The following is a 72,089-nucleotide window of genomic DNA, read 5'->3' as shown; positions in this document are numbered from 1 at the left end:
GGTCACCACCGAGCCGGCAAGTCTCTCAAGCTCAACTTTCCAGACAACGACAACATGCTACATGTTTTCCACGAAAACACTCGAGACATCAACACATGTCACAAACTGGGAGATGCTCATTGGGTATTTGTTTGGCGGTTTACAGCGTGCGACGTACACTATGCTCGTTATAAGAAAGTGTCATAAGGATAAGGCGGTTAGTAAATACAGGGAGTAATGGTGAAACGCTTTCTTTTATGAAACATCAATTCCAAGCGTTACCGGTTACCACCTCCTCCCATTTACTCGCCCATTTTCCATTTCTTAATGAGACTAGAGTACGTTTCACTTCGACTTGTATAAATAGGCATTACCTATTTCCACCGAACAACAAGTTCTAGTCAGGAGCATACAACATTCAGAAAACGTTGGCTAGCTTTCCCATCTGTTAGCTTCCAACTTTCTGATACAAGTCACAAAACAACTACTCTTCCATAATCAACTATTCTTGTCTCAACACTCTCTTCGCTTCCCTCCCCAAAACCAACCCTTCTCCTCCTCTTTGTGACCGAAGCAACTCTGGAACGACCATTTCTTGGTTTAGGCCGGATTTGTACAGATTGATCTCTCGAATCTAAAGTACTCCCTTGCAGTACATTGTTTATGGTTTAGACTCGTTTCTCACCCACACGCCCGAAATTATCGAAATCAGCAGAAACTGTTTTCACCCTCAAACAGTAATTTAATTTAACTGGATTAGTTTAACCTAAAGATAACAAAGGAATAACCCAATTTTCAGTTTCAACTCAGAATCCATGTATTCCTTAATGTAACCACTTATGTTAGGGAGTTTTATTTAATAAGTACTTCTGGTGATTTCTAAAGACTTTAATGGATTTCCTAAGTAGTATGTTATTTGTTGTTTACTTTTAAAATCTCTTTCAAAGTTTATGTTACTGGTTATAAATTGTAAAATGGTCTTCTTGAAAATTCCAAGACTTTCCATACTCGTCCCTTTTTTTTAAAGCCAAAATCAACACAAAACTAAAAACGAATTTGGATTGCTTTTTAATAACAATTCACGGAAAAATTGCTTTTAATAAAAAAGAATTTCGAAGCTGTCTAATTTTCCCTTGGAATAATTAATCAATTGTGATCTTCTCTATCCTTAAGGTTTTGTCAATTTAATCTATAATTGCAAACAACAATCTATTCCACTGTTATAATTGCGTTGCACACTATCCTATATGACTTTGTCTCCTTGAAGTTTTCTCCAATATCTCAAAACCGTACGTAACAAAAAACATTGAATATCTGATTCCGACATGCTTCTAAAATACCTTTACCTGAAACATAATATCCACCACGCTCTTTCATTTTTCTTGATAGTGTCGATGAACCCGTTGTATTTAATGTTGAAACTAATTGTTTTTGTTCTATATTTATTTAGTGTTATATATACCCTATTTTCTTTCTTTTTTAGTATTAGTAGTTTAACTAGGTAACTTATTTGTGTGACCTAACTGAAATTCACAAAATGCCAGAAAGAATACTAATGAAAATTTCATGAACGTAGATATCCATCTTGACTTAATTATTATTTGTGACTTGAGTATACAAGGATAGGTGCCATTGATATGATTCAGTCATGTCAATGGACGAGGTTTTTGCTTCAAGGCAGTTATTAAAACATGTGAAACCAGTGTCATAATGAACATAACAGCTCAACTCCCTATGTAAATCAAAATATACTAATATTCTTTGTTCTTACCGCTAATTTCCTTTGTAAAATTTTTTTGGCACAAGCTTTCACTTATAATTTTAGATACAGTACTATCGAGTACACACGAGGGATCTCTATGATCAACATAGCAAATTGGATAGCCTTAAAACTATGGTTTCTAACGGCAGTTTATGAGGAGGCAACTAAATCCATGTAAAACAAAATATTTTTCGGATCTTATATTGATTTTAGTACATGTCCGTGCAAACTAGCAAAACATTACCAGTGTTGTTATATGGTTTGAATTGAAGATATGCATGACATCATGAATTGTATGTACAATTTCGTCCTTTGAACAGTGGTATTTTGGTTTTATTTTATATTGTTATCAATTAGAAGAAAAAAATTTATCAGTAAGGAGTGTTTTTCTTCTTCTTTTTTTTTCCTTCGAAAAAGAGGTAAAACACCTCATTGCATGTATTGATAGAAACGAGTCTCAGAAATTTGAGTGCATCCATACTACCCTTGTATCAAAATTTAAGTGCTTCCATACCTGTTTCGCAAAATTGGAATCAAGAAAAAGGTGGGTGAGAAATTCAACTTCTCTTTTACACAGACTACATTCTAAATCAATATTTAAAATGATAACAGTAATTCTCATACTTGTTGGGAGGATCGATTGTGCCGCTTTCCGGACAAACATTTTAATGGAAGGGGTTACTTCAAGATGCCATATTCTACTCCAATCAACTAAACTACTACCAGTGCTATTTATGGAATGATAAAGTGAATTGACTGTGAAGATACCTTTGCTATTTAGGTTCTAGTGAGCAATGTCTTACTCTGTCTTGTATTGGCATTTGTTTTTTCCTTATCTTTTCTTTGTTTTGTTTCAGTATCAAAACAAGCTCTTAGTTTTTGATTATCCCATTCTTTGTTTCTTTTTTTTTTTTGAAAACATGACTTATCCTTTTCATATTTTCAGTACCAAGGACTGGTTTAGATAGGGGAGTAATGGTATCAGGAATCCATTGGTCTTCTCATATACCAATTAAGTTACCATTTCCTAGAGTCCAAACACAGTTTCTCTTTATTAGTTGGACCCCATTGTGGATAGCTTTCCAAACCCAGCTATCTCCATCATTTGGTTTATCTTTTATGTGTAGTATGTCAATAGTTGGAAAATATCTGGCTTTTAGGGTTTTTCCCGTAATCTGCAAAGATCAAATGACTAACAGAAGGAGCAAGTTTCGATATTTTGATGCCTTTAATTTGGCCTTCATTATAGCATTTAAGATTGTACGAGACATGACCTCCATACAAAAAATGAATAAATAGGGGAACGGAGGATTTCCCTGTCTTAACCCTCTTGTTGGTTTATAAAACTCAATAGGGGAACCATTTAATAGAATTGACAGTGGAGTACTTGAGATACATTGATACACTAGCTTATACCACTTTTCCGAAAATCCAATTTTCCTCATGATTTCCATTAAGAAGTCCGTTCAACTCTATCAAATGCTTTTAACATATCGATTTTGAGTCCTGTAAAACCCCTTTTTGCTTTAGATTTTCTCATTTTGTAAACTATTTCGTGGGCTATTGCTATATTATCTGAAATTTGGCGGCCTGGAACAAAGGAAGTGTTTTCCTAAACCTTTCTTTGTTCCTTCTTTCGTTTTTTGTAGTAAAATTTAGGACTTTTAAATAACTTTTGGATAACCACTTTTCGTCGTGAAATTTTTTCTAATATGTTCACAACGCTATATATAGCGTATATTAAAGACGATCGTTATTATTAGCAAAAATAAAATAAAATGGTGTTCATAATTGTACTTGTCCTAATGTACAACTTTTGGGCATGGTATTGAGATTTTTAAAATTTCCCCAGAGATAGATTGGCCCTCGTGGTCTCTTATATGGCATCATAATAATCATATCGGATCTGTTGTATACAACATAAAGGGTGTTGTACCAGTGATCTCTTGTGCTTCATAACCATATTATATGTTGTTGGAGTAGGAGTTCCTTCATTTTCAGTTTTCTCCAACATCTTAAGATATGTGGATAGTAATTAAGACACATTGAACGCTCAATAGCCTCGTAATGAGTTTCCTTAATTTTGAAATTTGCGATCCATTCATTTGCTAATTATCTCTATCCTCTGTTATAGAAAGAGCACAAGCTCCGTTATATAGAGAGCACAAAAAGTTAGGGCTGAACATGGTTTTGGTTTTTCGCTGGAACCGGACCGAACCAGATCAATTGGGAAGAAACCAAACCGAACCATTTACTAATGGATTGGTTATGGTGTAGAAAGTGGAAAACCGATAGTGTTGGTTTTGGTTTGGTTTGACCACTAAAACCGAACCAAAAGCCATTGGAAAACCGATTAATTTTTAAACTTAGTTTTTACCTTGATTTACAAGTATTGGATTCTACCCATTGATTTAGAGGATAAATAAAAACCCTAAATCTAATATTTCATTATAATACTCTCCCTCTTTCAACTCCTCCTAGTCGCCTCCCTTCTCCACCCCTAACTACAGCAGCCACTGCTGCTACTCGACTTTCTACTTCCCTTCTTCCTTCTTTTTTGTTTGTCAATAACTAAAGATATATTATATATCTTTTTTTGATCTCTAGATTTAGAGTATGCTTTAACTATTCTTTATTTTTATTTTATTTTGTCTGTAAATTTGTGTAAACCAATACTATCAGCAGTTACAATTTTTTTATCTGTAAATTTACGTATTTGTTTTTTGTTAGAGTCGTTTGACATAATTATTGGTTAACCAAAAACCATTGGGACAAACCGAAACCGTCTGGAACCATTTGAAAACCGAACCAATGGTTAATGGATTGGTTTTGTTTAGATTTTTAGAAACCGATAGTATTGGTTTCGGTTTTGGTTTAGCTAGAAACCGTACCAAAACCGACCATGAACAGCCCTACAAAAAGTCATAGTTTTGGAAGTGATTAGTTATTGCGTTAATAATTAGTATGACAAGCAAGATGCTTGTGTCCTCTAAAACTAAACTTCAATAGTGCATGAAAATAATACTAGATGAAAATTTGCACGAGTATCATTTTAGTACTTATGAGTTCTGACTCGCGACTTTTGAGCATAAATGGTGGTTTTGCTGATGTTTAGTCATTTCAAATGACAGGGGTTATTAAAAGTCAGTTATAACCTTCACTTTTTATTTGGATGCATTTGATACGAAGAATCGAACCCGTTTTTTTTTTCTTTTTTTTTTTTCGAATAATAGAAAGTCAACATAAAATTTCTATAAATTAATAGCATTAAGATTGAAAAAGATTGTTATTTAAGGGAAGTTATTAATTTATGGAATTAAAATTAATTTTATACAAACCAAGTTGGTATCATTTTCTTTTATTATTTTAGCAAAGTAATTAATTTGATAGGACTAACTTATTCGAATTTTTGCTTAGTGTAAGTTAGTTTACATGAATATAAAGCTGATGAACATGAAATGTCATGTCACCGAAAAGGCCTAAGCAAAATGGCGGACTCGACCCTATGTACCGCTAAAACTTCTTCAAGCAGAAAATATCAAGTGAATCTTGAACTTTAATCCCCAAAAATAACATTCGACTTGGACTTGCATTTGTCAATGTATGTTCAACGAAAACTCTTTCACAGCACAATAATCCTGCAGTGTCAAAAGCAGATGCCTCTTTGGTTGGTGTATCTCATAATCTAACAAAACGAGTTGAAGTTGATCCAGACATTATCTCTTTGATGTACTTTTATGCTATATTCTATCATTGGAAAAAGCAGTGAATATGGCTTAGTCAACAGTTCATAGAAAAATCATAGAGGGCATCATCCGACCACATCAAATGCATTGAAAGCCACCATTAACAGATGATAATAACAATGCAAAGCTTCTTTTTTTTCTCATTCAATGCTTGAATATGATTACTTCCCCCATACACTGATTTTCAAAAGCATGTACATATCGATGAAAAGTGGTTTTATCGAACTAAAAAGTTACGGAAATATTATCCTCTCCTTGAAGAAGAAGAACTTTTATGTAGTTATACGAGTAAGCATTTCATCACAAAAGTTATGTTCTTAGTCATTGTCGCTCGTCTCAGGTTGAATTCTTCCAACAGTGAAGAGTTTTCTGGAGAGATTGGGATTTTTCCTTTCACTTTCCAAGAGCGGGCAAAATACAATAGGCAAAATCGTATCACTGGTAATCAGAGACAAAAGAAATTTTATATGTTAACAAAGATGTTATCTCGTCATGTTAACAAAGATCTGGCTACTATGTGACCAACTGCTTCAAATTGTTGGACATGACCGGATAAATCTTTGTTAAAAGATAAAGATTGCTTTTATCTATATTGTACCAACTGTACGATTCTTTGCCTGCTCTTGAAAATTGGAAGGAAGAATCTCAATATTTCGAGAAAACTCCTCACTGTTCGAAGGACCGAACCTTGAACGACCAACAACTGGTCAGAGCATAAATATTGTGACGAAACGCTTAGGAAGATATTATAATTTTTGTACAACTATATAAATGGTGTTCTTATTCTATAAGAGCAAATCTTATGGGTAGTGTAATTCTTTCAAAATGAAAAAATGACTACCAATTTGGTCTAATAGAGGTCACTATGAGGATTACCAATCTCACTTAGTCAAATAGAACCCCTTTTCATCAACATGCACATAGTTGTACGTGTTTTTACAAGGAAAATAATTATATTCTAGCATCGATAGAGAAACAAAACGGGGCGGAAGGAGTAGCTTTTTATATATTTGACCCAGTAAACCGTTGGTTGAACCTTACCTAGTAAGAAGTCATAGCAAATGGTTTTTCAACTGCAACAGTAATTACATTAAGCAAAATGTGGGAATGTTATAAATACCCTCTATTTTTTTTTGACCTTACACAAATACCCCTGAGGATAAAAAATAATTCTTTTCAAAAGCAAGTTGTATAAAGTTGTGTCTACTTATGGAAGCAACTTGTGCTAGTTACGTCCATTTCTGAAAGCAACTTGTGCTAGTTGCTTCTACTTTTCAAAAAGTAGGGGTATGTTTAAAAATTGAATAATGGTATATTTTAAGAGACAGGTTTTGATGGATATTTAAAAAATGTTCCCAACGAAAATACCTACCCGGTATATTAGTTTTCAACCACAAACCACACTGACCTTTTTTTGCTAGATGGTCGCTTGGATGGGTATGAACCTGCAACAAGTACGACTTCTAAAATATCGCATCCGACCACCAAGATTCCACAACAATCACTAATTTAGCACCCAACTGACAATAATATTTACTTTTTAGACTCTGTCATGCCCAATTTTCTTTCAAGATTATAGTTCCTCAGTGAATCCGTAGATCAACGCACCATTTATATCATTCTTCTATTAATTGCAACCTTATAATATTTCCAACTAAATTAACTGATATTATTTCCAAATTTTATATACTATTTAATTTTATTACTATTTTTCTAAGATATTTCATCTAATCCCCACGATTTTCTTTAAATTTTTAGATATTTCATCTAATCCCGAAAATTTTCTTTAAAATGGAAAGAATATTATAATAAATTATGGGCATCATCGAGACGGATCATCGACTAAACAAAATCAATCAAACATACATAAAGAAGACGGAGGAATTAAAGTGGTTCGACATTAACGCCTACATCCACTGAGAAACCCCGAGGGGTAAAATATATTGATCTCCAGTTTTGATTATACTGGGATAGTTTGACACTTACATTTCAAATCTTATTTATAGAGTTAGGTAAACCTAAGAGATAATACAAAATCTCATTTGACTAGGCAAAATCTAGAAAATTGATTCCACATTTATATAGGATATCTATATAGGATATCTTTGACTGTATCTCACTCGTGCACAAACTTGGTGGACGCTATGTTGGTGGGCTTCGGGTCTAGCTAGTTCAATGGGTATCGACATTTGGGAAATTTCCTGTTTAGTCCAAAAAACCCGACACGGGTTAATATGTAGTCCAGCGGGAGAATACATTTAATAGCTGGTCCAAAAAACATTTGAAAAAGCTAAAATTACTAAGCTAACCTTAACAACACGCGTGTTAGAGTCACATGCATAAAAATGCAGAAAAGAAATCACGCATCAGTTCAGTTTTCTTCTTGTTTTCATCGACAAACAAGAACCCTAACTACTTTCAGTTTTCATTTTGCTGCTCCTGCACTTTTTCAATCTTCTCTTCTTTTTTAGTTTTTCAATCTTCTTCAGAGAAAACAAAATCCACCAAACCAGATCGAAAAACTAAACCAAAACCTAGGTCAAATCGAAAAACAAAATCTAAATTGAGAAAATTTCTAGGGCACCGAAGAACAAAAGCCACCTGCTGCGAAACCTGCAAATTGAAAATGGATATAATAGATATCAATAATTGTTTGATCTACAAGCACCATATCACAAAAGAAATCAAAACTAAACTGATTTCCTACTGAAATTCTCGAAGTATTGTGATCTGAAATTCTCGAAGTAAATGGTTAAAAAAGATTGAAAGAAACAAGTACTCCTGATTCTCAACCAGGGTCAAAGAATCAGAAGAATAAATCTACTTGTGAAACCAAATCAAGGAAGAACAACGAATCTGTTAATAAGGCGAAATCAAAGAAACCTGGTGTTTCTGCTAAAACAAGGTAATGCAATCCAACATGTGTACTGTATGATTTTTGATTTTTAGTAAAACCATTAAATCAAACAGTATATATTAATATCCTTCGACACATATTGATATGAGTTGTGTCTTGTGTATGATTCGATTGTACATATCAATATGTACTGTTGAAAGTACTTACTAGGATATGTACTGATGGTTATATTCAATAGTACATATCGATATTTATTGGCAGTCATACTGATGTTCGTGTTGATATGTAATGTTAGTTATACTGATGTTCAAAATATCGATATGTATCCAATATGTTCTGTTGGATATCTAGTAGGTACATTTTGATATGTTATGTTGGATATCTGGTTCTCAATTTTCGTATAGAGCCATGGCTGCTGATGGTTTTCCTAATAGAAGTCATTTTGGTGGTGTTGGGGGTTGTGTTAGTGGGGGAGAATCGTATCAGGACCATATGGAGCTGGTGCGTTCAACTAGTGTTCATGGATGGTCCTCAGATCTTCTGAACAGGTCATCATTACCTGAATCACAAGGTATGTAAGTCTCCATTTATATGAATGAGTTTGCTTTCTCAGAGCTTTGAGAAATAATTCTCTGTTTTGTACCTAAAATAAAACCAACACATTCTTGGTTAAGCCTAAAGGTCATTAATCAGCATAGGATCAATGACCATAGTTCAACCACACGATTCTCTCCTTCCAATGGCCAGTTTTCAGAATGTATGTTGTATTAAATCTTCACTTTGCTATTGATCATAGTTCAATCACAAATACTGAATGCAAGAATTTTTGTGCATCTTCAAGGATTCATGGAAGAATTTAAAATTATTTCTAGGAGTTCGATTTGGTGAGTATTTTTTTTTATAAATATGTACTTAGGGAAAGAGTGATTAGTTGATGCAGTACATATAAACTCCTAGCATGGTTCTTCTTGAATATATCCTACAGTACATATCGATATGTACGTTAGGTAAAAATTTTTCGTTAGTGATGTACATGTCGATATGTACGATAGTTTATGCCTGACATGATCCTAGAGTATATATCAACATGTACTTAGGAAAAAAGGACTTGTTGATGCAATACATATCAATATGTATTTTATGCTTAAATACAAGTAGAATCCACCAGTAGTACGTATCAACATGTAATGTTGAATACCTGGATTACATTAGTATTAGGTACATATCAACTTATATTACCTTGCAAAAATATGTACTGAAACATATCATTGTATTGAGATACTGGATTACCTTAGTATTAGGTACAGGAACATATCATTATGTACTCGTTGATCCTACACTAGATAATGATATGTAATGGGTGGAAGCAGTAGATACTTGTTGATGTGTACTGTTATTACTGTTTGTTTGATACTAAGTTGCTTTGTAATTTATATGTTGATGTTTCTCTTTTTCGCACAGGTCATCAAGTGGTGGAACATGTCGTATCTGGGATGTTGTAGGTACTCACAGTTTATCTTCCAAGACCTATTAACCCCGCAGATGATGAGTTTTTTTCTTCATATATTGACTTGTTTACTAGGCGTTGGGAATTTCCAACTTAAGGGAATATGCAAACTCACCGCAGGAAAGAGCAATGACCCTCCATCAAGCATTGTTATGCAGAGCCATCAAATACTATGGTGTGTGTACAATGCAAACGAAACTGTTTTTGTCATCAGAAAAATAAATTTAAATACAAGACATGAAGACTTTAAAGTAGGCCAACATTACTGACAGTGGATATTCATATGTATTGGTATGTACGACGTAATTGGGTTAGGTTTTAGTTGGCAGTACATATTAGTATGGAAATTTGAAATCTTATAATGTAAATGATGGATTATGTTGCATTGTTTGTATTTTTCTTTTTTTTTTTTTTGGTTTTTTCTCTTAACTATTATATGTAGAGTTATATTGATGTTCTATATTGTCAGTATGAAAAATGGAAAAAGAGTAAGAAGCCTTGAATACAGGCAGTACATATTTGCATGTACTGTGAAAAATGATGCACAATAAGAAAATTGGAACTTATACTCAGAATTTTTTAGAGCAAAAGGGCAGTAATACTATAAATTATGTGTTGTTAACAATGATAAGCAGTTTTTCATTAATAAAACAAAAGATAATGCAGACAATTTGCACCATGGAAGCGGAGAAAAAGGCGTAAAATTATCCCTGATATGAAAGCCTTAACCAGACCCTGGAAAAAATATCATTTTAAAACAACTCTTACTCAGAAGTTACGTGTATTTTTACACTTATTGGAAAAAAAGAAATAAAACTGATGAGCCGACTAACAAAATAAATCCTCCATGGAAACACAACAAGTACAACATGCTCAAGTCTATTCTGTTAAGAAATATAAAATGCCACCAATAATAACTAGCATGAAATTCCTCCAGATGAGCCTTCTTATTCTTTTTGAGTGTGATAATCTGGTTTACCCTATTCAGGAGTTATCTCTGCCAAAGAAAAGTGTGGTTGCGCAATTCACTGGCACGTAGAACCTGTTTCTCCATCTGATGACACACGTCAGGTAAGTATTACGCCAGACGAGCCAGCTGACAAGCATTATGCTCTTCGCATTACCCTGTGTGTGATATGTCATCAACAAAATACTTAACCTGATGAAGATTGATTTTGGGAAATATAAAAATGAAAGGAACTTGTAATAAAACTCAAATGCAAACAATTTTTTTCCCATAAACGATTTGTCATTGTTTACGAGGGGGCGCTGCCCCCTCGACCCCCGTCTAAATAGACCAAGGCAAATGGTGAGTAACCCTAAGGAAACCAAGGTTCTGTGTGCGGTAACCATGTTTCTGTGTGGATAGTGAGTAACCCTGATAACATACTTCTCATGAACCTGTCAGCAAAAATTTACAAGAAAAGTTTAAATCACAATCAATGGGATTTAGATATTTTGTATGCATATTTATTGGTAGAGAGAAACCACAAGAATGGAAACTGAATATTGCAGTACATATACACATGTACTGAAGAAAATAAGAATGGAAAGCCTAGTACATATTGATATATACTAAGTAAAAACCCAGTACATAGTGATATGTACTTAGTTAAAACCTAGTAGATATCACAGTACATATACACATGTAACATAAGAATATAAGAATTATTGAATGGGTCGTCTTTGAGATCACTTGTTGTACCGGCAGCAAAGCAAGTTGTATTTCCATCATGATCATTAGAATCTTTGTCAGCTCCATCCACAAGATCCTTAGATTTTATGCAATCTAATGGGATGATGTCCCCTCTTTAAAATTTGCCTCAACAGCATCTGCAAAAAAAATGGCATTTTTTATCCCATATATAATGAACAGCTTGGGACCATTTCTTCTTTTGTCAGATCGGAGGCATTGAGAAAAAATCTAGTACATATTCATACATATTGAGTGAAATCCACTGCGTGCAACATATATATTAAAGAAGCTAACCATATTTATATGCTCAGAATCCAATGTATGATCCTATAGTACATACTACATACCAATGTGTACTAAAACCTTAGTGCATTTAAATTTTTTAAAAACCTATTGATATGTACTAAGTAAAAACGTACTACATACCAATATGTACTTAGTTAAAACCTACTAGTTATCAGATACAGATAATACGCCGAGGAAAAAAAATATGTACTGAATTTTCAGAACATGATATGTACTCTATAAATATGGAGATGTAGTTCCAAAACCTTGCAAAGATAGTGCCTTTATCTCCATGCTCGCCCCTTCTTCTGCATATTTGTTAGTCATTTCCCTGCAGTCCAATAAAAGCATAGTTCATTTCCATTCTGATACATCAAAATATGTACTCAATTGACAAACAAAACAACATAATAGATTTATAAACTTAGTGATCTTAGACAATAATGGATACTATTGTAGATGCACAACAAACATTACTTTCAGTATATCACATATGTACTGTTGGATAGTGGAAAAAAGGAACTTCGCTCAGTGCTTTATTATGCCTCTCACCTACTCCTAGTAACTACAATTAGTCTAGCAAGCTTGCACCGTTGAGCGCATCCATTTCTGTAAGAGATTTGACAGGAAGCTCTTGTAAACATAGTACTAATACGTTAAATATAAACAAAAGGTTGAAATAACTGACTTACGGTGGACAGTACTCATGTAATTGGAATGGATGTACACAAAGTTCATTCTAACTCGGTACATATGATTGAGTGCGCTACTGCATTACCATAAGATTTATGAGTTACCCATCACTGTTCAAGAATTATGAAGGATAAAACTCAACCAAACTGATTTTCCTTAACACTAAAAGCTGCAAACATGAGACAGAGATGAATATTTCTACAAATATGCTTCAAATACACAAAACAACAATTGAATGTGTTGACACACTCTGTGTGCTAAAGATTTACATGTAAATTTGTCAAAATAGAAAATAAGAAACCAATAAATTTCTACATAGATGAAAAAACAGTACACATACACATGTACTGAAGATAACAAGAATTTACAACAATACATATTTGATATGTACCGACAGAAAAAACAGTACATATTGATACGTATCCAGCGAAAACACAGTATATATTGATATGTGCCAAGTGAAAATGACCGTGTTTTCGCATAGTCCAGCCGTCGATTATTCAAGAATATGTCGTTAATTTTCTATGAAAGGCACACAACCTCAAAAAATTACGGGAAACACATCCATAATAAATAAAATGTATATTGAAATGAATTTTACACCCATCACCATTGGTACAAAATTTTAGATATCAAGTGATTCCTAATAAAATGTTGTTTCCTAATAAGATTTTAGACACCCAACACCATTGTTGATGGATGTTGTTATGGGCTTACAAGAAGATGGATGTTTTTTACATACATCATAACCATCCATATTCTTATTTTTCCACAAGAGTGGTACTACTGCTTACAACACTTCCACCAATCCCTTGTTCCACAAGAGTGGTACTACTGCTTACATAACACCAATCCAAAACATTTTAATTAGAGTAAATCAACACTTATTCCAAAACCTGAAGGATGGATGGAACATTCTCTAAAATTAGCTAATTAACATTCGATAAAAACTAAAGAGGTCCATGTACTGGTGATAGAGATTGTTAGGTATTTAACATACAATCTTCGGTAAACGACATAAGCAGGGAAATGTTTGATCAAATGTATAATCTTTCGGGATGAAAGAACCATAGTGTGATGGCAGAAACATTATATCAATCAATTTAAGCATCTACACATCATGAACACTAAGCATATGAAACAGAGTATTACCATCCATAAAACAGTGCCAAGTTACTAGTAAATCTTAAATTCTTTAGCCCTAAAAGCTCATTCTAATTATCCGCAATTTCAACGAATCAATAATAACTCCTAACTAGAACCAATTCCAAATCATACTAACAAGTTTCTACAAATGAAAATTATCAATTTTAAAATGACCAATTTTAAGATCAAAAGTGGGTTCAAGTATCAGATTCTAAGATTCCAAAAAAAAGTACAGAAAAATAAACTCTACCCAATCATGATAAATTAGGAAACAAACCAATCAAAAGAACCAAAATAAGCCCTAACCTGAAAAATGGAGGTTGAGTTTCAGGAAACAAAGGTTGTTATTTATGTGGAATCAGGAGATTTGGATCTTATATTAGGATGACACCCAAACGATCCCAAAAAAAACCATCAGATGAAAACACTAAAGAAAAAAAAAATTAAATCAACTTACCCATCCAATCGTTCGAACTTGAATCGAAATTCGTTGGAGCTGAAAAATGGCGATTCACCATTATTGCCTCTTCTGGTTTTAGTTTGAATCGAGAGTTGGAATTCTTCGGGTTTTTTCCACCAATCGCCATTGCCAAAGCTCTCTAATTTGTGATGAACGAACGAACTGATAAAACAGAATTAGATCCGACTTAAAAGGGTGTTTTGGCCAATTAAAAAATACACTTTATAACTTTCGCACGTGTACTGGATGAGCGAGTAAAAAATCTGGTCCAAAAACATGTTTTTGGACCAGCGATTAAATTCATTTTAGGACTGGATTAACCACTAAACGGGTCTCCTAAAACTGGATTAACCAGTAATTCCTAGTCGGCATTTTGGGTTTTATGTAGGGTGAGCATGGCCATACCGGTATGAACGGATTGGATGTACGGATGAACGAGTTGGATAAGGATAATTCAATGGATTTGTTTTATAATAAAGAAATATATAAAGACAACAAAAATGATTTCATCAATCCATACTTGTGAAACAAGAACACCGTCAATTTCAGAACGGAAAATCAACCTATATATACTTAAACACCACAACATCATGTTACTGTTTTCCACAAGCACAAGATATCACCCTGACAGGACCGTCGTGAGAAAATTTCCCAAGGCAAAACATTGCGCATGGATTAATTGGTGTTACCATTCTTGGAGTCAAAACATGCTAACATGCTAAGACGTATACAAATATGAAAGCTACTTCACATGTTTCCCCCAAAATCCCAAATTATAACCGAACTGTATGAATGTCCAATACATTTTTAAGGTTGCACCTGGGATTATTCCGTAGTGGTTGGTTTCAAAAAACCCATCCCTATTCAACCCATTGGCAAACAGTCCAGAAATCCACCCTGAAAAATAAGGCTAGTCTGAGTGATTCCACGGATTCCGGGCTAGATGGTTACCCCTAGTTTTACAGAATGTGAAGCGATAGTGGCGACCATAGGCCCATGGCGTACAAAATTCGGGATACAGTCCATGGTTTTAGACTTGTGATGGAATTTCGAGATACAATTCATGGCAATTCATTAAGGCCTATAGGTTTACATACAAACCTATACAAAGTTAGGGTGTCTACACATTGTTCTTTTAAGAAAACTCATTATTGAAAATATTTAATATAAAGCTATTTGCAGTATAAAAATATGAGATTTTATTAATTCCCACCATTCAAAAGCGACAATTTAATCTAACTGAACTAGTTCGAGCTAAAGATGACGAAGCAATGGCCCTTTTTTTTTTTTGTTTTAGCTCTGAATCTATGTATTCCTTAATTTTATCATTTATGTTACCGGGTTTATTCAATATGAAGACGCAGGGAGATCAAATACACTTAACTTTTTCATTTGGCAACCTGTAGACAAAATTTAATACAATTACAAGTAGACCAACTTAGTGATCCTTGAAAATAGGTATGTAGAGTTAATATCTCAACCTCTACTCAATTAGTATGTATACAGACACAAGGTCCGTGAACCTGATTGTTAAGCAAAGCACTTGGACGATCTCAAAAATCAATATCCAAGATCAATCTAGTCGTATCCAAATAATTAAATCGGAATTATACCAAGTGATTAAACTTGTTATGTATCTTTCAAGATATGAATTCTAGAAGAAACTAGTCTCGTAATCGATTACAATTAAGAGGACGTATCTACTTAGATTGAATATGTACAAACCTGTGTGAATCCAATCATAAAGATAAACAATACAATGTGGAAAAGGAAAAACATAAGACATGGAAAATTTTGTTAACGAGGAAACCGCAATAGCAGAAAAACCCCGGGACCTCGTCCAGATTGAACATCAAACTGTATTAAGCCGCTACAGACACTAGCTAGTATCAGACTTCATTTTTGTTTAGATCAAATATCAAGGTGTACAAATATGTTTGTAATAAACAATTTAGAAAACCTCACAAATCTGGAACTTACGACTCCTGAAGAGCAGCCTAGATTCTTAACCACCTCTCAAGAACAATCGTTGAAAAATCAACTAAGATAAGTCTTTAAAAGTCTGAGACGAAGAGAACTTTGTGATTACTATCTATCTAGCCTGAAAGAGATTACGAAAACCTCGATAACAGAAAGAAAGATCAGGATACACGAACTATCATGGTAAAGATAGTCGGACCTGGCTTCAAGAATCCCCAAGCGAAGTCTTTTAATCATAGACCTAAAAGTTCAATAGAGGCGACTCTAGAATCAACTAGGATACAAAGTGTCACAGATTAATTTCCCCAGCTGACAGAGATGCTCTATTTATAGTTTTCAAAGACCAGGGTTAACTTAGAATTCAAGCTAAGATGACTTGAGAATCAAGCAAACAAATTAGGTCTTCAAACTAAAATAGAAGACTATACACGTAAGTTCGGTTAAATCGCATAAAAACCCCGGGACCTCGTCCAGCGTTGAACACCATATTGTATTAAATCGCTAAAGGAACTAGCCTATTATCATACTTCATACTGGGATATAGTTGAGACCGACCCTCCAAGCAATTATGTTGCAGTCGTGTTCCTTACATCTCTTGAACCTCGCAAGATTCTGCACACTTGATTCCCTTAGATGACATTATTTACAGTCTAAGAGTTTCTTCAACCTCAATGAATACTTTTGTTACCAATCTGCCTCTAACAGACAATCCTATTTGGTTTCCCTTTCGATATGTTTCAAATTCAGGATTGGAAATTTATTTGAAATAGACAAAGTTTAGCAAACGTCACAAACTGGAACACTTACACTCAGTTAGCTGAGAAGTTTGGATTACTACCTCCTAAGAAAAGTCCAAAAAATAATCAAAGAAGAGTTTAGATATCTATCTTGAGGAATCACAAAGTCCGAGACAAAGTGAACTTTGTGATTTCTATCTATCTCGTTCCTGATCCAAGATTACGAGAACCCTAAAGATCAATAAAAATAAGATCCGGATTCAAGAACTATAAGGTAATTAATGATAGTCTGGTCGGCCTTCATGAATCCCTAATTGAAGTCTTCAAAGTCGTAACGTAGAATACAGTTCTATGAAGAACCTATGTTATGAAGGACGACTCTATATTAACAACTAGGACAAAAGAATGACGTCATAGATTGAGAAATCCTGTTGCAAGAGTCTCTTTACATTTTCAAAGCTCCAAGTAACTTTCAATTCAAGGTAGGGTTGCTTGGAATTCAATCAAACACTTTCTTAATTAAAATAAAATTGTTATTATGAATATTAAGCATGTAAGATACCTGCCTTGAACTTACACAGAAGAATAAGCATTTTGGTCAGGGGTTCTGGAACCGTGCACAATGATGGTTCATAGCGGTTAAGTAGCCTTTGAACTTACAAGCGCTGGTGGTGTTCAATAACACTCAAAACTTGAACAATGATCCACAACCACGAGTGATTTTGTGAATCGTTACACCCTCTTTCAGGGTCGTTACAACACTTTCAGGTTCGTCGAGCCTAGTTCAGGATCGTTACACCCTCTTTCAGGATCGTCGAATCATTATCCTCTCTACCAAGGAGATGTAGTTCAGGGGTAAATATGACTTTTAATAGGAACTAGATGAAATTTGACTTTTGAATAAAACGTGATACTTTAAAAAATTTGTAAAAAACGGGATACTTTTGAAATGTACATTTCAAAACAGGAATACTTTATAAAATATCCCTACGAAGATAAAGTGGTTCGAGAATTGTTTGGGCGAAAGACATGTTATTTTCAGTGCAATACAATAATAGAATAGTAGGACACTTTTGTTATTATCAAGTCACTCTCAGTGTAGTGAGTGCAACTGTTAACTTCAGAAATTCAGTGTGACAGTTTCTGCAACACACTTTTTCAGTACCATTATAACTCCTCCTCATCTCATTTTCAAATCTCTCTCCCCAGCTTAATTCAGTACTACTGTATTAAACATCAGTACATTACAATTCACACAACATAGAACAGATAAAACCAAGCTCAAAACCTTCCCTGCTAGCTCTTCCATTCACCATCATCATCACTAATCTCTCCACCATGAAAACCCACCATGGGAAACTCAAAACCCCACCTCGTCCACTCTTCTCATGTGGTATGTTCCGCAACTGCACTGAATCTGTTCTTAGTCCTACAACTCCTAATCTTAATTCTCATTTACCCTCTACACTACCATCACCACCAGTTTCTAATAACCCACAACCACCGCATTCCGCAACTAATATCTCGAAATCACAAACTCCGCATCCTGAATCAGAATCTTCATCTTCTTCATCAACAACATCTCAAAGCTTTACTCAATGGAGATTTCCTGTACAAAATCCACCAACTTTGAATCAAGAATCAACTTCAAACCATACACCTAAAGAGGAGCCATCACTACCTCCGCCGCCACCACCACCGCAACCACCGTGCACTAACCTGTTAGAACTGTACCGGGTTGCAGAGATTCAACTCAGAACGGGAACAACCGGTTCACGTCTTTTAACCCTACACTTACTTGAACGTTCTCTAGTTCCAAACCCACCGACAGATGTAAGTAATGAACCCACATGTCCAGTCACTGTAATGAAGGAAATAGTGAGAAGTCTAAAAGATAAAGAAGGGGCAAAACCGGCAACAAAAGTGTTACTAGCTCTGTGCTTAACAGAAAAGAACAGACACGTGGCGGTGGAAGCAGGGGCGGTGATGGAAGTGGTGGAGGTGTTGACAGAGTTAGATGGGGCGGCAGCAGAGAGAGCATTAGCTGCATTGGAATTGATATGTACAGTTGAAGAAGGGGTTGCTGAAATCAGAACCCACGCTTTGGCGGTCCCAATGCTTGTTGAAGTTATGGGGAGGATGGTCGGAAGAGGTAAAGAGAGTGCCATTAGTGTCCTTGCTGCTATTTATTGCGGTGGTGCTAGTGGTGGTGGTGGAGGTGGAGAGATGGTGGGCCCACCAGAAGAAGTAGGGAGAGCAGTATTTATGGCTTTGCAAGGAGAATGCAGTGCTAGAGGGAGAAGAAAAGGGACACAGTTACTGAAAGTTGCACAAGAGAATGGAAGGTTAGATTTTGGTGATGAAGGTGGGATGGTGATGGTGAAATCAATGGATTCAGGGTTGAGATTTGATTAAGGGTGTCATTGTGGATGTGGTGGAATTGAGGATGTTGTAGTTTGCAATAAAAAATGTTTAATAAAATTAGAATTGTGCATATGTTGGGAAAAGGATCTTGATTTATTCAAAATTGCACTCTTTTTTTCTTAGATCATAAAGAAATCTGAAAATTGGACATGAACCCTGAAATGGGTCTGCTGTGTTTTTCTTGGGTGTGAAGTGATTTTGGCACCAAAGTCGAGTCTTTTTTTGATTCACATTCTTTTTTGACTTCGCTTCCAAGTTAATTAGTATAATGTGAGTGGATGCCTTCTAAGATTGATTAGCTTTTCTGCTTTTAGGGAATTACCTACAGCTTCACAAATAAATGTAGCAAAGAAGAAAATGTTGCTTTTATGTGCAAGTTATCTTTCATATTAATGGAGTATAATACTCTTGCCATATATGTACACAGCAATAATTTCTCTCTTATTCATAGTTTCTAGGGAAGATGAAGTTAACAATGGCTACCTTGGTATGGTTAGTTTCTTCTTGTCTGTTGCTATTGGTTTGGGGTTCAACATCACTACCCAAAGCATATGCAATGCCACCACCGTCACCGGTTAACTGTGATGCCACTGGATGCAAGCTTCACAACTCTTACGGTGTATGGAATGACAGAAAAGACTGTTGGGTGCAAAATGTAATCTACCGAACAACAGAGGAAGAACTTCGATTAGCCGTTGCTGAAGCGAACAGGAAGAAACTGAAAGTAAAGATCATAACTGGTTTCTCGCATACAATTCCGAAACTGGCATGCCCAGGAAATGAGTTGTCGAAAAATTCTGTTCTTATTAGTACCGTTAAGTACAATACAGGGCTTAAGGTTGATGTTAAGAGTCTTACCGTTACAGCAGATTCGGGAGTAGGTTTGCGCGATTTGATTAATAAGGTTGAAGAAGCTGGATTGAGTTTAGTTGCTTCTCCATATTGGGAAGGTGTTAGTATTGGAGGACTAATTAGTACCGGGGCTCATGGGAGTTCATGGTGGGGAAAAGGTGGTGCTGTTCATGATCATGTCGTCGGCCTAAGCCTCGTAGTTCCTGCAAAAGAATCTGAAGAATATGCAAAAGTTATTCAGCTTGATTCTCGAAATCAAATTTTTAATGCAGCAAAAGTGTCTCTAGGAGTGTTAGGCGCCATCTCAAAGGTAAAGCTTTCGCTGGAGCCTGGGTTCAAAAGAAGCATTACAAATGTATACAACAATGATAGCCATTTTGAGGATGGATTCATGGACCTTGCTAAGAAACACGAGTTTGCGGATATTACCTGGAATCCATCAAAACATGCAGTCATCTACAGACAAGATGATAGATTCCCTTAAACAGCTCCGGGGACGGAATCAATGACTATCTTGGGTTCCAATCTAATTTAATCCTCATTTCCAAAACTGTGAGGTCTTCAGGTATGTATAAAACATCCAATCCCTCTAATTAACTTTCATATATGAGTGGTATTCTTAAGCATGCAATTTTATTGCAATTATGCAGAGAAAGCACTGGAGACGTCACGGAGTGTCAATGGCAAGTGTCTAATGGCAAATACTGTTGTGGGATACAAGAAGTTGGTAGCCAATGGTTTGAAAAACAACAACTTGTTGTTCACTGGATATCCAGTTGTGGGTCATCAGGGTAAGATGCAAACATCTGGTTCATGTTTGTATTCGTCCGCGTCAAATACTCTAAGCACATGTGCTTGGGATCCAAGAATCAAAGGACTATTTTTCTACGAAACAACAGCTATATTTCCTGCTTCAAAGTTCAGAAATTTCATACAGGATGTGAAGAAACTAAGAGATCTGAAACCAGAACATTTTTGTGGTGTTGACATATACAACGGGTTTCTAATACGTTTCATTAAGGCTTCTGACGCATATCTAGGCCAACCAGAGGATTCTGTTGCTGTCGATTTCAATTATTATAGAGCTAATGAGGCTTCAACACCAAGGATGAATCAAGATATATGGGAGGAGGTAGAGCAAATTGCATTCTTCAAGTATGGTGCAAAGCCACATTGGGCCAAGAACAGGAATCTCGCTTTCTTGGGTGTGCAACAGAAGTATACCAACTTCTGTAAATTTCTCGCAGCAAAGAAACAACTGGATCCTGACAATATGTTCTCTAGCTATTGGTCAGATAAAATAATTTTCGGAAATGAAGCAGAAAAGGCAGAGGGCTGTGCAGTGGAAGGAATGTGCATATGTTCTGAAGATAAGCATTGCAATCCAAGCAAGGGATATTTTTGCAAACCAGGCATTGTGTACGATCAAGCTAAAGTATGTAGGTTTTCAGCTTCTTCATTGGCCTAAGAAAGTTATTTATAAGGTACTTCTGATTTTAAGTTTGTACTGCCAATAAAATGCACTGGCATTGTCCTTATATTTTGCTGGCCAAGCATAAATTTTCGACAATAGCATGTTTTTCGTATTCGATATGGTTTTTTCTGAACTGCAAGACCCCATGGCTTGAGAAGTACTCATGTGACAACCCCCAGCATATATCTGCACATACAACCATTACCCACCACTTTCAGTTGCAATGAAGTTTTGCTTATTATAAACAGATCTAGCCAAGTTGTATCCATAGCCACCACATTCTTAATTAGAATCCAGCACAGTATGTGGAGAATCTTTGGACCCCATTACTTAATACTACTAATTCAAGTCAACTCTTAAATTCACTTTATTTTTCTTGATCTTGTTGGAAGACTTTTTTTTCTCCAACTCTTTCATTACCTGCAACTACAAATAATCGCAACAAGAATGATGAACTTGACAATGGCTAGCTTTGTATGGTTAGTTTCTTGTCTGTGGCTGTTGATGTTTTGTTCAACATCCATACCCAAGGCATATGCAATGCCCCCACAATCACCAGTAAAATGTGATGCAACTGGATGCATTCTTCGCAGTGCTTATGGTGTATGGAACGACCGGAAAGAGTGTTGGGTGCAAAAAACAATCTACCCAACTACAGAGGAAGAACTACGATTAGCCGTTGCTGACGCAAATCAGAAGAAATTCAAAGTAAAGATTGTAACTGGTTCCTCTCATTCGATCCCCAAACTGGCATGCCCAGGCACAAAGTCAACAAAAAATTCTGTTCTTATAAGTACTGCTAAGTACAATTCTGGAATCAAAGTTGATGTTGAGAGTCTTACTGTTACAGCAGATTCCGGAGTAGGCTTGCGCGATTTGATTAATAAAGTTGAAGATGCTGGATTGAGCTTAGTTACTTCACCATATTGGGAAGGTTTAAGCATTGGAGGAGTAATCAGTACTGGGGCTCATGGGAGTTCATGGTGGGGAAAAGGTGGTGCTGTTCATGATCATGTCGTCGGCCTAAGCCTCGTAGTTCCTGCAAAAGAATCTGAAGGATATGCAAAAGTAATTCAGCTTGATTCTCGAAATCAAATTTTTAATGCAGCAAAAGTGTCTATAGGAATGTTGGGGGCCATTTCAAAGGTGAGTCCTAAATGTTTTATCCTCGGTGGTCTGGGTATCATTTCTGCACTGTAATCGACTTCATGCTAAATATGATATATTCCGCAGGTACAACTTTCACTGGAGCCTGGATTCAAAAGAAGTATTACAAATATTTACAACGATGATAGCCATTTTGAGGATGAATTCATTGGCCTTGCTCAGAAACATGAGTTTGCAGATATCACCTGGTATCCATCAAAACATACAACCATCTACAGACAAGATGATAGAGTTCCCTTAAACAGCTCTGGGAATGGAATCAATGACTACTTCGGGTTCCAATCTTTTTCAGTTCTCACTTCCTCTGCTGCGCGGTCTTCAGGTATGCTAAAATTTCAAATCTCTCTAATTTTCATACTTAGAGTTGTTAGATAGATGTCTTGAGCATGTATTTTATTGGATACTACAGAAGAAGTATTGGAGGGGACACGGAATGTGAACGGTAAATGTAGAATGGCGGATACTGTTGTGGGATTCATGAAGTTGATAGCCAATGGTTTGAGAAACAACAATTTAGGCTTCACTGGATATCCAGTTGTAGGCTGTCAGGGTAAAATGCAAACATCTGGTTCGTGTTTATATACGTCGAAATTGGATAACCTGAGCACATGCGTATGGGACCCTAGAATCAAAGGAGCATTTTGCTTCGAAACAGCAGCTATAATTTCAGCTTCTAAGTTTAGAAATTTCATCCAAGATGTAAAGAAACTAAGAGATCTGAAACCAGAACATTTATGTGGGGCTGACATATACTACGGGTTCCTAATGCGTTTCGTTAAGGCTTCTGACGCATATCTAGGCCAACCAGAGGATTCCGTTGTCGTCCAATTCACTTATTACAGAGCTAACGAGGCTTCAACACCAAGGCTGAATCAAGATGTATGGGAAGAGGTGGAGCAAATTGCATTCTTTAAGTATGGGGCAAGGCCACATTGGGCCAAGAACAGGAATCTCGTCTTCTTGGGTGTGCAACAGAAGTATCCTAATTTTGGTAAGTTTCTTAAAGCAAAGAAACAACTGGATCCTGAAAATATGTTCTCTGGTGATTGGTCTGATGAGATACTTTCTGGAAATGAAGCAGCAAAAGCCGAGGGTTGCGCAATGGAAGGGCTGTGCATATGTTCAGAAGATAAGCATTGTAATCCAAGCAAGGGATATCTTTGCAAACCAGGCATTATATATAATAAAGCAAGAGTATGTAGGTTTTCAACTTCTTAATTGGCCTGACGAAACGGAATTGTAATTCAGTTGTCATTTTAAGTTTATATTCTCAATAAAATGCTCGGTGCCGTCCTAATATTTTGCTGACCGAGAGTTGGATTTCAGGCAATTTCTAGTGTGTTGCATTCACTTTATAAAACTTTAGTTAGCACATTTACAAGAATCGCAGCGGTAGTAATAGCTTATAAAGGATTATTGAACAATGACTAAATTACTGGTGCCAAGAATTGGTATGGCCATGTGAGGAAACTAAACTGAAGGCCTGCAAACTTTAGCTGCAGTATATACAAGGCCTGGTTGGCATAAATATCCCAGCCTAGGATTACAGTGCTTATCTTCAGAACAGATGCATTGTCCTTCCATTGCACATCCCGCAGCATTTGCGGATTCTATCCCGAAAACTATCTCATCCAACAGGTCAGTAGAAAACATGTTTCCAGGATCCAACACCTTCTTTGCTTCAAGAAACTTACTGAACTTAGGATATTTCTCTTTCACACCAAAGAATGCAAGGTTTCTATTTTTAGCCCAATGAGGTTTTGCACTGTACTTAAAGAAGGCCAGTTGTTCTATTTCTTCCAAAATATCTTGATTCATTCTTGGAGTTGAGGGATCATTGGCCCGATAGTAAGTGAAATCAACTGCAATGGAATCCTCAGGGTGGCCTAAATATGCTTCGGAAGCCTTGATAAAACGCATTAAAAAGCCGATGTACATGTCTAGGCCACAAAAGTTGCTTGGCTTAAGATCTCTTAGTTTTTTTACGTCTCGAATGAAGTCTCCAAAATTTGAAGCTGGAAATACAGCTCCTGATTCATAGAAAAACAATCCTTTGATTCTTCGATCCCATACACATGTACTTTGGGTCAATTTTGGTGAATATAAACAAGAACCGGAAGCCTGCATTCTTCCTTGACGACCCACGACTGGGTATCCAGTGAAACTAACTCCGTCGTTTTTCAAACCATTGGCTAATGATTTCTTGTATCCTACAAGTGTAGATGCCAATTCGCACTGCTCTTCAATATCTCGTGTCTTCTCCACATTTTCTTCTGTTTAATTACAGTTCGGAATTATCAACGTTATTGCAACAAATGCATGTAAAAGAAGTTGGGCAAGCCAAAAAAATTTGGCATGTGCCATGAATTTTTTTACCTGCAGACCTGGTAGATTCAGAAAGGAAGATAGGAGTAGGTTGAAAGCCTATGAAGTCATTGATTCCATTACCCGAAGTGTTCGAGGGAACTCTATCATCCTTCCTGTATACTGTAGTACGAAAGGAAGGATACCAAGTGATATCTGCAAATTCATGTGCAACTGCAAGATCCATGACTTCATCCTCCAAATTGGTGTCATTCTGGTATACGTTTGTAATGCTTCTTTTGAATCCAGCTTCCAGCGAGATCTTTACCTACATGTATAGTCATATATTGGAGGATGCATATGCCACATAGAAGCTAGTAAAAAACTGGTAGAGCTAAAATTTACCTTTGAGATTGCACCCAACATCCCAAGAGATATTCTTGCCGCATTAAAGAGAGGATTTTGAGCATCAAGTTGAATAATTTTTGCGTAACTGTCCGACTCGTTTGCAGCAACAATGACACTAATGCCAACAATATGATCATGAACTGCCCCTCCTTTTCCCCACCATGAACTTCCATGAGCTCCAGTACTTACAATTCCTCCAATACTCAATCCCTCCCAGTACGGAGAAACGACTAAACTCAACCCAGCTTCTTCGACTTTATCGATCAAACTTCGTAAACCTACACCTGAATCAACTGTAACAGTCATATTGTTAACATCAATTTCTATGCCTGAGTTATATTTTGCAGTACTTATAAGTATTGATGAATTCCGAAGTGGGCATGCCAGTTTTGGTATACTGTGAGAGAATCCTGTCACAATTTTAACTTTCAGTTTCTTCTTATTTGCTTGAGCAACAGCTAATAGTAATTCTTCTTCTGTTTCAGGGAAAACTACTCTTTGAGCCCGACAGTCCCTCCTATCGTCCCAAACACCGTATGCATTGTAGAGTGTGCAGCCATTTCTGTCGCATTTCACTGGCGATGGTGGTGGCATTGCATTTGTTTGGATGATCACCGTTGAATCCCATGTAAGCAAAACGAAACCGAAGAGTACTGACAGACATATGCCAAGGGAACCCATGCGTGCAGAGTTAACTACCAAATGAGGTACCACTATTATGTAGTTCTAGTTTAAGCTTTTATTTATAAGTGCCAACACCGAATCGAAATTACCGTCCACATAGTTATTGAAGATTTGATAGTTGCAGTTTTTTTTTTAAAGATTTAGACCGTGGATTTACAAATCCCAGGGATTCTTTTGATTTAGAAGGACCAAAACAAGGTTCTGACTGACCATGAAAGGAAAAGAATACAAGGCATCTGAGAATCCCAAGATCCCAAATTCGGCTGTGTTTTTTGCATTTCAAAGATTCCAAGGAGTCGTCTGCTCCATATGATACCTAACCCACGGTTTGCTTCTAAAGCTTAAGTAATTGATTGGGTGAAAAAGAGTATCAAAAATCGGTGGGTACCTGCATCCATGTATTTGCCGGTTTCTTGACACTTTTGTGTAATGGCTGGTAGCATGTGAAAATGTTCCACTTATCATGCTCCCACGCGAATTATACAATGGACCTAGGAAAATAGAAGTTGATGACTAAACCGAGTTTTAAGACCAACTGTTTATGACTAACAACAAGTATACTATCTCTGCACATGAATTTGCATCTCCATTATTCCCAAAATTTTGATGCCAAAAATGAACAATAACAGAAACAGATACATAAAGCACCAACTAACTTGACATTACACCTAATGTTCACTCAACAAACAGAATCATTCTCGGTAGACAACCAAAAAAAATCCCCCCCCCCCCCCCCCCACCCCAAAAAACTGTTCGTACGGTATGAGGTGGCACTAATACTTTTTGCAACAAAAAAGAATCATTTGCCGCATTCCTGCGGAGAAGTAATTTTTCCAAGCCCAATATATGGCTCCGGAAACTAAACCAAAAAATCAGATTGAATCGTCAGATAGTGTTCACAGAATCAGACTAAAGAAATATGGCTGGACCGCTGGAGTGGTGGTCGATGACTCAGCTAGTGCTTATCTGTTGATGATTTTGTTGATGTGAAAAATGTGAGAAGATTTGTAATTCATTGCTGACTAGTGGACATTTGGCGACGTCCATCCATATCTGTTTTAAAAAAATTGCGAGAGCTTAAGATCCCTTTGAAATTTGATTTCGGAATACCACAAAATTGTAATGCAGAAATAGAGATGATTAGTGGGTGATGAGTCTGATCACTTAGCTAAGCTTAATGCTTGGCTGATGGTGCTTTCGTGGTGATGTCCATCACTATCATCTGTTTGTCGAATATAATCTAGTTGGATGGATAAGATATGACACGTTTGCAACATTCATATAATATGTCATCCATCACCAAATGATTTAATTTTGAGTTCCCGATCACATAAACCCAAGACAAAACTCGTCAAATAAGTCCTTTTAAATTACTTTCCAATTTTATTTCAATTTATAAGCACAGTTGTTTGTTTTGAGAAATATGCGGCTCATAAGTTTTACTTCATAAGGTGTCCCGAGAGAAAGAAAAATCTGTAATGATATCAATGATCTGAATAGGAAACCTGTCAAATCTTTTACCAGATAAAAATACAACTTGTTTTTATTTTCCTAAAAGTTAAGCAAATATTACAAGTGATTGATTATTTAGAAACGGAAAATGTACATATGAACAAGACACATGAAAATATGTACATAGAAAAATGACCCAACAACAACCGTTATTACATTATTATTATTAAGCCCCGACAGCTGTCGCGTTAGAGATGGTAGCTTCAATGTCACATCTGGACCTGGTACGTGACATCCTTTTATCTCCACTGTCACGTACACTTGAAGGAGCAGCGGTAGTCTTGAGCCATATCTGTGGAACCATTCGCTTGAGATTCACAATGTTTTCCACTGCATAATCAGCTTCTTTTGTTTTCATCGCCTTTCCCACCTTCATAAAAATCATCCAATCCAAAAAAAAAATATTTTTTTTCAGAGATTGTTGCTATCAAGGTGCAAGTTAAGAAACGTATATCATTGCGTTTCAGAAAAATTTGACACTTTCACTCTCTCATTTTCATTGGGTAAAATTAGGTAAAAATTAAAAAAAATAAAAATATCATTTTTCCTGAAACAGAAATGAAACAAATTCCTTAATAATTTACCAGAACAGTGTGAAGGCCAAGAGATTTGCCAGAAGCGATATTATGAACGTTATCGTCCAGAAACAGCTGAACGAAAAACGTGAAAAACGTTACGTCAACATTAAAAGGGAAAAGTCAAAAGTCAAAAACAGACCGACAAATAAAAGGAACACCAACAACGAAATGAAATGAGACCATAATAAATACATACCGTGCGACGGGGGTCAACGTTTGCAATGTCGATCGCAATTTTCATAGCATCAATCGATGGTTTCAAACAAACAGGATATGCTCTAGGATCATTTGATTTGGTTAGGTCTGGATTAATTGATTCGAAACATATAATTTGTTCGAAACAACCTTCTAATCCCAACTTCTCTAATACTTTTACCGCGTGATTTCTATCTGAGTTTGTAAAAATCTGCCCAAAAAAGAAAACACAAACAAAATTTTAGTGATCAAAAAAATGATCGAGCAAGGCGCCAGCAAGATTTTTAAAAAGGAAATGCAAATAAAAATATAGTAACTTACGAGTTTTCTTTGAGGAATGCTTCGAATAAGATCACGTAATTGAATATCTGGTTTGATCAGCTCATAAGGCAACTTTCCGTGTACGTAACTGAAAAAAAAATATAAGAAAACAGCAACATAAGTTATATATATATAGCCGTCCATGGACTTTCCTAATCATAATTTAACTTCAACTCTGCTCGAGTTTCGATCAATTTTACCTGTGATAATCATCTGCATCAATATCATGTCCCAAAGCCTACGTTAACAAAGAATCAATACGGTTAAGTTAGAATCATTATGAAGTTTTTTTCAGATCATTCTGGACTAACTCTTTTAATGGTACTCACTCTAAGACCGGCAAGTGTACTTCCGTAAGTTTTGAAAAGTTCGATTCGAACACTTGATGCTTTATCACTTGAATATCCAAACTTTTCTACGAGAAAATCTGGAGAAGAAATGCAAAACGATTAAAACCTTAAAGAAGAAGAACATTAGAAACTTGATAAACCAAATTAGGCCTTGATTACCATCAATGTCTGTCTTCAAAGCGGCACCAATTCCAGTATTGGAGGAATACAAAGTATCATCAAGATCTGATCACAAAACAAAATCGGCAATTTAGTTAACTTTTGCTTAAAATTGAGTAATGGACAATTTAGTTTGTTATAATTATATATATTACCGAAGAGAAGGCAATCAAAAGGAGAGGAAGTATTGGTTTCGCGAACAGATTTGCAGAACATATCCATAGCTAGCTAATGATGAAGAAACGTTGGAAGGAGTATTGAAGAACTGACTAAGATTGAATGAAATTTTTAGAGTAGTAATGAAATTTGCAGCAAAGGAGGATTTTCAAACTGAACCGGAACATCTTCATTTATAGAAGTCTTGTGGAAGTAAAATAAAATATAAAAATTTAAACAATAATGTGAATAGGAGGTGGAAAGGGGACTCTGGATGGAGGTGATATCCACGTCTTGTTATTGTCATACGTAAGAGTCACAGTAATATTTTTTCCAATTCTTTAATGTAAATTTTTTTTAGAAATGCTTGTTCTTATCAACTCTATTATTGGGGGTATGATGATGCATAAACGAGTTAACCAAATAAAATATTCGGGTAGTGTACTATATCGCTTGATTGATTAACTTGATCGAGAAAATAATGCATTAATTAATGAAGTAATGAGAGAGTCTGTGTATTCTACCGCTTCAGTTTCTGCTAAAAAAAATTGTTGCAAAAACAGAGGTTGTACAAGTCTCTAGCATCATTGGGCAGAATCGGAGTTAGAAACAGATATGATAGTGTTATATTGGGTTGTAATGTCCATGCAATAGCCACTGGATTTGTGTTACTTTTAACAAAGCTAAAACTAACCACGTTAAGAAGTAGCCTCTGGGTTTTTAAATTGTTTTATACTTGTCCAGTTCAATGATTGGTTGTTATTTTGTGCATTCATGTATAAGATAACAAAACTTAAATTTGTATGAAGCTTACTATTAGGGCGTCACATTCCAATAAACAGGCTTCACATATAAAACAAAATAAGGTTATTAGAAAGTAAATATAAAACCCATATCCAATTATTTTTCATAGACTAAACTATCCATATTTCATTAGTGATAATTATTTAATTAGGTAAGATAATACAGTTAAATTAGATAACTGATTTAGATTAGATTACATATTTTGAAATAAATTAGATTAGAATTCTGATTACGGCTAGGCACGACACCCATTTTCTAGCCGTAGATGTGTTTTCTTGTTATATACGGCTAGGAAAAGAAGAACTCTTAGCCATAACTGGTTTGAAGATATTTTACGGCTAGAAATTTTGAATTCAAACCTAGCAGACATAAGACTTCATCTATCTTTTTCCTCTTCAGCTACCGCCAACCACTGTTGTTGTTGGTCCAACCGTGGACTGTATGGTAGTTTCGATGAGAGGGATGATTTTTAAGAAGCTAATAATGTCATGACGTATTGGGTTGGCTGGGATGATGTCATTTCCATTGGTGATTGATCGTAATTATGATTCTATGATGATTATTTTCATGAAGATATTTCGAGCTTTAGTCACATCATTAGACACTTGAAGATGATAGAAGACTTGGAGTGTTTGTGATATGAAATTTATCAAATAGTATAGTTGCCTCCATTATCGTGATGGTGATCGACGGAAGAAAAGAAGAGCTATTGGTTGCTGCTGTTATAGATGGCAGTGGTGACTCACTATTTAAATTCTATGATGATTATGTAAAACTTACGGTTCTTACATAAATATGCCTGCACTTAGGGGACACTTGAAGATGGTAGAGTTTTGTCTGGTATGTTCATGATACAGTCATGTATACTGTTAAATAATCCTCTCATGTAGTACAAGTTCCTATTTACTCTTGATAACTTAAAACTAAAAGTGTTGTGGGAAGTTTCATTGTCTTGGTCTATTGTTCGATTGGAATTTTTCTAAAGTCTGATCAAGACGCCATGGAAATGATTTAAAGAATAGTGCACACAAAGCAAAACTACGAAGCCTTTATTAAATTAACAACGCCATTTGTCTAAAGTCTGATCACCGACCATTTGTCACGAACAACGCCTTTATTAAATTAACAGAAGGTCCTTGGTACCAAGACGAGGTCGAAGACAAACATGAACCTCATGTTCTTCTGGTCCAACACGATGTTTAGGCATCATGATATCTAACGCCGTTCCAGACTCATCAAAGTAAGCCTCAAGCTTTGCATCTTTTGGACTTTTTGTTGCGAGCTCTCCTGGTGGACTGTGCTCTGGCAATTGATCTGCGAGTTTGAGTGTCATGTCGTTTCTTTTGATGTATGTCAATCTTGCAGTGCTAACACATGATATCTTGACGATGCCACAAGTAAGAGTGTTCCTCCATGAGACTTTTACCTTCTGAAATCAGTAAAAGGCGAGCTAACAACAGTCACGATAACCTACTTCATCCTTATAAATAGTTTTTGCAGCAACAGGTCCATATGCGTTATTCCTCATTGTCCCAGTAAATCCATTCAACCAGTAAACCCAACCGTTAAAGACCCATTACGGCTAACTAATAAGCTCGGACCCAAACGTAATAAAAACTTAGAAAATTTTGAAGGTCCAGGATTTTTTACGGCTTGGTCTAACCCAACCGTAAAGTAGTTACGATTGATTTTGTAAAGCCTAAACCTATTCATAAAAAAAAATTGAAAAAAAAAGTTACGGTTAAGTTTTATCAAATTCGAACTCAAACGTAAAAAAATTACGGTTGAAAACTTAACTGCCAAATCACACGCAATTGAAATCTAAGGAATTTTACGGTTTGGAATTATTGACATCCTAACCGTAATAGATTCAGAGAACAATACTACGGTTAGAAAATTAGGAATACCTAACTGTAAATGGTTATGGAAACATAATTTCTCTGATGATTTCAATCAACCTAACTATTTCGAACATACATGATTTGTTGATTGCCATCACTTCTATCAATCTGCTTCCCACGCATCTTTAATAAAGATTCCAATCGACGATTATAAGTTTTTCGAATCGGCGATCAATCGAAGATGATGACATGTTTCAACTGAAAAAGAGATGGAGGATTTACGATTGATGAATGAGAGAAAGTTTAGAAGAAGAAAAATAGGAGCAGATTTTTGCATTGAAATTATGTTTTGATTTTAGTTTTTAGGTTTTTATTTTAGGTGGAGGGTAAGTTAGACATTTTCTATTGCATCTGGACATCCCATAACCAATTTTTTAGTCATTAGGAATCGATGTGAGACCCCTCTATTGAAATGTGAAGCCCCAATGATAGGCTTCATTTATATAGTCTTTACATGAAATCAGAAAGATCTTCTAGGTGAAATCTGATAATTAACACTTGGTTTTTGGTTTCGAGTATTTTGATGATTTTTTTTTTTATGGTCTTCTTCTAGCTCAACTTTGCTCCGGGAATAACTTAGCCCAAGAAAATATTTCCATTGAAGCTAGATTCATAGCTCGACCGCCTTTCCTTACATCTGGTGTCCTGATCTTGGTCTCCCTGAAATTTTCAAAGCAATTAAGTATAATTAGCCCAATAGTGATAAATGTTTGTTACATGATTTGGAGAACCACTGGTTACATGTTGACGAGTGTCAATCATGGGTATCTTTCTGATGTAAGATTGATTTCAAAAACAACTTGCTCAATGTATGTGCTTTTTTCCTAAATATCCTTGCGTATAGAACTTTCCAGATATGTCAAATTATGGTTGCACGATTGGTACCCCAATTGCCTAGTTCCTCATTTCATCTTATGGGGTATCGTTTTCATCTTAACACCATTTTTGTTGGATCTGGAAGTTCAAATATCTGGAGAAAAGAGATTATAAGTACAAGCAAACCACAAAATCATTACAAAAGGGAAAGTGATTAATAAATATGGTGAATTTGCCTTGCAAGCACGAACTCTACATGGTTTGGAGTTGGGACATATATTCAAAATGGAAGATATTTATCACACGTAGACAATATGTTGTTCGGAATTTCAAAGTTCTACTTAATTCCCTTGAACAATTGTTAAATGTATTGGTCATCTTGAGTGTGGTATATTGAGATGTACTAGTAAACTGACCAGTTATAGTGTGATTCTATCTCAGTCTGTCTTCCTTTCCCATGTTAGGTTGAATAACATGTTCAGAGTTTGACGTAGCACTCTTCACTAGCATAGACAAGATTATTCACATAGTTATAATTCGTGCTATCTGGATGTCCAATTAGTTGGCTTTGATTGTTAGGTACCCAACAAACTTCCCAAATATATATGTTATTTCCTTACCCTACTTCCTAAGTTAAATTAGTTTTAATCCGTGTTGGACGTTTCTGCGTATACTTCCATTCCAATGAGCTTGAATTTTATTAGTTGTTTCTAAGAGGGTGTTTAATATCAGGAAAATATTTTGCTTTTAATACTTGACTTCACATGAATTATGGGATTTGAGTTAGTCTCTAAGCTGCTCTACTTAGTTGATCTAAGTTGTTGATATAAAGGTCTCCAAGACCGAATCCCTTACTAGTTTTGTTGTTGCAAAGTGCATCTCATGCATTTAAATTGCCACCTTTATGTCCTAAAAAAAATCCTTTGTAATATGAGCTGGTCGGTGATTTTATTTTATTTTATGGCCAAAATGGACAATATAATAATCAAAAATAAAGAAAACATACAGGGAGAGGGACAAAGACCTTACCTCTAAAAGAAAAGGAAATAAAAACTAATGAAAACAAAAAGTAGGAATGACATCTCGATCACTTACCATTACAAGATAAATCATAATAGGAGGATCCAACTACAATGTCGCATAATTAGCACTATCTCCCCATTTAGACAAGGTATTCGCATAACCGTTACTTTCCTGATATGTATGTATGAAAATATGAATTAAATTGTTTTAAAAAGGTGTAGACAGTTCCCCCTCAAAAGTCTCTACAATAAAATTAACAGAATCTATTGAAACTTATTCAAAGCAATGTTCTCAAAAAGCGTTATTTTTTCAAAAAATATGGCAAAATTACATTAGCTGGTTGGTGATGTTTTTAGGTATAAGAAACTAATAAAGAATACTATTTGAAAAATATGTCTATAACTAACTTTCCTATAATAGATTTTGCAGCTTCCGAGAGCAGCTTGTCTTTGTAATTTTGGAGCCTAGATTTAAACCTAACTATAAGAGAGTCAAAACATTCGATGTTGGATTGTAATATTGGAGCCTAGATTCGGACCTAACTACTAGAGTAAAAAATATTTCATGTTGGATTGATTTAATTATGAAAAGTAGTCCCCCTAAATAATTATCTTATAAAGAAAGAAAGAAAGAAAGGTAAAAATTCGCTGATCTGAAGCTAAACCAAAGCTATTTTAACCGTCATAACATATTTTTAGCATTAAGAAGAGTAGTCCTTGACTCTTTACAAAGATGAGATTTTCATATTTTTTAAGCATGAATTTTATTAATCAAATAGAGGACGATTAACATGGATTTATGCTACACATAAAGTCATTTAAAATATATTATTTGCATTAAGAAGAGTAGTCCTTGACTCTTTACAAAGATGAGATTTATGCATGAATACAAAGTCCTTGACTCCCTGATTTTCTTTTATGTAGTTGTACTGGATGGAAAAATATATTATTTGCATCTTGAAATGACGAGGGTACCAATTACACCACAATCTTTTCGTACCAACCTATTCAAGACACACCTTGTGTGATCTAATATACACTTTGTATTTAGTATAAATTCAGAACGAACCAACTATGAGATCCAACTGAATGTTTGATTAACGTACAATGCAATTACTTTATTATAACTACAAAATAATTATAATGTGGAAAGTAAAGTAAAAGCATACAACAAGATTTTGTTAACGAGAAAACCGCAAACGTAGAAAAACCCCAGGACCTAGTCCGTTTTTGAATACTCGCGGAATTAATTTAGCCGTTATATAAAGACTATTACCAACTCCGTATAATTGACACCAAGTAAGCTAACTCCAAGTTACTCGATTTCTTCAGTATCCCTTCGCCTACTACCAATCTGGTCAACGCACGTGAATCCTAAAAAAAATAAAGTCCACTATCTTAACTCGCTTCACGCGTTGTGAAGACTTCTAGCACTCAACTCCTTTGGATCGTATTCCTAAACAGTAAAGAAATAATCTATGTCGGTAACCGCTTTATCAATCTCAAGAACTAAATCAGAGATATATGTTGAGTTAAATAAAGGCTCTTCCCTTTAAAAGATTAAACTCCTTTGTATCCGTTTAGATCAACTAAGATCTAGACTATCGAGATAATCAAACTTTATTTTATAACTTATCATATTCGGACCCTGAAAAGAACCACTAAATGATAGATCGTCGATCTACATAAAAAGTTATGAAATTCTATCAAAAATAAACAAACTTGTCGGATCTTAGTAAATCAAGTGTGCATGAAATATAATCACAAAGATCAGAATACCAATCAGGAAATCTTCTTATCTTCAAATCTCCAGTCTTCAATATACCTGCATAAATAAATTGATTCCCTTGTGATCGATTACGCATAGAACAGAGTATGTTAACAATGGATGATCGCAAGCTTATCTTCAGATCTAAAAACAGATTTGAACTTTATCGATCATTGATCTAGTTTGAGTGACCTTATACAAAAGGGAAGGATCATAGAATAAACAAACTAGTGACTATCAAGGTTCAACTACGGTTAGTCAATCAAATCAATAATCGAAAACTTAAAAACAATACGATTCTAGTTTACCACCAACAGTACTTTTAGCCCCTTCTTGATCCCACAAGAGTCTTTAAATAAAGCGACATAAGAGATTTCACCTAATTAGTATAATCTCCTTCCCAAATGAATATTACAAGTAATACTTCTAGTCGTCTTCCCACACTGACTACAAGATGAAGTGCTTGTGTTTTGGGATGAGTCTGTAATAAGAACAAACTTCAATATTTAAAGACCAAAGTAGTTTGGACACCAAGAAATATTCAAAACCAAAAATATCAAAAGATATATGCAATAAATACTAATATTCACTGAATTCCAATTATTGTCCAACTAATGTACCGGAATATCTCATGGATGACAACTCAATATTAGTTAGCGTACAAGTATAATTTACTAATATATAATCCAGAGATATGCTTTAATTACTGGAAAATTAAAGACATATAAATTCTGAATATCAAAATATATTATGGAATATTTCGATTTGGAATCTCACCTTGATTATCAAGGAAAATACTAGAAGATTAAGAAATAAGAATTTAGTACATGTTCAAATACTATTACGACATTTTGAACTTTCCATGTTAACCAAAACATATTCTAATATCTATGCAAACCCTAGAGTAATAGACAATTCGGAAATACATTTGCAATTAGTTAATCTACTAGGGACCGGTCCTGCAATAGATCCCCATGTGGGGATCGGTCTTGCTATAGATCCCTGGGACCGGTCATAATATAGATCCTCGTTCAAGGTATCGGTCCTAAAATATATCCATTTCCTTCTAATTATGAAACAAGTTTCGCAAGTCTACTTCCTTAAACTCATGTAATTGAACACAGTTTTCTAGGCATGGAATTTTTTCAAAGTTCAACACATTAAAGTAATACCAAATTACGAAGTTCAAAATACAATGATTAAATCACCTATAGTAGAGATGCATATATACATAACTTTGTATGTTAAATTTTCAGTATAAACAACATAAAAGCAACGTAGGTAGAAATGAATATAAGTTTGTATTACTTACCTCGAACAGAAGGATGATGTGTTCGCTGATGTCGATATGTCTTCAGATTCTTCAGAGTAACATGAGCTTGTCTCAACATTTCTAATGCTCCTAATATAACCTAACGAAGTTGACTCTAGTAATCTAATCAAGCAGCTTCGAGTTTTGGATCTAAAATATGACAACCAAACTTGACATATCAACGCTTACTGGGTTCAACAGAACAATGATCTAACATATTTTCTCCTTTATTTTAGAAATCATTCCTAATATATACCATGGTGGTTCAGTAGGAGAACATATGAAACACATGATATTTTATGAATCTGTCTCGAAAAATAATTATGACCATTGTTTTTCTATTACGGTTCTCGAAAAATAATTATGCCATCACGAATATTCGACCTACAAAATATAATATATGCATAAATACCCGTACTACTCGAATAAAAAAAATATTACAAATTGATGTTAAAATAGTTATACATGTGACACTTACTAAAAGTACTTTATAGAAATAATCAAAAAGTTTAATCCTACATCGCTCCCATTTGAGAGAGTTGGTTTAATAAAATCCTATGTCGCTCCTATGTGAAAAGCATCATCCATATATTTTTAGAGATTCAATTCAATCAAGAGTTATTTTGATAATGAAAAGTAATATTTTACCTGATTGATTCGCAGTAGAATCGAGATGATGTAATGGCTCTAGACGGGGAAAAAGAAAGGTAAAATTGTTCGTTTTGTAAATTGAGGGAGAAAAGAAAAATCGTCAATCGCTTTTATTTCTACATTAAAAATATTTTTTCATAATTTAGTTATACCTTTTATTCATAAAAATCTGACTTGGATGGCAACAAATTCTCCTGGTGAACCCCTGAAACAAGAGGTTGAGGAAGAGTATGTCTTGTCAAAACTATGTCATGTCGTCTACATGTTAATTAAAGAGTTTAGGATGGAAAAAAGAATTTATAAAGAAAATGGTAATGGATCGCAAGGGAACGAAGACTTTTTTTCTTCACACATGCTCCAGTGGAGAGGCTCTTATCACAGAGACTCCATATTCTTTTCACGAGCTCCATTGAAGAGGCTCTTATCACGGAGACTCCATATTCTTTTCACGAGCAAGACGTTGAGTATGAGATAATCTCCTAATCGTATGTAAATAACATACGAGTGACAGAATAACACCTTCCGGAGCATTAAATAATCGGAATTGCTATTCCACTCACTTGTCACAGCACTAATTGCCACTCATCCACATCTAGACCCTTGATTTTGGGAGTTAAAAACCTTTTTGGTAAGCAGGTGGGTCATGGTTGAATAGCCTTGACCAGTATTATTGGGACACTTGGATTTGAGTGGTGAGTAGTGCTGTGAATGGAGTGCAGACTAGCATTATCTTGAATTATTTTCTTGAATTATTTTCCTGTGAGGTGGCATTCATTGATGAGATGGTACGATCAGAGGAAGTATCTGAAAATGATTCGTGCTCAGACGCTCATTATAGAAGCCGAGTTACGAAAATAAGAGGATTTATGTTGATGATGGAGTTTTAAGGCCGTTTACGAATAACAAGTACAAATGTAAATGCATTTCTATCTCTGCACATGAATTTGCATCGTTATTGCACCATTGTTCCTAAAATTTTGATGCCAAAAATAACTTTGAACAATAATACAAACAGATACACGAAGTACCAGCTAACTCGACCTTACACCTAATGAACACTCCAACAGCACAACAAAAAAGAATCATTTGTCGCATTCATGTGAAAAAAATAGTTTTCGCAAGCTCATTATTCAGCTTCTTCTGGTTTCACATCCTTAATTGATTCCCCTAGAGTAAACCGAACAAATCGCCGAACTTTAATGTTCTCACCAAGTGCTGCAACGGTTTGTTTTACCAAATCTTTAACGAGAAGACTATCGTTCTTGATGAAAGGTTGCTCTAAAAGAGCGATCTCTCCTAGCCTCTTTGAGATCCTTCCCTCAACAATTTTCTGTCGAATGTTTTCAGGCTTCGACTGCAAATCCTCTCTCTGCATCTCTATATCTTTCTCTTTGCTCACTATGCTCTCTGGAATGTCTTCAATAGAAACATACTGCACTTGCGGGCAGGCAACTGCTTGCATTGCAAGATCATCAACCAACTCTTTGAATTTCTCACTTCGCCCTACAAAATCAGTCTCACAGTTGACCTCGATCAATACCCCAATGCGGGTATCATGGATGTAGGACCCAATCCGTCCCTCTGCAGCCAGTCGGCTGGATTTCTTGTCTGCAGTTGAAAGACCCTTCTTTCTTAGATATTCTTGTGCCTTTTCGAGGTCACCTTCAGTTTCTGCAAGAGCTTTCTTGCAGTCCATCATGCCAGCACCTGTTTCTTCACGAAGCTGCTTAACCAATGCAGCTGAGACTTTCACTGCTGGTGCTCTGCAAAATGTTTACAGGATATCTGTATGTGAGTGGAAGAATAAAAATTTCCTAGAAGGGAGTTATTGGACACCAATCGTTACAGAGAGAGACACAATAATGGGTTAGCTTATTGAGGATGGTTTACTCGCTATGGAGATATCTAGTTGGGACCACTGAGAGTCTTACAAAAACCTTACCTCATTTAAGTTTCAAATCAAACGGTATTCCTAAGTTGACTGGTAAATGTAAAACCTCAAACACTCTAAATTGTAAACTGACTCCGCCAGGTTTCGAAGTTTCAGAAATGGTAGACTGTCCAAATTAAAGTTTATACTTAATGAAGCGATCATGGTAACTGAGAAAAGACCGAGATTCTTCCGGGCCAATCACCATATGTACTCATAGTTCTTTCAAATCAAGGTTATCTGGATCTGTTCAAAACACACCGACTTGAATCTAGGTTGGGTTTTACTTAAGTCTAAACTACATAAGCGATAAAAATTTGCAAGCTACTGGCTACAAGAAAAGAAACCACTTACTTCTCAACAGCATCCTTCGCTTCAACTACAGGAGGTTGATCCTGTACTGGTGCAACAGGGGTAGCTTTTGCAGCAGTTTGGGCAGCTACCTCTGCAGCAAAATCCTGGCTTTTCTTCTCCAAACCTTCCCCAAGATTGTACCTTACAAATCTGTTTACTTTTATATTCTCCCCAACGGTCGAAATTGTTTGCTTTATCCAGTCCTTCACAACTATCTTATCATTCTTTATGTAAGGTTGCTCCAACAACGCACGCTCCTCAAGCCATTTCCTTATCCGACCATCCACAATCTTTGACCTAAACTGTTCCGGTTTGGACTGAAGATCTTCCTTCTGCATTTCAATCTCCCTTTCTTTGTTCACAAGCTCTTCTGGGACATCGTCAGTAGCAAGATACTCTACTTGTGGGTAAGCAGCGGCTTGCATTGCCAAGTCATCAACTAACTCCTTGAAAATCTCACCCCGTGATACAAAATCGGTTTCACAGTTGACCTCTATTAGGATTCCAATCCTGCTATCATGAATGTATGACCCAATCCTACCTTCAGCTGTGGCTCTGCTGGCTTTCTTGTCTGCACTAGCTAAACCTTTCTTTCTGAGGAATTCTTGAGCTTTAACAATGTCCCCTCCAGTTTCAGTGAGAGCCTTTTTGCAGTCCATCATTCCTGCTCCGGTTTCGTCACGTAGCTGCTTTACAAGAGCTGGAGATATAGTTGCTGAATTTCACACATGAAACTAGTATCAGTAAGTAAAGGAAGATATATTTTCTGTTGGGCTTTCTTATCATTACCAAAAACAGAAAGATTTCCATTTACTTATATCCTTGTTTGGTTTCTCTTGATACTCTGAATTACCCATATCTCAATGCGGAAGTCTCGTTTTTCACCAAACATAATCAAACAAACAAAAAGATAAATAGATTTACTTTGTCCATTCATTTTAAATGACTTTCCTTCCTTTTACTTGTTCACAACATATTCGATATTTTCTGCATCAAGTTACTACTGAAAAGACCAATGTGAGAGTTCTCCTACGCTATAATAACATGAAAATGACATATGTTAGGGTTCAATTCTGTAGATCCATCACATAGACTGAGCAAAGACCTCCTAAATGATAAGACCAAATTTACAACTTAATAGACTATATTAAACTGGATTCGACCAACCCTCAGTGAGCTTAAGCAAATGCAAGTCTACAGTATTGCGTTCGAAGATCCGATATGCTAGCATTAAGTGTTAAGTAAGAAAAACGTTTATATATGTCAAAAAGGTTAGGTTTCCAAAGCCAACATTCAAACATCAAGTTCACGCCAAAATTGCATATTCCAATTAGACAAGAAACAAAAACCTAAACAAAACTAAAGAGCTAAAAACCTTTAGGTGCGCTTTCTTGGGGTGCTGGATTGTTTGCTTGCTGATCTGAGGTGTCAACACTTCCATTACTGTCAGTAGTCGGTTCAACTTTTTCCTCTTCATCTGGTGTAACTGATGGTATTTCATTCTCTACGGTCAACGGTGCTTCTGCCTGGACTTCATTTTTTATTGTGTTATCAGCTTCAGCCTCTACAACCTCATCACTGTTACCAACTTCTGCAGTGGATTCAGATTCATTTGTAATTTCATTACCTTCATTTGAGATAGGAGCTTCCTCCAAACTCTCCTCAGCATTCAAATTTGTTGAGCTTACCTCTTCAACTTCCTTTTCAACAGCCACCTCATCCGTGGAAGTTTTATCATCAGAAGAATCCGTAATGGTTTCTGTTTCGACAATCCCACTAGCAATCTCCTGCAAGGGTTTTGGTGTTTGCTCTTTCTCTCTCTCATCCAAATACGCAGCAATATCCTTATTTTTTCGGAAAGCTAGCATAAAGGGGTTGCTTGCTGAGTGTACCACCCCCTCAGTGACTTCTGCGGTTTCTCCACCAACTACTTCTTTCTTCATTGTCAAAGTTAAGCGCCCTGCTGCCAAACGCAATACCCGGACACTAACTTCTTCACCAACCGTAAGTGAAGATCCTCCAGCCATAAGACTTGCAAATCCTTCATCAACTTCCTCAGATGTTGGGAGGAATCCTTCCTCTCCTTCTGGAAGAGAAATAAAAGCACCGGATCTAGTTAAGTTCTTTACAGTACCCTGCAATTCCTGCCCCTTCACAAACTTTGAGGGTTTCTGATTCTGGTTCTTTCTTTGTGGTCTTGGCCTGTCACTGCTATTACCACTTTGGCTATCTCTACGTTGTTGTGGCTTATTGGTATCATCCCCCTCTTTCATAGTGAGAGAAATACGTCCATTTGAAGTATTTGCTTCAAGTAACTTAACCTTAACCTCTTGCCCGATAGAGACAACACTGCCAACATCTCTAACAAAGCCATCACTCAACTGAGAAACATGAACAAGACCATCTGTAAATGCTCCAAAGTCGACAAAAGCACCAAATGGCTGGATTGACTTTACTTTACCAGTAAAAGTCGCACCAGGAACCAGTTCCTCATTCGTTACTGGTGGCATGTCACTTTTCCGCGCGGGTCTTGGACGTTTAGACTGAGATGTAGGGGTAACAACGGGATCTGCAGCTGCGGGCGTTTCACCATCTTCACTAGTAGTTGGTGGAACTTCTGAAGTTCCAGCCTCATCTCCTTCAACGACAGGAGCTGGTTCCTCTACAGCTACGTCAGTACCAGCAGCTGCTACAATACAGAATCTGGATTGATGGGGTACCGAGTATCCACTTCTGTAAGTTGGAATCAGTCGAACTGATGTTGAAAGGGGTAAGAGACACCTTTTGGAGGATACTGTTTGTCTTGAACATTTTCTGAGAGTACTGTATCGTGTTAGATGGTTACTTTTCGGCGACATAAAGGTAGTTCCAGGAAAGACTACAGCATTGCTTGTGGAACAAGGAGCTAGAGGAGTCATATTGACAGTAAACCGCACAGCCTAAAGGTTTAATCTGTAGCAGATATGGTTCTTCTCATTCTTCTTCCAATCTGTACAATGTAAAACCAAAGAGCATGATTATATAAATGCATAGATATGAGAATTTATTTGGCAGCTATTCTTGACAGATAAAAAATATGAAACACAAGGTTTAGCAAGCAACACTGCAAGATTTTTAAAGTAAGCTCCAATCCGCTTGATTTAACTTAGCTTTTTTTTATTGCAGGAGACTCAAGAAGCACAACTTCACAGAGGTATCAATTGCTATTTTAAGGAGTAGCATATAACAACCGCAAAACAAGAAAAAGAAGTCTGTCTCCATCCCAAAACTTCTAGGAAAAGCGACACTAGTATAACAAGCTTACTTGGAGTATAAATTTCAGTAACTTGGTGAAAAGTACCCAGACGAATATCCACAAAATCACCAATTAAGACTACTTCTGACATGTTTTATTCATTACTTACAGTTTCAATAGTTCTTACTAACTATCCCTATTAGTCTTTTACCATACAGAAAACTAATAATGTTCATATCCAGCCAACAATGTGCATGACGCAAATGTTATAACTTCTACTATATTTTGTGAGCCTTGTTATTAGATTTCCGCTGTCATTTGACATTTGGAGCCAATTAAAGAGGCAAAGGGAGAGACGGTTAACATATTCTAGAAGATGTGCACATTCTCAGCCTTACTGCCTCTTTCTTCTAAGGCTCAATGCAAACTGCAATCAGAATCTAATACTGCTCACTTCCTTTTCAAGGCATATCTGGCCTTTGAGTTATGCACACTTTCAGCAGATGCCAAGCACGGACGGAATAACATCTAACTACCTACACTCTATATTGCAGAAAATAAAATTACTCACTAAATTATTAGATATACTTCAAAGGGTAATTGTTCACAGTTCTTTCCAGATAAGAAGCTCTTTTTTCTTTTTTTTTCTTTTAGACTAGAGTAGCAAATGATAACTGAACCATTGAAATTTGTACCCAATTGTACCAAGAGGTATTCTATCCCTTGAATGCCTATTTGTACAATTGGGTATAAACATTGTTCGGCGTCAATCTATAGAGTAAAATTCCTCAAATTAATCATAAATTCTAATCAAATTTCTAGGTTGAACAATGTTTACTGGTAGTACCGTGGTTTTCGTATTAATAAAACCAAATAATTCTCTATGTTCTCTGTCTCATACTCCAAACTCCATGTAATTATCATCATATTGAACTCCAGACACTCAAAGATACAATCGTTTTCATGTTTAATTCACAAGCACACAGATAAACTACACAAAAATTCCACTCTTTAAGAGTATAAGTTGAGAGTTTCGATTAAAAAAAGGAACCCCAATGAAGAAAAAACAAAACCCAGATAGAAAAATACAGTGAAGCTATAAGGAAGAACCAAAAACTACAATTGGAAAACTCATTTACTCAAAACAATCAGTGACAGTCACAAAGATACAACACTTCAGCCCCCAAAAAAATTTGGCAGGATAAGTTAAGAAGAAAAGTAGAGTGGAAGAACAAACCTCTTTCTGTTTGAGGGGGTAGTGTTGTTGATAGGATTTCAGAGTAGAAGAAGTAAAAATGAGAGGAACGAAAGGCGGGGCTTTAAATCCTTATCCCTACTCAGAGTTGCTGTAGTACTATCGAAGATAGAGTTCGAAACAAAATACGATTTCTAACTCACCACATACCTAGTAGATAAGGGCCACCTACATAGTAGGCTTTGAAGTGTGAGTTCCTACTTCCTAGTACAACTTTACAAGTGTTGGGCTGTCAACAGGTTTGGTTCCCTTGGTTGCCACTTGCACAATGTGTATAGTCAAAATCCGTTATTTTTTATTTTCATTTCGATAGGTAACGTATTTACCGAAAATCTGTTAGAGGTTAAAAGTGGGATTTTAGGGTTTCTGAAAGTGAGTTACGGGAGGTTGAGCACGAACAGTCTTCGCTTAAACCACGCACAGTGGCCGCTCAAAGGCTGCTTCAGTCACAAGGAAGGGATTTAGGGCTGTTCTTAGGGAGGGAAGCAGATGAAGAGAGAGATTAGAGAATTCTAAGGTTTGAAGAAGAATTGCTCTGAGAGGTTATGAGAAAGATGATCGTAGCTTGGAGAAGTAGATGACTTATTTATAGCTGAATTCTCTAATCTCAGGTTGGTGAAGATAAGGATTGCTTTCCGTTCCGAGCGGAACAATTCTCCCATCTCTTAGAGATAAACTAGGTTGAGTTTTTCTTATGATTCCACCGCCTTTACTCTCTTCTGCCGTGAGAAATAAGCCGTGTATTTCTCACACGGGCCGTACACCGCCAGACCAAAACCCTAATTGTTATCCTCCCATTTGTGAAGCTGAGTCAGCCTTTGTGATGATGTGTTGAGAGAGAAATATTCTTTTTAGCCGAGTTGGCCAAGATAGAGAGATATTCTCTGATTTTTTTAGCCTAGTTGGCCAAGATATCCCCCCAGTTCTAGGAATCTGTCGAAAGGGCTCTGAGGTAAAATAACCAGCGTATCTCACGGGGATGTCTTAGGAGTTATCCGGAAACCTCAGTAAGTCGAGTCAGAGCCTAGAGAAGACATGACCAATGTATCTCGCGATGATGTACTAGGAATCAGTCTTTGATCTCAAATAGGGTGAGTCATGCTTACTGGAGATATGCAAATCTCCGCTCTGGGTCATAAGTCCGTCGGGGACGTATTTACGCATCTACAAAGCCTACATGACCAGCAGCATCTCATTAAGGATGTATACTAGGAATCATGGCATCACAATCAGCTGCATCGCGCGAAGACATGATGGAATTGTGGTCGTTCTGGTTCATAAGTCTGTCGGGGACGTTTTACGCTCTACAGAAACTCCGTGACCAGCAGTATCTCGTCGATGATGTGCGCTAGGAATCACGGCATCACGACCAGCAGTGTCTCGCAGGGACGTATACTAGAAATCGTGGCTAAGGATGCCTTGAGGGCCAAGGGCTTAATCTCTTTGTGAGAGTTGAATTCTGCCTATAAGGTTGAATGACACTTTTACCCCTTATCCAAATTTCACCATCTACATTAAGTACCCTACTCAGAGTAGAACCTTGATTGTTCTATGATGAGTGTAGATGGTAACGAATCATTTGTACGCAAGTTACAATTCATTAGACTTTCAGAATCCTCGAATTGATTTTCTTCAGCCTTCAATTATTATGACCCTGATCTTGGAATCAGTTCTGGACCTTGGAATTCCTTGATACTTTGTGTTGGACGTAAATGACATGATAATGAAGTTTTGATGAGACAAAATTTCCGTCTTGAATGAATGGAATTTGTTAATTAGGGTTTACTTGTCCAAAACCCTAATTTTCTCTCTTTATGCATCCTTGAACTTCTAAGTTTTTATAGCCGAGTATGTGGGGAAGAGAGAATTTTGAACGGTTCCCGGCTGGCCTTGATGTTGGTGAAGGTCCGTGAGAAAAGATAGGCACTTACTTTTGAAGTTACGGAGTCCCTATCCCATATAAATTCTGAATTCAGGCTTGTACTTACATAAACCCTATTTTTTTTCTTCGCGTCTAACTCCTTCAGACACTCTGGAGAGGCTTGACGAGGCTCGGAAGGTGTGCATATATATTGTTTGGTCGGCACCTTATGTGATGAGATCTTTCTTAGTTCCTTGTACCAATCAGGCTCCTCTTTATTAGAGAAAATACATACTTTTGAAATTAAGTGTATTTTCGTCAAAAACCACTATGAGCTTGATTTTTATTTGGTATGAGAGAGACATGGAGATTCCCTAAGAATTGTCACATCCTGAAAAAAGGATTGGCGCGTTTCTGGTCCTGGTTTTGGAAATCATGAACTCGAATTTCCCGTTTTGAGATAGATTCCCTTTATTTTCTATGAAGTTCTGCTTTTCTGGATTCCCGTTTCAATCCCGTTCTTCGCCGAACACTTAGAGAACTCAATATTCACGTGTATGATACCTTTGGAAGAAGTAGATGAGAGCTTGGTCGGTCTCTAGCTGCATTAAGGCTTTCTTCTTTGAAAATACTCAAAATTACAATATAAGAGTATTTTGGTCAAAATCCCTTGTGAGCTCGTTTTTTTTGAAGAAAAATGAGATAAAAGGGATTTGGATAGGCTTAGAGAACCGTCTAAGAGAATGGGAGAGGCTCGGTCCCCTCTCTTTATAGAATAAATCCCTTTTTTCACAAAATTCTTGAAATTAGGATTTTTTCGTCAAATCCCTAATTCTCTTCGACTTTGATCCCTCTGAAAAAATCCAGAGAGAATAAATCACGTACCACTGGCCTAGGAGAGCATCCTCACGTATGAAAAGGTCTTGGACACGGCTTGGAGGAGTTTTGGAAGGTGAAAAGACCTTGGTTTCCTTATTTGACCCAAATTCCTCTAATTTCCTCTTTTAGTTCTAGCTCCTTTTCCTTTTGCTTCAAGGCTTCCCTTTTGGGATAAAATTGAAAATAGAAATTGTCCTTTATTTATTTTCGGACGTGTACTAGGTTTGAAATCCCGTCTACTATTCTTCCTTAAGTTCCGCTTGTATTACAATTCCTTATTTGAGCAGAATTCCTCTTTCTGTTTCAAATAGAATTAGCATTATTGTTGAAAATCGTTGATTATACTTGATGCTTGAAAATAATTCTTGATTCATGAGTTTTAATCATGGAATGAATGTTGATGAATGGTAAAATCTTCATTTCCTTAGGTGATAGATCTATTCATCTTTGAAAATAATCGATATTAATCTTCAAAACGATGATATAGAAGTTAGCAGAAGTACTGATGATTTTGAGTTTGTTGATGCGGATACCCATCCTTCAGTCTTCATTGCGGCATCCTCAGTAAGTCTTGAACTTTATATATCCTTATTCATCTTTGATGCATACTTCTTCGACCATTAAATGAATAAAAGTAGTTCATCATAAAAATTATGTCAAGAATTTTCTTCGTTAGGAGTTCATCAGAAAACTTCAGATTTAAGACGCTTAGAGAGAATCATTGTGAATTCTTCATACGGACTCCGATTTGAGTCCCCGATCCCAAATTTGAAAGAAAAGAGGATAAGCTTTCTAATGCAAAAAGAATGACTTGATTACGAGTTTTTTTGGACAATCAAATCCGGGTATACTTTTGACTTCAGTAATCCCGTATAAAATTTCAGGAGTTTTTCCAGATTGCACTTACTTTGGTATTGGGACCATATCTCCTAGCTCGTGTGTCCGTTTGAGGCGCCCTTTGAAGATGTTGTAACAGAGACATAAAGAAACATATTTTCTCAAGATATTACCCCAAAATTCCTTGCGAATTTTCATTAGTTAGCGCGTTTTCCCACGGAAATGCACGGTAATCCTAATTGTAAGAGGATTCATGTATTCCTTGGACATTTGCATGTATGACTTCTTGAGTGTGGCTCCTGGGATATTATGACTTCATTAACTTTCCTTATGTTAGTATAAGACGTGTCTTTGGTCTCTGTGAACCCTAATCCAACCTGTGAAAGAAATTCAGTCATAAAACCTTAATTTGCCTCTTACACTTTCATATCTCGATATACCTTGTTTGATTCCATCTTATTTTGTAGACTCATGACATGGGAATGAATCAAAATGTACTTGTTGGAAATAAAATAGAAATATCCTCTCTTGACGATGCTTCCGCCGCCCATCAGTCCCCAGCTTTCAGTAATTCTCACGTCGAAGAAACTCGAAGAGACGGAGCACAACCATCGAATATTGTTAAATATCCTACTGAAGGTATTGATTTTATCGGTCCTAATGCAATCCTAGATTCAAATGAAATACTCGTAGGAGGATACGGTGTTGCTACCAAGTATGCCCAACTGTACCGGTCGATTCGAAAGGAGTCCTTGTTGCGTTTGAACTCTTGATGTATTGAGACTCTTAGGAAACGGTCTCTTGGAGTTTTATGACCTAATCAACCTTCCTTAGCTTGTGGCAGGTCGTTAATTTGATCCCCTTGAGCCAAAACATATTTGTGGTATGTCTTCTCTTGATTCTTAGTGGAACGTATGGACCCAAACAAATATGTGAGCATCCCATGAGATGTGATATGGATTCCTTGATAAGGATAAGACTCTAGGCATGAGGTTAGGCTTGAAAGGATTAGGAGAGTACAAGGCTTGAAGGGATTGGATGAGACAAGACTTTAAGGGATTAGACTAAAGCAAACCCTAGTCATGCGTTGTTGCTCCCTTGATTTTAACTCATGTAATTTGAACTTTGCAGCTTTTTTTAATCTTACATTTGTTCTTAGAGTACTCTTTCATGGTGAAAATGAGTTCGCCCTTGGTTTAGTATGGATATGAGGCGAGCTTCGAAAATTTTAAAGGACCTTCAGAAAGAGATTCGGAGTGCAGAGACAACTGACCGACATGGGGTGATTTCCTAAGATCCATGTCTTTACTTCAAATGAGACACTTGCCAACAGATTTAATATCATGATAATGATATAATTATAACTCTGAACGGTCTTGCTTCTGATAATATTGTAAACTATGGAGGGTAGCATGGTAGTCGAAGAGCTGTAACATGATAAGCAGGCCAAAGTGAAACAGCCGAACATGAAACAAGAAATTTTCCTTAAGGACCTCCATTCTTCAGGGTTGATATTTTCCCTCTCCGGACCTTTTCTCTAGGCATATCGTAAAGGAAGGGGACCCTTAAGAGTTCTTAATTTGTGCAAAACATGGTTAGTTCTGTTGCCTATGCGAGTAGATGAAAACCCCGAGTAAATTTCGTAATAGAAAGTCCCTCCTTGCACGATCTTCACTTGGAGGCTCTAGAAACTTCGTTTGGCATCTAATTTTAGTGGTTGACCCCAAGTTTCGAGCAGAAAGGACCCGCCTTTCATTTAGAAAAAATTAGGATATGAAGATCATTTTTTTCGGTGATAACTCCATGTGAAATCGAACTAAAAAATATAGGGTTTCCAGTGTTTTGATCATATCTCTTGGATCGTATTTCGGAACGTCGGTCCCGTTTAACATGTGCTAGAATAGATATAGACATACATTTATCTTTGGGTGCACCATCAAATTCTCTGCCATTTTTCCCAGTTTGTTTAGCTAGATGAAATATGAGGAAGTTTTAGTATAGGAGATACTGCAGGCTCGTTTTCACCCATCAAAAACTCTAGTTTATCTTGTGGATGAATCTTGATCGGAGAAACGATTCTAACGCGTTGGGGTAATCTCACTACATGCTTCCTATCTGAAATCCTTATACGGGTTTTTGTAGACACTGGCTTGTTTGATCGTGATGTAAACCCTAGATGGGAGAGTCCTTTTCTGATGCGATTTTGACTTGTAGAAGTATTTCGGCATCTTTGTCATAGGATTGATTTCATTCTGATGGGATATCATCTACCAATTCTATGGTTGATATCAAGGGTTGAAGCGGTTATGCATGAGGGTCAACAGTGGGAGCTGAGGCTCGGATATGATATCTGATTCTCGTTCGTACACCTCTAGTGAGAAGTATCTAACTTGAAGCGTTCTAAATTCTACCAATTTGTTTTGCACCTGGAATCCCTAGGTTAATGGTGTAAGAGTCTTTCATCTAGGAGTAGGATATTTGAGCCGCCTCATGTTAGTCACAAAGATGCATGGTGCACAATTATTCATCAGTTCCCAGTTTCTTGCATGAATATGAATTCTCATTTACTGGAGATGTTTAATCGTCCGAGAAATACCTCTGTGTTGCTCGAAATTGAGTCTTCAGGGATGAGATAAATCTGTTGTTTAGTGTCTGCTAGATGTCTTTATAGGGACTCATGCGAACATCCGTTGAAAATTTTCTGCTGAGATTTATTCTCCTAGGAGATGGTCAACCGTACTTGAGAGTAGTAGACACCTTCTGGGACTGGGGATATGTATCTTTTCCTTCAGTCATCACGTCCGACACGGGACATCTTGTTGAGCTAGTTTTTCGATAGAAGAGGCTTTGACTGAGGGGACCGCTAGTAGGCGTTCAGATGATTAGTGTGTGGCCTGGAGCAACGGTCTCGGATCCTTCCCCTGTTTTATTCAATGACAGTAGGTGGTTGTGAATGTATATCGAATAACAGAGTTTTATCTGAATTGTTGGCCTCACTTCAGATTTATTTTCCCTTCATAGGTACGGGTGGGTGCGAAGATATTCTTCTTCACCGTCTTGGGTGAACTAAGAATCCATCATAAAATAAAGTTGGATGGTCGTTGGTGTAGCCGAGATGGAGGCTCATCGAGACTTAGTCGTACAATCTCTAGGACTCCTTTTATTTCTGACGGGACGGGTGTTGAGATAGCATATCGACCGAAGGCTATGAATCTTCATATAAGTATGAGGTTTGGCCGAGAAATGTCTTAGAATCTAGTCTCATCTTATACTTTGTCGCGTTTTAGTCATGATCCTATGAAACACGAAAACGGCAAGATGCATCTCGACTGACGATTTATGACCTTATGTGGCTCTGTAAAGCTTTTGTCTAGGTCACGAATTTTTTGGAACCTTTCCAAGTTTTCGCTAAGTTTATCCTGTAAACGACGAAAATACAAATCCGACAGAAAAATAACTAGGTCAATATGATACAAAATCTCTCCGAAGATTTTCTTAACGGATCCAAATCTCTCTGTGGTCCGCTGGGACTCGGCCTGGAGAGAGAATAGGATTTATACGCATGATTAATGCCTCTGCGAGAATTTGGATCACTTGTCTTTGACCAGTGTATCTTGCATAGATGTGCTAGAAAATAACTGTGTGTCCATATGATGATCCAACAAGACCAGTGTATCTCGAAAAGATGTTCTAGGAGTCTGTCGAAAGGGCTCAGAGGTATAATAACCAGCGTATCTCGCGGGGATGTCCTAGGAGTTAACCGAAAACCTCAGTAAGTCGAGTCAGATCTTAGAGAAGACATGACCAGTGTATCTCGCGATTATGTACTAGGAATCAGTCCTTGATCTCAAATAGGGTGAGTCGTGATTATAGGAGATATGCAAATCTCCACTCTGGGTCATAAGTCCTCCGGGGACGTATTTACGCATCTACAGAGCCTAGATGACCAGCAGCATCTCGTTGAGGATGTGTACTATGAATCATGGCATCACAATCAGCTGCGTCTCGCGAAGACATGCTGGAATTGTGGCCGTTCTGGTTCATAAATCTGTCGGGGACGTTTTACGCTCTACGGAACCTACGTGACCAGCAGTATCTCGTCGAGGATGTGCTCTAGGAATCACGGCATCACGACCAGAAGTGTCTCGCGGAGGGGACGTATACTAGAAATTGTGGCTAAGGATGCCTTGAGATCCAAGGGCTTAATCTCTTCGTGAGAGTTGAATTCTTCCTATAGGGTTGAAATGACATTTTTCCCCTTATCCAAATTTCAACATCTACAGTAACATATATATATATATATATATTACGTCCGTTTCAAGAAAAGAAGTACTATCACTTTTTCATTTTTACCTAAAAATAGGCCAAATCGGAAAAAATGACAATAACTTCCTTTCCAGAAATGAAGGGAATATTGATCAAAAATACAAGAGGATACAAAAGAAGAGCGAAAACCAAATACAAATATGATAACAAACTATCACAACGTCCAATAGAAGATTGGAATATGTAGGAGGCTAATTTTCATAACTAAAAATGAAGAGGTACCAAGTATACCATTAAATTTTTAATTCGGAAATTTGTATGGACAAACTTGTCACAGTCAGTAGCGCAGATCAACAATAAAGATCCAATACCTGATATCAAGACAAGTTTAAATTGGATGATCTCAAAAAATCAATATCCAAGTAATAACCTAGTGTGTAAAACTGAATTCCAACAAGAACAAGTTTTGTAATCTTTCTTTCAAGATACGAATTCTCAAGAATAAATCTTGTGGTTCCTACACAGTCTTTTAAGATTCTAGTGTGCAGGGAGTAATCTATTTATATTGATGAATAGTGCTAAACAAAGCAGGTTCGTGAACTAGTTTTCATGTTTATGAATCTCTTTGTAATCAAGCAAGATAAACTTCTCGTATAGATTGTGCATGAAATCATGTAAAAAGTTTGCTTTGAATCACAAAGAAGATGTGTGCAACCTTAGTGCACCAAGTGGTTTGCCAAAGAGACACAGTTAAGTAGCTCTGGGACCGACCAACATAAGTAGAGGATATATCACAATATCGGATCAGTAAAGTCATACGAATTTTCTCAGTAGATAAAATGGTAGATAATATAAGTAAACGTGATAGTAAATCTTTACATATCTATGTTGATGAAGTTTCCGCTAACAACGTCTTCAATCTTTAATCTTCAAGGTCGGCTGGTGAATTATGATAATCAATTAACTACCATGCTTTATTCCTAGTCAGATAATGACTTTAATAGATTATAAATCAAGACATAGTTTTGAACAACTAAAATTAACAACAAGCTTGACGTACCAGAACTTGTGAGTTTGACCGAGCGATGCTCTAACAATCTCCCTCTTTGTTAATAATACATCTCGATTTATTGAATCTTCAACGCTCATTCTTCGTTCTTCAGGATAATTTATGGTTCTGCATATGTTTGTTCAGCATTTTGTTTGTGGAATATCCGCAACTTATAATAATTTAAGAGAATACTCAAGTCAGATCATTTAGAATGAAAAATTAATCTAGTCAATGGTTGTTATGTCAATGAATAATATTCGTACATTCTTCAAAGTCCATTGTACCAAGACTTTAAAACAATGATATAGTGATATGTTATCCCTCATAGTCTCTACTTATATCTTTTTGCTCGACTTGAAGTTTACCTTCATCCATGTAATTTACTCCCCCTTATATATTGTTCAGTGAATCCTTATGTCTTAGTAGATTTCTACTAAATAATTCCCTCTTTTTTGTCATAAATTGAAAAAGGTTTCGAATATGGATCATAATAAACCACGCCTTACGAGATTATCATGACTAAAGAGCCATACCAACTTTTTTCGATGATACCACTAAGTTTCCCAACTTAGTACTTCATATAGGAGAGGTAATTTAAGGTATTGTTCTCACCTAATAATTCCACAACCGCACTCCCCCAAAAAGATATTGTTGTTAAGCACAAGTGCAAATTGAACTCTTACCCATTTATGTCATTCTCAAAGAAAACGACAAGAGAGACCTTGTTAGAGCACTGCTCGGTCGAACTCGCAAGCGTTGCTAACTCTTGTTTGTCAAGTTTAGTTGTCAAAAATATAAGTCTTGATTTCTAGTCTACTTATAGCTATGTCTCAGATTAGGATAGAATGTGTAGTTGAGCTTTAGACTTCACGACGTTCATCGATTGAAGATGAAGATCTACTAAGGGGAGATTGGAGGAACTTCATCAACAAAAGGTATGTGAAGACTTGAACTCATTTATCACTCAGAAGCCTACCATATTCTATCTCCTATTGATACTAAGTCGTATAGCTATACAAACTTTACATTATACACATTTGGTATTTCGAGCTGAGTTTAACTCGCTTATATATTTCTCGGAATATGTGTTGGAAAGCTTTTTAATTTAACTACGTTCATCTTTCTTGAAGTCAAAAGATGATCATGTGAAAATCGCCTTGTAACATCTTACATGATTATGTTAGATAGTCATTTGATGTAGACTTAGAATGTTTCTTATTGATCATTCGATCACTAGAAAATTTCTTATAAGCTAATAGTTTGTGTGAGATAGCTATTTTCGTCTTCTAAGAATGTTTCAATGATTGAAATGGGAGTTTAGAACAATTAATCATTGTCTGGATATAGCACAGTATGCATACCCGTATGCAAACTATTGTAAGAATGATCCAGGTCCGGGAACCAAGTATACATACCCGTATGCGAACGAATTTAACTGTCAAAGTCCGGGAACTAAGTTTGCGTGCCCGTTTGCAAACTGTTTCACCTGGATTCGGTCTGGAACGATAGTCTGCGTACTTGTTTGCGAACTGTCGGAAAAGATCAAGCCCGGAACTTAAGTTTGCGTACCTGTTTGCAAACTTATGAGGTTAAGTTCTAAAATCGGTTAAGTATGATTTCATACTCGTGAAAAGAATATATTTATATACTCCCTCCGTTCCTAAATAATAGGCTGGTTTCTATAAATAGATGTTTCAAAAAAAAAATAGGCTGGTTTCCTAATTGGGAAAGTCAAATGTTACTTTAGTTTTCTGGGACCACTTTTCTCTTAACTTCTTTTGATGACAAGTGTCATGTGGACCATTTCACTTTACTTCTTTTGCTGACAAGTGTCATGGGGACCATTTCACTTCACTTCTTTTATTGACAAGTGTCATGAGGACCACTTTCAATGATTAGTTCTCTTAATTTCCTTAATTTTCTCTAAATACAAAACCAGCCTATTAAAAAGGAACGGAGGGAGTATTAAGGAATGCAATCTTTGCAAACTGTGGCTAAAATGTTCATGAACTGATTCTTTTGAATCAATCCGATTTTTCTTCAATTGTATCTTGTATACTTCTATGAGAATATAAATAATTGAACAACTCTATGAGTAACACAATTAGATTCATTTGATTATCGTTTGATCTAGAAGTGTTAAGATGAATATGCTTGATACAAAAGTGTTCATATGTCTAACTTCGGTCAACTGTTATTGAGCCAACTCAATATACACGTTTAGGTACGGTTACCCATATCTTAATGAATGTATATTTCATTTGTGTGTAACAAGCTAAGACCATATAACGGTTGAGAGATATTTCTTTGGTTTTGAGCAAACTTAGCTTGAATATTAGAATATTGATTGATTTGTTACAAAGTTATCAAACCCCAGTTTGAAGACTATATAAGGGAGAACTCTAGCAACTGGGAAACCTAATCTCCACACCTCATGTGTGATACTAGTTGCGACTAGAGTCAATTCTATTTTAACCTATGTTTTTCCTAAAACCATTATAGGTTAACGACTTAAAGACTTCATTGGGATTCTGAAGCCAGACCCAACTATTTTCTCTATAGTTGCGTGTTCTGATCTTACTTGTTCTATCGTATTGAGTACTATCTTCTCTAAGATTTGCTCGAGATTTATCTCCGATAAGTAAGATATAAAAAGTAATCACAAAGCTCTTCGTCTCATTCTTTGTGATTCCACAATAACTTGTTCTAATACCATATAGTTAAGTTATTGTGAGGTGGTTGATATTTCTAGGCTGTTTTTCGGGAATATAAGACCGGATTATTAATTGGTTCCTGTTCACCTTGATATATCAAAAGACGGAATAAACTTCGTAGGTATTTTTGTGGGAGACAGATTTGTTTATCAAGTCTTCAAATTTGGGTCGTAACAACTCTTAGTTGTGGGTGAGATCAACTAAGGGAATCAAGTGGGTAAAGTCATGCTGGCATTCAGAGGCGTAAGGAATGCGATTGTACCTTAATCAGCGTGAGATTGGTTAGGGATCAACTACATTCCAGTCCGAAGTTAACTTGTAGTAGGCTAGAGTCTGTAGCGGCTTAATACAGTGTGGTGTTCAAATCTGGACTAGGTCCCGTGTTCTTCTGCATTTGCAGTTTCCTCGTTAACAAAACTTCTGGTGTCTGTGTTATTTCTTTTTCGCATTATATTTGTTTATATAATTGAAATATCACATGTTGTGCATAGTTCAATCAATTGGTAAATCCAACCTTTGGTTGTTGATTGAAATTGATTGACACTTGAACATTGGTCTTTGGTACCGTTCAAGTTGTTTCTCATAATAATCAGTCTCACGGATTCTATCTGTTTGATTTGCTGATTACATTGAGAAACAGAGATATAACGCTTGGATATATTTTCCTTGATTGAGTCTGACTGTCTAGTTGATTCTCCTAGAATTATATTGGAGTTAGTTCATACATATTTCCTAACGATATATTGGGTGTGGTTGTCAGACCCCCGCTTTTTCAGACCTTACTTTATACAAGAGAAGGATTTTCCTTGAACAATAAAAAATATAAATTTCTAACCAATATTTTTCTCACTTCTCACTAGTTATGAACAAACAAGCATCAAAATCATGGATTTTATATTTTAAAGGAATCTAAAAACACTATTCATTATCAGAAAAATTGTCACTTAAAGTTTGCTTCTCTTCGTTAGAAAACAAAGAGTAACGAGTGTAATTTTCTGATATGATTTCATAAGACGTTATTTTGATCTAGCCAGTGAAGAACGTAAATATTAAAGAAACAGACCTATTTTCCGTCAATTACGACAAGAGAAGTAAAATCTTTCTAGTAATCATCTTATGAAATCCCTGCAATTTCAGTATAACATGAACACTAAACAATACAATTTTGTTCTCAAACAGTTTACTTCTCTTTTAGCCAATTACGATCATAAAGAGTAAAGAGCTTAACTTATAAAACCAATATTCATGAGAATAAGTTTTATTCATACATTTATGATAAAGCAAATAACCATCTCATGAAAAATAAGCAATACGTGTAGGAATTAAAAAAAATAAAGATCAGGTATATTGCAATATATCATGAATAAATAAAATTTTGTTTAGGGAGAATTATAGATGAAACAAGGAAATATAAAAGCAAGGAGAAGAATAGTCTTATTAGGAGATTAGGGTAGAAGCATTACATAGTTTCCTTTATATACAACCCTATGAATCTAGTTGGACCGCACATCCATGGGTCGTAGGCCCTGTAACACTCCCCCTTGTGTGGTTCAATAACAAAACAAAACTTTATACATAGTTCTTCACATATAGTTCTTCAGATGTCGTTCTCCTTGATGACTTGTGTCGAAGTCCATTGCCTCATTAAAACTTTGATAAGGAAAAACCTAGTGGGATAAAGCCTTGGTACAATTGTTCACATGTATTACATCACATGTTGTCTCGTATTTTACATGTAATTCATCAATGTAATATGATTTTCAAAGATCGCCGAGTCTAAGTTAACTATATCGTTAAAACTTTGTCAGGCTAACACAGAGGGACAAAACCTAAACTAAAGAAAAATAATACAATTAAGTAAACTTAGAATATAGTTGGATGCGTATACGTTGCCTCATTAAAACCTTGACAAAGAAAACTGAAAAAGCGGGGGTCTAACAACACCACCCAATATTTCTCTTAGCAATCTGTATGGACTAACTCCGAAATACTTTCTAGAGAATCAACTAGACAGTTAGACTCAATCTAGGTAAAAGTATCTCAAGGAGTTAATATCTCTCTCTTGTTTTGATTTACTCGAGATAATAGAAATCAGTGAGTCTTTAATCAAACACAAGGAATAACTTGGATGGTACCAAAGACCAATATCCAAGGATCTATGAAAATCAACAACCAAAGGTTGGATTACTCTAATTGATGATCTAAACGCACAACCTTTATTATTTCAATTATAAAGATAAAACAATATAATGCGGAAACTGAAATAACACAGACACCAGAAATTTTGTTAACGAGGAAACCGCAAATGCAGAAAAAACCCGGGACCTAGTCCAGATTGAACACACACTGTATTAAGCCGCTAAAGACACTAGCCTACTCCAAGCTAACTTCGGACTGGACTGTAGTTGAACCCCAATCAGTCTCCCACTGATCCAAGGTACAGTTGTACTCCCTACGCCTCTGATCCCAGCAGGTGTTGATGGTGGTTTTTAGCTTTGGGTCAAAATCGTAAAATCGTACATCTGACGTGACGTCACTATGACCATTAGCACATTTACTGAATCAATCAGCATGCCTATGTAAGAATTACCGGGTACCCTTTTTTTTTACACGGGTCATGTTCCACGACAGAACCCTTAACACTGACTGACATCATCTATGCCAAACCCTAATTCTCATGCTACCGCGCCAAGGAATGCCAACCATGCCAGCCACACCACTGTGCCAATGGCATACCATGCCAGCCACATCTCCGCACCAAGTCATGCCAACCATGCCATCCGCACTACTACGCCAATGGCATGCCATGCCAGCCGCACCTCCGTGCCAAGGCATGCCAACAATGCCGGCCGCACCACTGCGCCAATGGCATGCCATGCCAGCCGCACCTCCACGCCAAGGCATGCCAACCATGCCAGTCGCACCACTGCGCCAATGGTATGCCATGCCAGCCGCACCTCCGCGCCAAGGCATGCCAACCATGCCAGCCGCACCACATGTGCCAATGGCATGCCAACCACCTTGTTGCGCCATACCATGCCGACCTTCCCTATGCGGTTACCAAAACGAAGGCGTGCGATGATCAACGACCACCCTTCCATCTTAGATGCAAATCTAAGCCGTCTAAGGTCACCAACCAACGCACGGTAACCTTTGGCCCAACGCTGAAACCCTAGTTTGGCCGCGCCATAACCACGCCAAGGCATGCCGACCATGCCACATGTGCCAATGACATGCTGCACCATCCACCTTGCCGCGCCTAAGCCATGCCATGCCGGCCTTCCCTTCACGGCTTCCAAAACGAAGGCGTACGACAATCAACAGCCACCCTTCCATCTTAGATGCAAATCTCAGCCGTCCAAGGTCACCAACCATTGCATGGTAACCTTTGGCCCAATGCCAAAATCCTAGTTTGGCCGCGCCTAAACCACGCCAAGGCATGCCGACTATGCCACATGTGCCAATGGCATGTCGCGCCATCCATCTTGCCACACCTAAGCCATGCCATGCCGGCCTTCCCTTCACGGCTGCCAAAACGAAGGCGTGCGACAATCAACACCACCCTTCCATCTTAGATGCAAATCTCAGCCGTCCAAGGTCACCAACCAACGCATGGTAACCTTTGGACAAACGCCAAAACACTAGTTTGGCCGCGCCTAAACCACGCCAAGGAATGCCGACCATGCCACATGTGCCAATGGCATGCCGCGCCATCCACCTTGCCACACTTAAGCCATGCCATGCCGGCCTTCCCTTTACGACTGCCAAAACGAAGGCGTGCGACAATCAACGGCCACCCTTCTATCTTAGATGCAAATCTCAGCCTTCTAAGGTCACCAACCAACATATGGTATCCTTTGGCCCAACGCCAAAACCCTAGTTTTGGTCACGCCAAAACCGCGCCATGGCATGTCGGCCATGCAACATGTGCCAATGGCATGCCAGCCACCTTTTCGCGCCATACCATGCCGGCCTTCCCTATGCGGTTACCAAAACAAAGGCTTGCGATGATCAACGACCATACTTCCATATAAGATGAAAATCTTAGCCGTCCAAGGTCGCCAACCAGAGCACGGTAACCTTTGGCCCAAAACCCTAGTTTTGGTCACGCCCAAACCGCGCCAAGGCATGTTGGCCATGCCACATGTGCCAATGGCATGCCAGCCACCTTGCCACGCCATACCATGTCGACCTTCCCTATGCGGTTACCAAAACAAAGGCTGGCGACGATCAACGAGCATCCTTCCATCTAAGATGCAAATCTTAGCCGTCCAAGGTCGCCAACCAATAGATGGTAACCTTTGGCCCAACGCCAAAACCTTTGTTTTGGCCATGCCCAAACCGCACCAAGGCATGCCATCCATGCCACATGTGCCAATGGCATGCCAACCACCTTGTCGCGCCATACCATGCCGGCCTTCCCTATGCGGCTACCAAAACAAAGGCTTGCGAAGATCAACGACCACTTTTCCATCTAAGATGCAGATCTTAGCCGTCCAAGGTTACCAGCTAACGCATGGAAACCTTTGGCCAGACGCCAAACCCTAGTTTGGTCGCGCCCAAACAAAACCAAAACCCTAACTTTTGGACGCGCCTAAACTAGGCCATCTTAAAGCCGTACCGTCCATGCTTTCATGCCACTGGATACCAAACGAAGGGTTGCAATAATCAACGGCTACCCTTCTTCTCAAGATGGAAAATCTCGACCGTCGAAGGTCACCACCGAGCCAGCAAGTCTCCCAAGCTCAACTTGCCAAACAACAACATGCTACATGTTTTCCACGAAAACACTCGAGACATCAACACATGTCACAAACAGGGGGATGCTCATTGGGTATTGGTTTGGCGGTTTACAGCGTGCGGAGTACACTACGCCCGTTATAAGACAGTGTCATAAGGATGAGGCGGTTAGTAAATACATGGAGTAATGGTGAAACGCTTTCTTTTATGGAACATCAGTTCCAAGCGTTACCGGTTACCACCTCCTCCCATTTACTCATCCGATTTCCATTTCTTACGAGACCAGAATACGTTTCACTTCGAATTGTATAAATAGGTCTCACTTATTTCCACCGAACAACAAGTTCAGGTCAGGAGGATACAACACTCAGAAAATATTTGCTAGCTTTCCATCTGTTAGCTTTCCACTTTCTGATACAAGTCGTGAAACAACTACTCTTCCAGAATCAACTATTCTGGTCTCAAGACTCTCTTCGTTTCCCTCCCCAAAACCAACCCTTCTCCTTCAATTTGTGACCGAAGCAAGTCTGGAACAACCATTTCTTGGTTTAGGCCGGATTTGTACAGATTGATCTCTCGAATCTAAAGTACTCCCTTGCAGTACAATTTTTAGGGTTTAAACTCGTTTCTCACCCACACACCCGAAATTACCAAAATCAGCAGACATCATTTTCACCCTCAAACAGCAGGATACTGCACACTTGATTCCCTTATCTGATCTCACCCACAACTAAGAGTTTCTACGACTCAAAATCGCAGGCTTTAACAATAAACAAATCTGTACACAGACAAGTCTATCAAAGGATCAATCTGTCTCCTACAGAAAAACCCTAAAGTTTTTGTTCCGTCTTTTGATAATAATCAAGGTGAACAGGAACCAATTGATAATCCGGTCTTATATTACCGAAGAACAACCTAGATAAATCAATCACCTCACAAAAATCTTATTGCATGGTAGCGAAACAAGATGTTGCGGAATCACAAACAATGAAACGAAGATGTTTGTGACTACTTTTTATATCTTGCCTGTAGGAGATATTAATCTCAAGCCAATCAATATGATTGTACTTGTACGATAGAAGATGCAAGATCAGATCACACAACTATGATAAAAGTAGTATCGGTCTGGATTCACAATCCCAATGAAGTCTTTAAGTCGTTAACCTGGTTTTAGAAGAAGAAAACCAAAGGTTAAAGGAGAAACGACTCTAGAACGCAAAATAGTATCACACGTGAGGTGTGGGGATTAGTTTTGCAGAGTTGCTAGATGTCCCCTTATATAGTCTTTCAAATCAGGGTTTCGCCTTGGTCACAAAGCAAACAATATCCACCGTTAAATGAAAACCTGATTTAGATTCAAGCTAATATTTCTCAACCGTTAGATCGAAAACTTAGCTTGTTATACACAAATGAAATATACGTTTCTAGGTTTGTTAACCGTACCCAAACGTGTACATTGTTGGTTCAACAATAGTTAACCAAAAGGTTAGCCATATGAGCATTTCATACCAACCATATTCTTCTTCACCATAACTAGTTCAAGTGACTCAAATGAACTAGTTAAAGAGTTGTTCAATTGCAAGGAAATCTTATGTACTCATAAGACACAATTGAAGCAAAGATGGTTTGATTCACTTGAATCGGTTCATGAACTTTATAGCCACGGATTGCAATTTTCATTCCTTAGTCTTTATAAGTTTAAGTTCAGAAATCATCTTCAGATATATAACCTTCTTAAGTTCGTACACTAGGTTCGCGTACTTAAGCAACCGGGCAGAGTTTACAAACTCCAGCAGAAAATCTCGGTAAGACTTTCCGCCGGTTCGGAGACTGGGTTCGCGGACTGGTACTCACGTAACAAGTTTTTCAACTCTAGCAGAATTTCTCGGGATGAGAAGTTCGGAAGTTCGAGGACTTGGAAACAAGCCATTCTTCCAGTTTCTCTTTGATCAACAAATTTCACAAACTTTGGTTCAAGGAATAGGTCTTATGCACATATGTGTTTCTACAACAATACTTATGTCCATCATTGGTTGTGTAATTTAAACTATCATTCCAACCATTGAAACATTCTTAGAGGACGTTATACAGTTGTTACACCATTTCTCGTCAAAGCAATTTTCAAAGTGATTGAAACATATCATGACTTTTGTCACTAGGTAAAGATAAACATGGTCGAAGCGAAACGCTTACCAACACATATTTCTAGATATAGATAGGCGAGGTATACTCGGCTCGAAATACCAAATGTGTATAATCTAAGTCTATATATAACATACGACTTTTTGTCTCACGAAGTAGGAGATAGAATAGATAGACTTTTGAGTGACAGATAAGTTCAAGTCTTCACATACCTTTTTGTCGAGAAGTTCCACCGGTTCCTTGAGTAGTTCTTCTTCTTGTATGATGAATCACCATGAAGTCCTTGAGCTCAACTACACTTTCTATCCTAGTCCGAGACTTAGCTATAATAGACTAGAAATCAAGATTTATAGTTTTGATCACTAACATTGACAAACATGCTTGAGATAGCAACGCATGCGAGTTCGACCGAGCAATGCTCTAACAATATCCCCTTTGTCAATTTTAGTGACAAAACTATCAATACATATGGAATACAAAAAAGATAAAGCAACTTTAGTAGATCCTATTCCACATGTATAATCTTCAACATTCCTCGAAATCTTCGCCACTTCCAAGTACTCCAATGATCCCAAAAGTTGTAAGTTTAGCATCACCGTTGTTGAAGATCCGTAGCTATAACAATGAGAAAGCATTGGTCTCGATCATTGTTATACAGTGTCATAGTATTATTACATATTGTCAAAGTCCAATTGTATCACAACTTCAACAATAATACTATGGTGATATTTATCACTCCCCCTTAGTCAATACTCCATCTCGCATGGAAACCCCTCCCCTTTACACAATGATCCGAAAACCATATGTATTTGTAGTGTGAACTACATATTAATTCTCCTCCTTTTTGTCAATAAAATTGGCAAAGGTACAATACAACCCCTTTAAAATTCCATAGCAGCACACCCCTCAAGATATGACCATTAAGCACAAGTTCAAAAGAACTCTCCCCCATTTGATGTCATTCCCAAGGGAACAACAAGAGCGACCTTAATTTCAAAGAAAAGAAGGATTTTTATTGGACACTAAAAACCATGAGAATGATTTTCTATATCCAAAATCTCAATCAAATTGATCATAAGTAAACCCATGATAATCGGAATATGCAATCAAATTAAACACAAAAGTGATCAACTTAATTGATTATGCTCGACATAAGAGAACTTACGGAGCATACGACTAACATACCCATCAAAAAATGAATAGTATAGTCGTTCATATACTCAACATAAGAGGAATCTTACGGAGTATGAAAATACTCAACTAGATTAATTACAAAAGAACCCATAATTAATCTAACTGGAATACACAATCAAAATAATTACAAAAGTAATCAATTTAATTGTCATTTATTTTGCTCGACATAAAAATACTTATGGAGCAATGACTAAATAACCAAACAAGATGATTAATTTAGTTCAACAATGCTCAACATAAAGTACCTTACGGATCAACCAACAAATCTAATAAAAAATAATCAACTTGGTTGTATCGTGCTCAACATAAGACACATCACGGAGCCTCACAATATTACATAAAATATGGATCAGTGAAGATCAACATTGTGGAATACATAAGGATTCATTTTATCTTCATCACTATTTGCATAACGATTTTTAATAGACATAATCCTTGAACACAAAAGATTTTAACCTATCTTCCATCAAAGAATTGACAATATAGGATTAACTTTTGTATATGTCAAAAGTCTATTCATCCTTAAATCAATACATGAATACCGATCATGAACGACTTTACTTTTGACAAAATATGGGACAACATAGTTCACGGACGTAAACACCAATATCCCATAACAAATTGAAATATAACAAATCATAAAGATTAAATACTGCAAACCATCATCCTCCAAATATTTTTAGAATTTAATATCAATAAACCTAAAAAAAAAAACAAGAAGATGAAAAATAATAGTTATGTGTAGTCACAATCATTGCTATTCGAGCACTAGTTATTCTTCCAACTAACCAAAAAGAAGACATACTAGGCAACGATAGAACTCAGTTTTCCTTGATAATTTCATACCTCTGGAATGGTCCATCGAAATAGGAGTCACTGATATCCTTGATTTTGTTGACCGTAGAGACACCATGTTCATGAGTCAGAACGTTAGTTTTTCGATCAACAATTCGAACAAAGTGTCGGGCCTTAGCGCAGTCAAGAATAACTTTCTTCTGATTCCTGATCAAGATATTCTAAGTACCAAGGATTTTTGCCTGTCCATCAATAAGCTGGTTTATCTGCAGTTGAAGGTTAGCAAGTTCGTTCTTTACTTCATTCTGAACGATAATTAAATCCTTGACAGATTCTCCAATCCAAGAGTTATACTCTTTCCTTTCAAGCATCTTTTTCAGAATAAACTCTTGAGCAGGATCACTTCCTTTGAGATCATCCTCTACAGTAGGGTTAACTTCTTCTTTGGAAACAATTTCCATTGAGTTCCTTTCTTGAAGTTTAATGAACGCATATATGAAATATATATATATGTTCAAGTGTACATCTTGGTTAGAAAACCTAGAGTTCCTTGAAGAGATATGGACGTTCGTGGACTAAGCCATACACCAAAACGAAAAAGGACCCAACCAGGAAAACTGCATACTGTGTCGCTTTCAAAAAATTTCCAGCCCTAAAAAGAAAGGTCACGGTGAAGAAAGAAAGAAATACTAAAAACTCACATCATAAGATATCAAACATACAAATTAATGAAAATCAGCTAATTACTTGAGCATCTCTCAAACATCATCCTTGTATCTCTCAAGTTAGATACAAGAACGGAACTTTCTGCTATGAGGTAGCAGAGGGAGACATAGTCTCACCATAGGTTTTGAGAGAGTGGTTGTGATTTTCACCAGGATATCTGATCTCAGCATTTCTTGTCTTCCCATGGCAGTTTCCATTTTTAGGGAAATTTCTCATAGATCTTCCTGAAAGCTCAAGAGAAAGAGCTTTATGATTACCGAGTCTAGGACCTCTAGGTATTGGTTCAAGAGGATTTTCCGAGATGGGTTTCCAAACTCTAGACTTAGATTCACCAGAGATGTTCTTATAAGCACAGGTCATGCTTTCATCGACAACATAAGACTTTATACCACTAGAATGCACATAAGTCCTCTAATGATTCCTAGGAAAGAGATCATTTTTATAAGATTTCTGGTTTCTTGTGAGCATGAGATTCACTGCAGTAGTCGACTGACTATTTACCCCATTGATAGTGGAAAGAAGCAAATTACGAAGTATAGAAATTTGTTTATTCCTGGAAAAACAACGGACAGCATAATGATTCCCTTTTCCACAAAAATTACAGGTTCGTGGAGAAGACACAACAGACGACATCTGTTTTAACTTTACAGCCTTGTGAGAAGATCTTAAGTTATATACACTTTACTCGAGACAATCTTCTTTTGGAGGATATTTCTTCATGTATTGTATGTCAAGAGGAACAGTTGGAACAGAAGAATTTTTCATTAAGACAGAGTTTTCCTTTTCCAAGGTCATACACTGTTCATGGGCTAGTGAAAGTGATGCTTCTAGCTTCTCTTTTACAACACGAAATCCGTCAAGATCAGATGAATGCGTCTTAATCAAAAATTTTTCTCTAATTGATCCTTCTTTGATAACCTTTTCAAGATCACAAATTTTTTCACGCTGTGGATTATTCTCTTGAAGAAGTTTTCAATATCCTTAGAGAATGACTCAATAATGTTATAGAGTACACTTCTCGATCAATAAACTTTTTAAATTCATCAATGAGTTGATCAAGATTCTGAAGATCAACAAACTCAGTAGAATTGTTTGCAATTCTGGTGAGCTCCATTTCAGCTTTCGCAATTGTGTCCAATGTCTCAGATCTAACGCACAACCTGTATTATTTCAATTATAAAGATAAAACAATATAATGCGGAAACTGAAATAACACAGACACCAGAAATTTTGTTAACGAGGAAACCGCAAATGCAGAAAAACCCCGGTACCTAGTCCAGATTGAACACATACTGTATTAAGCCGCTACAGACACTAGCCTACTCCAAGCTAACTTCGGGCTGGACTGTATTTGAACCCCAATCAGTCTCCCACTGATCCAAGGTACATTTGTACTCCCTACACCTCTGATCCCAGCAGGATACTGCGCACTTGATTCCCTTAGATGATCTCACCCACAACTAAGAGTTGTTACGACCCAAAATCGCAGGTTTTAACAATAAACAAATCTGTCTCACACCGACAAGTCTATCAAATGATCAATCTGTCTCCCGCAGAAAAACCCTAAAGTTTTTATTCCTTCTTTTGATAATAATCAAGGTGAACAGGAACCAATTGATAATTCAGTCTTATATTCCGGAAGAACAACCTAGATAAATCAATCACCTCACAACAATCTTAATCGTATGGTAGCCAAACAAGATGTTGCGGAATCACAAACAATGAGACGAAGATGTTTGTGACTACTTTTTATATCTTTCCTATCGGAGATATTAATCTCAAGCCAATCAATCTGATTGTACTCGTACGATATAAGATGCATGATCAGATCACACAACTACGATAAAAGTAGTATCGGTCTGTCTTCACGATCCCAATGAAGTCTTTAAGTCGTTAACCTGGTTTTAGAATAAGAAAACCAAAGGTTAAAGGAGAAACGACTCTAGCACGCAAACTAGTATCACACGTGAGGTGTGGGGATTAGTTTTGCAGAGTTGCTAGATGTCCCCTTATATAGTCTTTCAAATTAGGGTTTCTCCTTGGTCACAAAGCAAACAATATCCACTGTTAGATGAAAACCTGATTTAGATTCAAGCTAATATTTCTCAACCGTTAGATCGAAAACTTAGCTTGTTATACACAAATGAAATGTACGTTTCTAGGTTTGTTAACCGTACCCAAACGTGTACATTGTTGGTTCAACAATAGTTAACCAAAAGGTTAGCCATATAAGCATTTCATACCAACCATATTCTTCTTCACCATAACTAGTTCAAGTGACTCAAATGAACTAGTTAGAGAGTTGTTCAATTGCAAGGAAATCTTATGTACTACACAAGAAACAATTGAAGCAAAGATGATTTGATTCACTTGAATCGGTTCATGAAATTTATAGCCATGGTTTGCAATTTGCATTCCTTAGTCTTTATAAGTTTAAGTTCAGAAATCATCTTCAGATATATAACCTTCTTAAGTTCGCACACTAGGTTCGCGGACTTAAGGGAAGAGTTTACAAACTCCAGTAGAAAATCTCGGTAAAGACTTTCCGCCGGTTTGCGGACTGGGTTCGCGGATTGGTACTCACGTAACAAGTTTGTAAACTCCATTAGAATTTCTCGGGATGAGAAGTTCGTCAGTTCGCATACTTGGCAACAATCCATTCTTCTGGTTTATCTTTGATCAACAAAGCTCACAAACTTTGGTTCAAGGAATAGGACTTATGCGCATATGTGTTTCCACAACAATACTTATGTCCATCATTGGTTATATAATCTAAACTCTCATTCCAACCATTGAAACATTCTTATAGGACGTTATATAGTTGTTACGCCACTTCTCGTCAAAGCAATTTTCAAAGTGATTCAAACATATCATGACTTTCGTCACTAGGTAAAGATAAACATGGTCGAAGCGAAACGCTTACCAACACATATTTCGAGATATAGATAGGCGACGTATACTCGGCTCGAAATCCCAAATGTGTATAATCTAAACTATATATAGCATACGACTTTTTGTCTCAAGAAGTAGGGGATAGAGTAGTTAGACTTTCGAGTGACAGATAAGTTCAAGTCTTCACATACCTTTTTGTCGAGAAGTTCCACCGCTTCCTTGTGTAGTTCTTCTTCTTGTATGATGAATCGCCATGAAGTCCTTGAGCTCAACTACACTTTCTATCCTAGTCCGAGACTTAGCTATAGTAGACTAGAAGTCAAGACTTATAGTTTTGATCACTAACATTGACAAACATGCTTGAGATAGCAACGCATGCGAGTTCAACCGAGCAATACTCTAACAAAAACCTAGTGGGATAAAACCTTGACGAAGGGAAAATAGTATGATTGTATTTTCAATTGAGTTGTTATAGTAATAGGTTCGTTGAGACTTGTGAAAGAAAAAGATTCTAGATTTAATTTTAAGATTAAAAATATAGCAAACTAAAATAAAAGTGATATGAAAAATATGGAGAAGACTGGGGCTATGGAATCCACTATTTACCAATATCAAAGTGATTTATATTCTCTAATTATAATCATGCAAATCATGCATTCAAATTGATTCTTAATATTGCAATAGTTGATTTTTTAGAAATAACAATTGTAGATCTAAAGTATGGGATGTCAAAACCCTAGGCTAGCATGCTCCATCAATTGAAATGACAATTGTTAAAAAAAAAACGTTTTATCAATTTATATATCAAGGCAAATAATCATATAATAATTGCATAAATTAGAGATTACCACTTTTCATTGGTTAAATAGCTTCCTCCTTCTCCCCAGAGGATGGGTTTAGCTCATCATTGTGTAAACACGCTCAAAATATTTGTTCATTCCTTCAAAAGTTGTTTACAAAGATGAAATGGAGAGAAAATGATGAAAATCGGGTGTTTGCAACGTTTTTAATTGTTCAAAAACACTGTTACAGAGAACGATAAAAAGAAACTGGCGTTGTTACTGTAGCTTCTAAGACCCACGCCTCTGTCGTTAACACTGTTGATAAATGACTGTCTTGGTTGATCTGTTCTTCGTGTTCTTCAGCTTTGCAGCAGCAGAAATGGTAGCTCTGCAACTCGATTTTTCTTTGCACTGTGGTGTTCTAAACTCTCCCAAACTCTCTGTACCCACTCTCTGATATCCCAGCAACTATTTATAACCCAACAGCCTCGAAATCTAACGCAATAACTGCATATAATTCTCCCCTTTGCTAGACAGTAAATAATATATTCTTGGGAATATTTTCTTCCCTTTCTTCTCTTCTTACGCTATAATCCAGTGTTTACACGCTCCAAAAATTCTTCCAGATCATAAAGAAATGATTTAACACGCTGAAAACGCATGCAAACTTTCCATAACATAATCGATACAATCCCGAGTATCTTCCAGACTTTCATTCTATGTAATTGCACGTTCCCTTCCATTTTTATCGAAACTAAACACGTTACCAACCCTGTATCATCTCAGTCAATGATTCCATGTAATTCCATCCATTTAGTCTAGGTGAATCATCCCCAAATCTCGAACCAGAAATCTTTCAGTTGACTGCAAAGAATTCCCGCCAAAACTGACTATTTGAAAAGAAGAAGAAGGTGCCCCTTATCCAAATATGTGGATGCCGAATAACCAGTGGGTGCTAAGAATGAATTTGGTCTATACATAGTCGTGGGTGCCCCTTAGCAAAAGTGGGGTCCGTATAGCAATTGTCTTCCGGGGTGTTCCGAGCAATTTTTCGAGCTGAATTTTCCAACAATATTTATTTCCAAAAAAATACCTACAAATACACAAAACACTATAATAAGTACGAAATCAAGTACTAACAATACGGAACATTGAGGAAAAATTAGACACATAAGTGTGTCTATCAAATACCTCCAAACTTATTATTTGCTAGTCCTCGAGCAAATCTAATCTAGAAAATAAAATGACTACACTTAGCACGTGCAGAAAACCGTTAAACCGCTAGGTGGCCCTAGCGGCGGAGTGTTGTCTCCGGAGGGTTTACCAGAGGTGTACCCACAAAACCTTTACTCCAGACCCTAGCTATCTACGCAGATGCTTGGAAGGAACTAAAGAATCTCCTTGGTTGGCATACAAACATTGACTATAGGAGGAAGTACCCTGATGCGAAATTCCAATTGTTGTACACGAGTTTGCACTCAAGCATACTAAAATTCATATATAAGTGACAGAGCTCTACTTAGATAGTTTCTGTACATCATAACCGGAGTCAACCAATCACATGGAAAGATTAAGAAGATGGATGTAGAGAAAAACGATGGTTTAAAGTGAACGGTGTTTCCCATATCTGTCTGAAGGCCTATGCCAAGATGAACCTATCCTAATGGACTGAGATACCGGTCTGACTAATATCAACACAACCGGCATATACAAGGGGACCAGTGGTCGATAAACCTAACTCTAGTTCAACACAACTAGAATATACAAGGGCACCAGTGGTCGACTTCATTGAATTTATTCCGGTTGGTCTGATGGTTTGGTCTCAATTTTTATTTATTTATCTCAATCACTCTATTTCACCTAGAAATGGTAACAACTTGAATCGTGTGCCCCACCAAATCACTTAAGAAATAAAAACATAAGGGATTAGGATTCAACGAGATATGGCGAAACTACCATGTTTTTTTTAATTCTAACACCCGAGCTCTGTGCTTTTATGAATAGACTCTTTAGATGTTTCCATCTAATCAGATTGGTTCTTCAACTCCTCCAACCAAGATGTTCCCATACACTTAGATTGGTTAGTGCCAACCTTAATAAGCATAAATTTCTAGGATTTGGAGTTTATTTATTGCAACTAAAAGCCAACAAAAAGTTTCTTCCCCACCCCCAAACTTAAATCTAACATTATCCTCAATGTTTCTAATGAAAGAGCAATGCCAAAAAGTAAATTAACATGAGGAATCAGTAAAGAGAGAAGTCAGAAAGATAGTACCTGGGTGAAGAGAGAAATCAAAAACTAATATACAACATACAATCGCCTTGATGGTCAATCAAGGGTAAACAAGGTCCTCCAGATGGACCTCCTCAACATCTCATGTAGGAAATGTCTCTAAAAAGGGTTTCAATCTCTGACTGTTAACCTTCGAAGAACTACTACCATCCGGTGTCTCGATCTCAACAGCTGCATGAGGAAAGACAATGCGAACAATAAAAGGACCCGTCCACCGAGAACGTAACTTCCTAGGGAAAAGATGCAAGCGGGTATCATACAGAAGAACTTTTTGACCTGGAGAAAATGACTTCCTTAAAATATTTCTATCATGCACAAGTTTCATTTTGTTCTTATACTCCTTCGCATTTTCGTAAGCATCTATATGAATCTCTTCCAACTCATTGAGCTGGAGTTTCTTATGGGCTCCTGCCTTGTCAAGTGAAAAATTTAGCTAC

At 36.8% G+C, this 72,089-nt stretch overlaps 5 protein-coding genes and 1 pseudogene across 6 annotated transcripts; 3 read left to right on the top strand and 3 right to left on the bottom strand.

Annotated features, from left to right (window-relative positions):
- The first annotated feature begins 17,938 nt into the window (after nucleotides 1-17,938).
- On the top strand, nucleotides 17,939-19,686 carry LOC113348227 (E3 ubiquitin-protein ligase PUB23-like). Its single transcript, XM_026591933.1, has one exon. The coding sequence runs from the start codon at nucleotides 18,187-18,189 to the stop codon at nucleotides 19,261-19,263; it is 1,077 nt and encodes a 358-aa protein (XP_026447718.1). The 5' UTR covers nucleotides 17,939-18,186; the 3' UTR covers nucleotides 19,264-19,686.
- On the top strand, nucleotides 19,661-21,617 carry LOC113348224 (annotated as a pseudogene).
- Nucleotides 21,618-22,026: 409 nt separating this feature from the next.
- Nucleotides 22,027-24,064, top strand: LOC113348225 (L-gulonolactone oxidase 3-like). 2 transcript variants are annotated; one of them, XM_026591931.1, is made up of 4 exons: nucleotides 22,027-22,744; nucleotides 22,832-23,087; nucleotides 23,175-23,756; nucleotides 23,847-24,064. In XM_026591931.1, the coding sequence occupies exons 1-4, from the start codon at nucleotides 22,046-22,048 to the stop codon at nucleotides 23,981-23,983; spliced, it is 1,674 nt and encodes a 557-aa protein (XP_026447716.1). In that variant the 5' UTR covers nucleotides 22,027-22,045; the 3' UTR covers nucleotides 23,984-24,064. The 2 variants fall into 2 exon arrangements, with proteins under 2 accessions (XP_026447716.1, XP_026447715.1); XM_026591930.1 differs by having other exon boundaries at nucleotides 23,175-24,064.
- A 76-nt stretch (nucleotides 24,065-24,140) lies between these two features.
- LOC113348226 (L-gulonolactone oxidase 3-like) lies at nucleotides 24,141-26,318 on the bottom strand. The gene is made up of 3 exons (XM_026591932.1): nucleotides 25,475-26,318; nucleotides 25,142-25,397; nucleotides 24,141-25,038 (listed from the first exon to the last, which is right to left on the bottom strand). The coding sequence occupies exons 1-3, from the start codon at nucleotides 26,156-26,158 to the stop codon at nucleotides 24,236-24,238; spliced, it is 1,743 nt and encodes a 580-aa protein (XP_026447717.1). The 5' UTR covers nucleotides 26,159-26,318; the 3' UTR covers nucleotides 24,141-24,235.
- Nucleotides 26,319-27,654: 1,336 nt separating this feature from the next.
- Nucleotides 27,655-29,646, bottom strand: LOC113353641. The gene is made up of 8 exons (XM_026597178.1): nucleotides 29,432-29,646; nucleotides 29,277-29,342; nucleotides 29,097-29,194; nucleotides 28,968-29,005; nucleotides 28,768-28,855; nucleotides 28,448-28,657; nucleotides 28,258-28,323; nucleotides 27,655-28,043 (listed from the first exon to the last, which is right to left on the bottom strand). Exons 1-8 carry the CDS (start codon nucleotides 29,496-29,498, stop codon nucleotides 27,840-27,842), a joined length of 837 nt encoding a protein of 278 aa, XP_026452963.1. The 5' UTR covers nucleotides 29,499-29,646; the 3' UTR covers nucleotides 27,655-27,839.
- An 8,952-nt stretch (nucleotides 29,647-38,598) lies between these two features.
- On the bottom strand, nucleotides 38,599-44,602 carry LOC113348223. Its single transcript, XM_026591929.1, has 4 exons — nucleotides 44,463-44,602; nucleotides 41,366-42,979; nucleotides 39,991-40,705; nucleotides 38,599-39,469 (listed from the first exon to the last, which is right to left on the bottom strand). The coding sequence occupies exons 2-4, from the start codon at nucleotides 42,906-42,908 to the stop codon at nucleotides 38,833-38,835; spliced, it is 2,895 nt and encodes a 964-aa protein (XP_026447714.1). The 5' UTR covers nucleotides 42,909-42,979; nucleotides 44,463-44,602; the 3' UTR covers nucleotides 38,599-38,832.
- Nucleotides 44,603-72,089: the final 27,487 nt, after the last annotated feature.

The sequence above is a fragment of the Papaver somniferum genome, chromosome 2 (assembly GCF_003573695.1).
Source record: "Papaver somniferum cultivar HN1 chromosome 2, ASM357369v1, whole genome shotgun sequence".
Classification (NCBI taxonomy): Eukaryota; Viridiplantae; Streptophyta; class Magnoliopsida; order Ranunculales; family Papaveraceae; genus Papaver; species Papaver somniferum.
This window is presented reverse-complemented; position numbering and strand designations above follow the sequence as displayed.

Coding starts and splice junctions, on each gene's coding strand:
- LOC113353641 (XM_026597178.1), bottom strand. CDS start 29,498: ATGGATATGTTCTGCAAATCTGTTCGCGAAACCAATACTTCCTCTCCT. Junction 29,195..29,276: donor TTTGAAGACAGACATTGATG/GTAATCAAGGCC, acceptor TTTCTTCTCCAG/ATTTTCTCGTAGAAAAGTTT. Junction 29,006..29,096: donor GTACACTTGCCGGTCTTAGA/GTGAGTACCATT, acceptor TTGTTAACGTAG/GCTTTGGGACATGATATTGA.
- LOC113348223 (XM_026591929.1), bottom strand. CDS start 42,908: ATGACTCCTCTAGCTCCTTGTTCCACAAGCAATGCTGTAGTCTTTCCT. Junction 40,706..41,365: donor CCAAGAAAGCGCACCTAAAG/GTTTTTAGCTCT, acceptor TGTGAAATTCAG/CAACTATATCTCCAGCTCTT. Junction 39,470..39,990: donor GCGAAGGATGCTGTTGAGAA/GTAAGTGGTTTC, acceptor AACATTTTGCAG/AGCACCAGCAGTGAAAGTCT.
- LOC113348226 (XM_026591932.1), bottom strand. CDS start 26,158: ATGGGTTCCCTTGGCATATGTCTGTCAGTACTCTTCGGTTTCGTTTTG. Junction 25,398..25,474: donor TGTTGGGTGCAATCTCAAAG/GTAAATTTTAGC, acceptor CTATACATGTAG/GTAAAGATCTCGCTGGAAGC. Junction 25,039..25,141: donor TGAATCTACCAGGTCTGCAG/GTAAAAAAATTC, acceptor GTAATTAAACAG/AAGAAAATGTGGAGAAGACA.
- LOC113348225 (XM_026591930.1), top strand. CDS start 22,046: ATGATGAACTTGACAATGGCTAGCTTTGTATGGTTAGTTTCTTGTCTG. Junction 22,745..22,831: donor TGTTGGGGGCCATTTCAAAG/GTGAGTCCTAAA, acceptor TATATTCCGCAG/GTACAACTTTCACTGGAGCC. Junction 23,088..23,174: donor CTCTGCTGCGCGGTCTTCAG/GTATGCTAAAAT, acceptor TGGATACTACAG/AAGAAGTATTGGAGGGGACA.
- LOC113348227 (XM_026591933.1), top strand. CDS start 18,187: ATGAAAACCCACCATGGGAAACTCAAAACCCCACCTCGTCCACTCTTC.